The following is a 51,327-nucleotide window of genomic DNA, read 5'->3' as shown; positions in this document are numbered from 1 at the left end:
GTCACAGGTGGCTGTACTCTGGGGTCCAGGGCTGGTGGAGTTAATTGAATGTGAGACGCCTGCCTGCCTGTCTGTCTGCCTGCCTGCCTGCCTGCCTGTGTGTGTGTGTGCGTGCTTGCCTGGCTGCCTGGAGCTGTGTATTTCCAGCGAGTGAGAGACAGAATAATGCCGTGCCTTGTGTGCCCCAGCGAGCTATCACTGCTCTGCGGTTGCCATGGCGACAGTGCCCTCTCTGGGTACGGCGGGCTGGAGAGAAGTTGCTCTGGATCTGCGTCATATTTTTTTTCCCTCTTTTTTTTTTCCAGTGGATCTGTGAGCTCTCTCTCCCGCCTCCTTTTCTCGTTCTCCACAACATCACCCCTCTCTCTCTGTCTCTCTCTCTCTCTCTCTCTCTCTGTCAGTCCATTCTTTTTTTAAAAGCTAATTGACCCAGCTCCTGATCGTCAGCACTCAGTGCTTGCTCTGCCACAGAACATCGCAGATTTGGAAAGACATAGAAAGGTGGTAAGGAAATCAGTGCTGAGAACAGATAATGTCAATTAATTACTGTAGCATAAAGCAATGTCATTGTCATCATGCTCCGAGCTCAATGACAGTGATGCTATGTTGTGCTGTGGGAAACAGCTTGTCAGACTGCATGCTCAGCTTCGCGTGTTAATTGATTGTTAGGGCTTGTTGTTTGACCCCGAGCCCTGTTCTTGTGTGTGTTTCTCAGGTGGCCGCAGAGGGGCCGTCGACGTGGCTGGGAGAAAAGGTGAGTGTGTTCCTGCACGCAGGTAAATGGCTATGGCTCCACAATGTTCTTACACTGCCGTGCATCAGAGAGAGAGAGTGAGGGAAAGACAGTAGGGGGACCATTATTGTTTTCAGTGGAGCTGTGGCATGTGTGTGTGTGTGTGTGTGTGTGTGTGAGAGAGAGAGAGAGATAGAGGGAGAGAGAGGGCGTGCAAGTAGACCTGATTGTGCAGTCAGTGGTGAAGTGCATTTCCTGAGGCTCAGGGCTTCAAAGCCCCAATCTCTGGCTCGGAAAACAAAAAAGCCATTTCCCACAAAAGCTGCTGCTGCCACAGCGGCACAGAGAACCTTTGACTGTGAAATTACTTTGTCATACTGCTCGTCTCTTTGTTCTTCATCCTTTTCGGAAAGCTCTTGTAAGCTCTGATATTAGTTCACTCTTTAGTGATAATAGGTACTGTTGAATAGGAAAGCAAGTGGAGGTGAGTTAATGAAGAAGCCCTCCAGGACTTGAAGTTCTCACCTAAAAGCTTGACAATTTGTAGGACAAGCTCACCTTTGCCTGCCTCGTCATTCGCGTTATGATTGCTGCGGCATGACAGGAATGCCCTGGTGCATTTTAAGAAAAGTGTTGTCTCTTTTGCCAGCATATTGATTTTAAGTGACAGGCAACAAGGGCCAACGAGGGGCTGCTTTAAACACATCTCTGTTCTCTAGGATGTACATTTTTGAGATCAAGAGGCTGTATCTCAGCCTTTCAGCCCCTCTTACACATGCACACACACACACACACTCTCACCCCTCCAGGGTTTCTTAAAGCTCCAGAGGCAGAGCAGTCAGCAGACTTGACAGGCACTGTGAAGGACTCAGTGGTGTGTGAGATTTGGTGGCTCAAAGCGCCGGAGGGAAAGGCTTTAAGGAGAAGCAGGTGGGGGTGAAAGTGAAGGGATCGATCGCAGGGGCAACACAGAGCGATGCCAGGTGGACCAGGGGCTGGGTGTTCTCCAGGGAGGGACAGAAAGAGAGCCAATGAGGCTCCAAGGGAAGCAGCATTGAAAATGAGCTTTCAGACAAAGACCAACCTGCGGGTGCTTTATAACAGTAGAAGGCTAATTAGCGGCAAAGTCCTATGCAGTTATAACTGACGCGTTATGTGTTTGTTTTATGGATCTCTGAATTAGTTTTAGAGACTTGTTCCCATCAGAATTTAAACACCCCCACTTCACTCTGCTCATTAGCTTCTGTCTCTCAGGCTCCTCGGAGTCTCCAGTGTCCCTGCGCTCCAGGTGGGCTTTGCATTTTTAATCAATACTGTCTGTAGCCCTTAACATTACCGCTTGCCTGTCAGCACAAATAAATGAGGGTTTGTGGCAGCCGGAGAAACAGGGATGGAGAAATAGGGAAAGAAAGACGGAGGAAAAACAAAGAGAACAGTGTAAAGGAATGGGGAGATGGCTGTAATTTAGAGGTGGAGAGAAAGAGGGAGGGCTGTGTGAGGAGGACAAGAGAGATCAGTAATGCAGCAGGAGATGGAGTGTATGTCTCACTCTGGCTGGGGTGAGTCGTGCAGCGGACCACCGGGAGTGACAAGAGCAGTGTGTGTGTGAGTGTGTGTGTGGCACCATAGCTCCACTAGGCTGTAATGACTCTGTGCCTCTGGGCTCCAACTGACTCTGTTTATCTCCCTCAGCAGCGCAGGGCAAAAATAGCCAATACATCCACATGAAAAACAAAACTACATGAACAATAAGTGTGCTGAAATCTGTCTCACAGGTTACTTTGACAATGCTTTTTCCCTCTCTCCATGTCTTTCCCTTCCTTCCTTTCTCTCATCTACCTTTCTGTCTCTCTACCTCACCTCTGTCTTCTCTTCCTTTCTTTTTTCCCCACTATCGTTCATTCTCAATCTTTATATATTTCTTTCTCACCTCTTCTGTTATCTGTCTCTATCTTGCCATGTCTCTCTCACTCTCTTTCTCATTAACACTTTGTCTTTTTCTCCTCTTTCTCTCTCTCCATCTCTCTCCCTCTTTCTCTGTCCCTGTATCTCTTTTCCCTCTCTCTCTCCTCCTTTTCCCTCTCTCCATCCCTCTTCTCTCTCTCTATACTTGCCTTTTCTCTCTTATCCTTCCTCTCTTTCTCTTCTCCTTTTCTCTCTGTCCATATATTTTCTCTCTTTATTTCCTTTTCTCTCTCATCCTCTCTTTCTCTCTGTTCCTGTATCTCCTTTTCTTTTCTCTTCTCTTTCTCTCATCTTCATTTCCCTCTCCATCTCTCTCTGTCCCTCTTTCTCTGTTTCTCTTTTTCTGTCACCCTCTCTTTTTTCTCTTCTCTCTCCTCCTCCTCTCCTTCTCACTGTTCCTGTATCTCCTTTCCCTCTCTCTTCTTTCCTCTCATTTTCTCTCCATCTCTCACTCTGTCTGTTTTTCCTCTCTCTGAGTCTCTCTCTCTTTCTCCTTTCCTTTTCTCTTTTCCTCTTTATCCTCTCTGTCTCTTTTTCTGTCTCCCTCTCTTTTTTCTCTTCTTTCTCCTTTTCTCTCCCCTCCTCCTTGCTTTCTCTCTGCTCCTGTATCTCCTTTCCCTCTCTTTTTTCTCTCCTCTTCTTTTCTCTCTCCATCTCTCACTCTGTCCCTCTTTCTCTCTCTCTCTCTCTACTTTCCTTTTCTCTCCCTCTTTTCCTCTTTATCCTCTCTTTCTCTCACCCAATCTCTCTTTTTCTGTCTCCCTCTTTCTTCTTGTCTTCTCTCTCTCTCCTCTCACTCACTCACTCACTCACACTGTCGCTGGCTCACTGTCTCATGCGCGCGCGTTCACGCACGCACGCACGCACTTCCTCTTCTCTCTCACTCTCATATTTTCTCCTCCCACAAGTATTGCAATTTGCATATTAATGAGGCGGGGCGCAGAGTCGAGCAGGAGCATAATTCCTGCTTCCTGCTTCTAGTCGAGCTAGCTCTTGTTTCTACATTTTTATTCCCTTTTGCACTCCTCCTCCTCCTCACTGCCCTCCCCTCGCCGTCTGTTTCTGCTCCTCAGAGGAAGCCCATGCTCACAGCGCGTGGACTCGACAGCAGCTTTCTGTTACGAGCAGAGCCAAACATGTGAGAAGATGTCTGTTGGAGGTTGTGCTTGCCCAGGTAAGAGCTCCAGCTGCTTCTCCTCAGCTGAACGCACTTTTACACTTTTACCCGAGCCGAGGGTTGCACGGTGACGCGAGCTGTGTGGTTCTGAAGTGGTGCGTGTAGGTCACACTGCTTTGATGAGGAGCTTCATGTTGTCATGTTCTGCATTGCAACTGAGCTGCGCAGTACTTTCCAGTGCGTTAGTATGGCTGTCTGTGGCGGAGAAGAAACAGAGGAGCGATTGCATTCTTGAGCGCAGTGTGTTCTGGACTCGGAGGGAGGCTGCCTGGTGGTTCCACTTTGGCGTTCCAGCGGTTGCGCTCAGTACTTTTGTATGTGATCTCAGAGCTCTGACTTCCTGTGTAGAGGGAGAATGCTGCTGTGACCTGAAGAGCCTCTCAGACTGGTTTACATCCGTGTGCTGAGTGCACACTTTCTCATGTGACGTCAGCTCTTTCTAACAGGTCTTGAAGTTGCTGTTTTAATAAGGAAGAAGTCATGATCATACATGTAGACTTTGCTTCCTAAGGCCAGTGGCCAGAGCATGTAAATAAACATTAAATCGTTTGAACAGGTCTTAGAAAAAGCAAATATTCAGTATCTCTCTTTGAAGAACTTTTCTTTATAATGGGATTTTCAAAGGGAATATGTTAATGCACAATTTATAAAGTTTTCTATGCAACACTAAGCCAACAATCAGTGTTGGGAATTTGGTTTGGCCTGTCAGACAGTTACCCTAACCCCACCACCTCACCCAGTGAGAGAACGAAAATATTCTCTACTGTATACTTGCTGTCGGAACCTCCTAAAAAAAAAAGTCTCCAAAATTGGAACTTTTCAGCAGAAGGAAAAACTCTTTCTATGATGGAACTTAATGTAAAGATATTTTTTCAACTCATTTTGAGCAATTTCTATTGGTCCATTCATCATAAATTTTTGTTTTCTTTTTTTGAAGTATTTTAAGAACAAAATATAGTGAAATGTTATAAATAACATTATGTTGAACAAATTTTCTTACATCTTTTTGCCCCCCAAGACAAAACGTTTGGGCATGCCTGGCATAATATACCTCTCCAAAACAAAGATCAACAAAATCAAAAGTCATCAAAAAGTAAAACCTGCAGAAACCTGCTTGTAATTCTTAGAGCAGTGCTCACCAGCCCTGCTGGAGATCTACTTTCCTGCAGAGTTCCAACCTGCATCTAACATGCTCCTCCTCCACCTCCTTACCTAACACTAGTGCATCAGATATAGCCAATCTGAAGAAGTTAATTAGCTGGAGCAGGGATAGCATATTGGGACTGGAACTAGGCTCCACAGAATGTAGATCTCCAGGAGCATGCTTGGTGACTGCTCACCTAGGGTTACCTTTCTTTGTTCTTTTGGTCCCTTTTTCATGGGGTACTTCTGCATGATGAGTGATGTATACTCCTCATTTCAATGGTGTTCTTAAATGTTATTATCTAATTATGCTGTGTAACATATAATGATACCGTTCTTTGGTATTACACTGTTAGAGTTTGAATGCTTGATACATAGCCCTTTTACACAGAACAGTTTTAGATACTCTAAAGGGAACATTCTGGCAGAATCATCTTAAGACGGCTGCTGGTCATGAACAAATGTGTGAATCAAGTGGAAAGACCCCTTGGGAGACATGGCACAAATTACACCCGACTAGAGATCTGAGGGCCTTTGCATTTAATAGCCATCGTCCACATGGGGAATCTCCTAGCCAGCAGATTCAATTTGGAACCTCCTATCAGATTAATGGCAGTATTAAATTTCATAAGGCTATAGGTTATCTGTGCACCAAGGGGAGGCCTTGAGAAGAGATATAGGATACAGCAGGGACCTTGTTTCATTGACCTGTTAGGTGTTAGGCTGCACAGTTTAGAAGGGATGCCCTTCTTCCCTAGTGCAATCCTTTAACCTGACGGTGACACCAGTGGCAGTGGATCAACTGCGGATCAAAGGTCAGTCATAACTGTACTAAAGAGATTACTGCACGGCACCTTGATTATCCAGAAAAGGGTTAGCAGACAGCTTAGGTGTTACAACGGATATAGTCATGAATCGATGTGCATTGATGAACAAACTTCATAGAACGTTGGCAATGCTGTGGTGAATTAAGTCAGTGGCAAACAGATAGAAGACTGACATGCCATTGGGCATCATTGTTTCTCACTGAGTCACTTCTACCTGTTACTTCTTAAAGCCTGCATATGAGTTGTTAACCAAGTCCGTATGTTTGACGTATTGGAGACACGCTGTGCCTCACTGAACTCAGAGCAGCGTGCAGCTCCATGCAACTACAAACATAAGAATGAGGCACATGACGCATCTCTTCTACCTTCACTGGGATAAAGATCAGAACTCAGGCTTTGAAACGTGTGCTATCGAGGCAAGTTTAGACGGATGCGCAGGTCGTCCCAGTGGCATCAGCACAATACAAACAGTTTCCTCAATCGCTCCCGAGTGAGATCCTTATCTTGGTACAAGACCCAGCCATGAAAGCCTTTCTGGCAGCTCTGTGGATAAACAAGCCAACATTTTGGCGCATAACATTTGTTTAAAATCAAGTAGATTATGTTCACGAGGGTACATTTTTTATGAGTGTGGTCATGGAAATTTCCACAGCCGTGTGTCCTGTCTGATTGTTCTCTTTTTTGGCTGAGGGAAGGAGGGAAGGAGGGAGAGAGAAGGGGAGAAAAAGGGGGCGAGACTGAGTGAGGCAGGGAAAAGAAGGAGAGTGGGAGAGACAGTTGTTTCATGTTGAAATGAGCTGCTTTTGTGTGGGCTCTCCCTGCATTGCTCCATAAAAGGCAGCAGCGCTCCATAAAACCTGATTGTGATATTCACCTCGGCTGGAAATACGATGCTATCTCCCTCTCTTTCTTGACTCCCAGTCCCATGCCCCTCCTCCTAACACATGGCACTGTTTGAAGTCTCGTTTTGTTTACATTCCTGTGCTTATGCTCGCTGTGTGCGAGTATGTGTATCCTGGGCCTCAGTGGCCCCCCATCCTCCTGCAGTACCTACAGACTTGGTGTCGAGTTGGTGACCTGCTCTTTAAGGTGCAGTTTCTTGCTGTTTTTGTAAAGCATTAGTAGTGAAGCCTCAAGTAAACTTTAAATTGACCATATTTGATGCACTTTTGGATATAAGGGCTACTCCATTCTCCTGCACATCTATAGATATGGTGTAGCATATGGGTCCTTGATGATTGTGGTGCATTTCTTGCTTTATTTGTACAGAGTTAGTGGTAGGAACTTCCTTGCAAACCAAAAATTAGGCTTTAGTCAGTGTGCTTGGATATGAGGATATGAGGACATGACCTGCAGTTTCACGTCACCCCTCTCCATGTTACATCTGCATATATGTAAATGTAATGCAGGGTTGGTGGCCTGCTCTTTAAGCTGCATTTGTTGATTTATTTGTACAGTATTAGTGGTGCAAACCTCAGATCGATCTTAATTTGTGCACTTTTTGGGTATTGCTGCTCTCTTTGGTGCATTTCTATCGGTCCATTCATCATGAACTTTTCACATAACGGGAAAGGGCAACTGCAGTGTTCAAACTATGTAATAAAAATTGACAGTAATGGAGACGCATTGTTTTTTGGACAGGGACAAAATTAGGGTATGTACTGCCCTTTATATTCCCACATACCTATAGGTGTAACATGGAGCAGGGTGAACGAATCACAATTCAGAAGAGTGCAATTTTCACATAGCAAGAGTTGCTATTTTAATTATATGCTGCATTATTCAACGTTGTTGCAAACAGTTTATTATCTCAAGTGAGGAAATTTAACCTAATATCACTTGTGAACTGGCACATAACGTTCAGCATAGTATGGAAAGAAAAGTGCATTATGATTTCCAGATCACATTCACTTTTAAAGCCTCAAGGCTGGAAAAATTACTGTTGTTGTTGGTAAAAATGCCAGAGCTTAATTTAGAGGTAAAATACTTGCAATTAAATCGCAATCGCAATATTGGTCAGAAAAATTGCAATTAGATATTATGATGCTTTACCTATTGTATTTGTACAATAATAATGATGGAACCCCACTTACAAATCTCAAATCCGCATTATTTGGTGCATGTTTGGATAGAAGAGCTTGAACTGGCCATTCCCAATAGTCCTGCATACCTGCAGTCTTTTTATGGAACATTTCCACCTTTACAGTATTAGCGTTGGAACCCAAAATCCTCCATATTCAGTGTGCTTTTTTGGATCCGAGGGCTTGCACTGCTCTTTCATGTATCAGCCTTACGGAGACAACCTGGTAAAAATAGAAAGCCAGTGCTAATGCCTCTCCCTCACCGCTTGGTCCAACACACACACGCTCATGCAGAGCGCTCGCTGCTGCTCCACTCTCGCACACACAGAGCACTCGGAATCAGCGGGAGCTCTGCTACTTCATGCAGAAAGTCACATGGGCCCCCTTGATTAGAGGAAAAGCAGAGCTAAAATGGCAAGCTCACAAAGCCAGGGCTGTTTCGTGTTTCACAATGGCTGCAGCCAGGAGCCAAGAGCCAACACAGGGTGTGTGCCTGTGGAGCTGAGAAAAAACTGCCCTGATTCACTCTTTCCTTGTTGGATTGACACTGCTTGCATACTGTGCATCTGTGTGTGTGAGTGCAAGCAACACCCCCTCTTTGCCCATCTCTGAGCCTCACAGATCTGTCTCATTATGGGGAGCTCAAACAAAATGGCTTCCTGTGCTGGAAATCAGCTCCCCTTGACTCGTCAGCAGCCTCTGGCAGCAATGAGGCGAGGATGCAGGCACTCATTATGATGTCACGTGTGTGTGATGGTGAGAGAATGTTGTGTGAGAGCTGGCATGTGCCAGACACACGCACACTCTCCAGTACTGTGTGCATGATGCATCAACACTATGATAGGACAAGTTTTCAAATGGTGCTTTTATTTGATTACTCAATCTGGTTGTTTAAATAGGAGCCTATGGGCAAATGAAATGGCAAATGGCATCCTTGTACTCCAAATAAGAGACTCCTTAGATGAAGGCAGTAGACCTTTATTCTTGAGCAATAAAATGGGACAATGTCTGTCCCTCCCTGCTTGGCCCCTAAAAAGAGAACACAAGGACAGAACTGCTGGAGTGAAAAGGAAAGTACTCTGGGGGATGTGTGAGTACTTGATTCTGAGAGTGGACGTAAGTGGATGATGTTTGAGACGAATGCTGAGTTAGAGGAAGCAGGAGTGAGCAGCTGTTTGCTTTGCACTGAGTTCCATCTCAGTGCATCCTATACAGTGATCACGCTGCCTGTGTGAACCCACATGACCCTGCCTTGCCACGAGACAGCAAGAAAGACACTGATGCTTATCAAAACAGTCCTCTCCACTAATACCTCCAAACAGGACCTGTCCAGCCAATAAAAAACTTCTGTCTTATTCTCTCTTTCTCTGTACTGTTTCTCACTTGCACCTTTCCTTCTCACTGCTTTCATTATTTCTGCCTTTATTTATGTCCCTATCTCTCTCTTTCACCCTCTTTCCCTCCTTCGCTCTCTCCCCCTCCTCTGTGCCCCTTTTTTCCCACTCATTCATTTTCTCCCTCTCAAACTGTCTCACAGTATCTCACTTTCTGTATCTCTCTTTTCCATCTTTTCTCTCTCCCCTCTCTCTGTCCCTCTTTCTCTCTCATACTCTCTCTGTCCCTCTGCCTTTTTCTCCCTTTTCTCTTTCCCCTCTCTCTCCCTTCTCTCTGTCTGTCTGTCTGTCTGTCTCTCTCTTTCTCTCCCTTTCTTTTTCTGATTGTCTCTGTTACTCCCCCTCTCTTTGCCCCCTTGTCTGCGCTCTCTCTCTCTCTCTCTCTCTCTCTCTCTCTCTTTCTCCCTCAAGCAGTGTAGGAGTAAAAATGTCTTTTTGCTGCCAGCTTTCACTTTTGCCATTATGGGCGACAAATAACAAGCTTGCATGATGACTGTGATATGAATATTAGGGAACACTCTGTACGTATTTGCAAAAAGCCATTAGAGAATTGAATTATTACCAGTGACAGATGTTCTATTTTCCTTAGCATATTACACTCCGCATTGATTTTTCGTGCGCATTCAGATTCAGTATTTCTCTTCCTGGTCTCTGCTGTTTGACACTCTATCTAAGAGGCTGTGAAGTGTTTTCCAACAAAGTAAACTCACCCCACTGAGCAGGGGACACGAGGTGCACTGTGTACACACAATCTGTTTGTTTAGTGTTGATAGTAGGATGTGATTGGGCTTGATTCTGTTGCTTTTTTCACAGAAGAACTGCGTATGCCTGTAAAGATATAAAACCACAAAGCAGGTCAGTAGAAAATACAAACCAGCTAGAACCAGTTTAGGTCATCTCTGGCAGTAAAGTTCTGATGTCTGAGTTTTGGGCGCAGCAGAGGCAGTATGTTTCATTATTTTAAGACAAGTTAATGTTCAAAGCATTTAATATTTGAAGATACTAAAACAAAAAAAATCAGCAGTGACATACAACCTGCATATAATGTAAACTTTTTTAACATATAGTCATTCCAAATATGATGTCTGCAACATGTTCCAAATAATTGAGACAGGTGCATGTTTACACCTTTCCTTTTAACAATGCTTAATAATTATTCAGGGACAGAAGATGCAGAATAATCCAGTTTTAAAAGCACATTTTTTTTCCATTCTTTCATTATAAAAGTCTTCAGCTGCGCAGCTGTACGGGTTCTTCATTGAAATATTTTTACTTTATAATGTGCCATGTGTTTTCAGTGTGAGGTCTGGACTGCAGGCTAACCACCACACTCTGATTACTTAGCCATGCCATTGTAACACATGCAGAATGCGGCTTGGCGTTGTCATGTTGAGATAAGCATGGATGTCCCAGAAAGAAATGTTGTCTAGAACGCAGCATATGTTGATCCAAAATGTGTATCTTTCAGCATTAATGGTGCCTCCAAAAATGTGAAAGTTACCCATGCAATGAGCACTAATACACCCACTATACCATGACAAACCCTTACTTTTGAACTTTACACTGGTAACAATCTAGATGATCCTTTTCTTCTTCTGTAGAACACATCCATTTTTCCATAAACTGAAAGGTTGATTCATAAGACCAAAATACATGTTTCCACTGTGAATCAGTCCATTTCAGATGAGCTCGAGGCTAGAGAAGCGGCGGCATTTGTACATAGTACAGTTAGTCGTGCTTTTCTGAGTGCAGCAATGACCAGTGTTTTTTGATTACAGTTTGTCAAAGTTTTCCTGAGCCAATACGGTGATCTCCATCACAGAAGCAGAAGCATGTCGGTTTTTAATGCAGTGCCATCTAAGAGGTTGAAGGCATTCAGTTGTGGTCTTGCCTTTATATACTTTTCCAGATTGTTTGAACATTTTGATGATATTATGCACACTAGAGGGTGAAATACTTAAAATCTTTGCAAACACTTGTTGAGAAATGTTGTTCTTAAACTGTTGGATTATTGTCTGACATAATTTTTGGCAAAGTGGTAAACCTTAATCATCCTTGTGCATAAAGGACTGGGCCTTTTCTGCAGGCTCCTTTTATACCCAAGCATGATTTCATCACCTGTCTAAGATGTTTTTGATCAGTTCACAATATTCCTTGTCTTAAATTACCCCGTCCCAACTTTTTTGGCATTGAATTCAGAAGGAACATATATTTACAAAATACAGTGATGTTTATAAGGTAAAACATATCTTACATAAAACATAAATATCTTGTCTTTGTATTGTTTTTGTTTACATACAGGTCAACATAGATTTACATATCACTGCTTTCTTTTTTTTTGCATTTGAACTTTTTTGGAATTGAGGTTTGTAATAAAAGAAAATCATTGTATAGTTTTTGATAGTATTTCTACTGATAACTACTAAAACCTATTGCAGTAAGCATTGTGTATTGTAAAATGTCCTCAAGTACATGTTATGTTATATATTTTTGCCATAGATCTCATCTTCTGTGCTGAATTATGGTTTAATTTAATAGAGAGACATGTCTGAAGCTGGGTCAGTTGGGGGTTGATAAGCTTCTGGCTCTAAATGAGATGATGGCTTGTCTCAGCACTTCTCTAAAGTAGGGTTTCAGCTTACTTCAGCGCTGTATAGCCACAGGAAGCACAAAGTAAATGGCACATAAGATGTCTCCAATTAAGAGAGAGAAGAGGCTGTGCATATCTTTGAGTACCTAAACCACATGGTCATTTGACCCAGATTTGACTCATGCCTTGGTAGAGATATTAGATAAATGTTTTATAGCTTTGGGATCTATCAACTTGCAGAGTAGTTGCAGTGGTCATGGAGCAAAGAAATGAGCTGCCCATTTCTGTTAACCTAAACTGATCTTTTTGCTTTTTATAACAAACTTTATTGAGGAATTATGTCAATACAAACACATTTTCAAATACAGAGTACAAAAATACAAAACGCACATTTATCAACATTTCTACAATTCACAGTATTACACAGTTCAATTATTTACATTCAGAATGATGTAGCATTGATTAAAAGTCCAGCAGAGTCCAGGGGAACTTTTTCTTCCTGCACTTGCTATACTAATTTTGAGTGACTGAAACATTTACATTTATCTGTCTTTAATTGTGAAGCAGTGTAATTTTCTATAGACTATTATTACTGTAAGCAAATCAGACTTTTCTTAGTATTTGTGAACATGGCCATAACTAACTACGACGACACTGAAGTCTGGACCTCAGTAGTTTTAAAAGGGTTTTTTCATGTATTTTCATTCATGAGATTTTATATGAAACAGCGCCATTCTGATAATGCAGTAACCTCCTTGGGCCAGAGCCCAATCCATTTAAACAGGAAGGTAATATTTATTAAACTGCATTTTTTAAGATAGTAAAATTTGCTTTGTTTTCTGTGAGTGCTGTCGCTGTGATATGGCCAGTGTTAATAGGTGGTTGCTATGGTGTCTCAGGTGGTGGCTTAGGGGGTTGCTAGGCAGTTGATGTGCTATCCCAGGTTGGTGTTAGGGGGTTGTTGTGATATACCACATGTTTAATAGGGTGTTGCTAATGGATGGGTACACAAACATTTGCCCCATTCATTCCCAAGGGAAAAAAAGTCACTTCATGTTAATTGTACGAAAATTGTATGTCCAGTTGAAAAAGCTGTATACAAGTACATCATTCCCGATCAGACCAAACATTCCGGAGTTGTAATGGTGTTGATATCTTGAATACTGTGGGATGAGTTAACGGACAAAAATCTGGCAGAAAAATAAGAAGACGACAAAGAAAAAAAATAGTATAAATCAGATTATGATTGTAAAATGCAGCCCCCATAACTCATTGTTTATTTGGAGCAAAATATATAGTGGAGACACTGTAGTGTGTTACCTACTCATAACATACTACAACATGATAAAGTTCACTTTTAACTAGCATATAATATAATTCAGAAATCAGCAGGTTTTTGGCTGTGTTATGCCTTATTAACTGTATGAGTATCTTTATTAGCCTGAGTTTGGTGGGGACATTTACAAAGTATTTTTTTAAAAAAAAATTTTCAGTAATCTGTGAGGACAGAGACGGAAGAGAGCAATAGAGACTGACACAGTAACTGAGAGATGGAGAAAGGTAAATGAAATAAAATTAATGTAACTATAAACTGACTTAATACATACATACACACACACACACATATATATAGGTTTCAGCATGTGTTTTCAGTCGAAAATAAGTGGGTACGTAAATAGTTAGATGATTAAATAAACACGGTAACTAGAGTTTGTGGAACCAGTAATAGTAGTTTATGGAAGACTGGAAGGATGGGAAAGGAATAAATGAAAGGAAAAGGCAGATAACAATCATGGACGAGTCAAAAAGGAACGATGATTTAGTTAGGAGCTAAAGGAGAAACTTGCAGTTGGTGTAATACACACATCAGTTAGTTTAGTCACTGTGTGATATAGGTCACTTTTCTGCAAAGTAGACCTCACTAAATTTTTGGTGCTGGTTATGAAACTGATGGAGTTTTGCTTTTGTAAGACCACAAGGGGACACTATTTAACTTCACAGTCAAAGAAACTGTGAACTGAAAAATCCTTTGCAGTCTAGTTTCGCTTGATATCCTTATGCTGTATGATCATGACTGGTTGTGATCATCTGTGGCTCTGATGATGTTCTTTTTAATCTTTGCAAACATAAGGGATATGATTTACATGTATTCTCATATTGTCACTGTTATTATGTTACAAGATTTTATTACAAGTAATGTTGGACTGTTGCTGTTTTACACAATGAAATGTCCATGCAATGTAAGGGGCAGCTAGTATTTTCAAATGATGGAAAGAAAAAGATAAAACCTTGATTTGTAGTTACTGTATAAATCTTAAATATGGAATCACAGTAAGTGTACTTTACTCCTAAAATGTTAAGTGCTTAAGTGGTGGTTAGGCAAAAAGGGAAATAAATAAATAAAGCTTAACAGTGGTAAAACTAATTCATGAGACCTGCATGCACCTGCAGTACCATTGAGCAGGTACTGCAGTCTTTATCACACAGTATGAAGGTGCTGTAGCACTGACTGAAGCATTCCAGATGAGAGCTGAGCATGTAGGCAGTGAATTTGTACTGCAGTCACTCCTCTGCTATAGTTGGTATGGCCCTCACATCCCGCGTCTGTCACCAGAGCATTATCGCGCTCTGCCAGGCGTGTAGCTGTGAGCGGCCGGCCGGGGTGAGGAGAGGAGAGGAGCAGCTTCTGCATTTTGGGGGCTGCTGAGACACACCATATCAAAAAGCCCCTGGAGCTCACAGAGGAAAGCACAGGCCTCATCAGGGAGAGGAAGATTTTGTCAGCCACGGCCTGGTGGTGTACACTTTTTCCCCATGGCGACATCGCTTATTCAAAGCAGAAGATTCAAACCGAGAACAAAATTGCAGCAGATGAAGAACCTTCTTAATTCACCAGGAAACTGTGCACTGTAAGAGCCATCACTGCTGTTTGTCTACAAACAAGAATGACATTTTTCATGCCTGGGATCTTGGATGGGGAAAATAGCTTTAAAATAGTTCATTGCTCTTGGATAGTTAAAATGACCTCTTTTGACAATGACAGATGGGCATATTCACAGGGTGGAGTCAGGTTTGTGTATTCAGAGCACCCATTTCAGATGAAAGGCCATGTCTTCAAGGCTTATTCTAATAGAACTCAGTGAAGTGGAAGAGACCTTACATACTACATCCCCCTTCAGGTACAGAGTTTTTATGCAAAATCCAACGGTCAGTAGGAGGAACATGTTTAAAGGTGTTTTTGCTTTGTTTGCACTATGGCTATGTGCTAACAGTGGACTTTTTTGGGACCCTTTGGGCATTTGCTTTCAAGTTATATTGTAGAATAAATAGAATAAGATTGAATAAATGTGGTCCAAGATGTTAGTCTGAAATTTGCTTCTTTAGTTTTGCACTGGAGCTGTGGAGCTAATGTAGCTAAGAAAAACAGACCCTTACATCCCACCTGCAAACTACTTGCATTAATCTTCACACACTCTCATGTCAAGTTGTTAAGTAAACGCAAATAAACTTCATGTGGTATGACGAATGGATAAAAAGATACAAAATTCATACTTAAGGAGGGCTGATGATAAAGTTTTTAGCTAATCAACATTTTGTCTATTTTGAAGTTATTACTTATCCACTTGATGCGATTTTGAGGCAAGTGTGTGATGTGATTTCTAAAGAAGCAAGCATCTGGCACCAAAAATGTCTTGGCTGATCCACAACATTTGGGGTAAAAGAGTTAGAGTCTACAGTTTTTCTTGTTTGATGCTGCTTTTGAAACCTTGAGTATCTGCCGAGACTAATACAGATCTGAAATTATTTCTTTAAAAACTAAAAAGGAAAAAGTTATAAAAGGCCCATATGATGGAGAACATGCTTTCTCTCACTTTTTTTGAATAAAGAAGTTTCAATTAATATATAAACATTGTTAAAGTTTCAAAATGTGCCATTCACTAACCAGGCCATGTATGGAAACTGTGCTGCAGAAACAACCTGTTTTGACTGAACTCTTTGACCCACTCATTTACATATATCCACCTATCAGCCTACATGAGTTTAGCCAATGAAGTTCTAAGGAGTGTTTCAGCTCTGAGTGCTTTTTGAATGAGGCACAATACAGGGCAGGCAATCAGAACAGAGCTATTCTGTCTATATCAGAAACAAATACAGCCTGTCGAATTCTAAGGGATAAAGAGAGGTAGGGCCTTCCGAACTGAATCCATTACAATAAATAAATAAACAAACAATGTATATGAGAAGTGAGATTAAACAGTAGCTCACCATAACTTTTCATTACTTCTCTTTTTTCCTTTAAGCCAAAGTGAGTCGTAATGCAGAACAAGAAGTTCTCCTACACATATAAAAAGGGGAAAAACAACAAGAATAAAAACAGCAATAGCAACAAAATCAATGATAAAATAAAACTTCCTCGAGAACACATTTTTTTTTTACTTTTTCATTTATTTAGACATTTGAACATGTTCAATGGTTATTCGTTCATCTAATGCTTATATCAGCATTGGATTGCCCCAAGTATTTAAGCCAACTCTGGCCTCGTGGTCTTATTCTGTGGTCAGTAATCCTTCCCTGATCTCAAGGAAAAAATTAGCCTCAATTGAAGCACTTCACTCAAGATAAATATCTAAAAGTAGTCTATCGTGCTCAAACTAATCAAACACTTTACTACCCCACAGAAGGAAATACACAGCTAACATCACATCACACAGTCTGAGTGTGTGCTATTTCAGGCTAGATTTGCTACAGCGTTGGATTGGATTCATTCTTCTTTTCCTCTCAAATATCTGGCCAAATACCGATACCTATCGAATATTAATGTCATCTGTAGTAAAAGGAAAATGATGTACATTTTGATTTTTTTGCTGGACTATCACTTCAAAATCTTGGCTTTACAAGAAAGACTTTATTCTTTATAGTTGCGTTGCCAGTAGATGGGGCTGCTGCTCTGGTGTGCTTCTCTCACTGTGAGTGGAGACTGAAGGCATATCAAGAAGTGCGTAACCCATCACACAAGCTCACATGTGATCTGCAGCCAGTCAGGAATTATCGGCTGACCAGCTGTCCTGTGGCCACAAATGTTCAATTAGGGGCAAAGTAGACATAACGCTGGAGACTGTGGGCTGCTCTTCTACTAACATGATAACTGATGTTGATGGGGAGTTGTATGTTACTGTAATACTATCAAGCAGCCTCTAGAAAATAGAAGTTAACCCACAGTAAACATGTGAAGACATGATAAGATTTAAATGGTCAGCATTCTTATTAAGAATTTGATGGCTTGGATGTCACTCTATGTGCACTTGAACATTACATGGTTTATGTGTTTGTGATGGTGCATAGATTGCAGTGTTATTATTTCAGTTTGTCCCAGCTGGAGTTTAAATTCATGATAGCAGAGTGAGATCCGGGATGAACATCAGATAACAGCTTACTATCACATTTAACTGTGATAATGGCTGGTATGCATTTGGGCCCATGATAAAGCAGTGACCACTCATCACAGACTTAGAGTTTTAACCCTACAAGCAAAAGAAAACAAATGTCATGCATTCTAAGTGCCTTCTTCTCCATATTTTTCTTTTCTGTGGGGCTTTATGGGAGACCTACAAAGCTGTTAATCCAGGCTGCAGATATAAAGTGTAGCAGAGGGAGGGCCGTGCGCGGTGCTGCTCAACGCTTACCGGGGGGAGGGGTGGGTTTAGCTTGGAGGGAATGCAAAGGGCTTGATGCACAAGAAGAGCAAGGGGGTGTTGGGGTGAAGCGCGCAGAGAGCGCGTACATGCTATTGTTCGTGTCCTGTGTAAGGAACAAAGGGGTCTTGCTTGCATTGGCTCTTTGCTTTTCTGCTTATGGTCTGCCAAGAAGGCCTTCCCTTTTTTTGCTCCTGTAAATCGGTAGAGGACTGGATAAAGTAATTCCCTGCGCCATGGGCTTTTAAGATGGTTGTTGCTATGTTCCAGTTCTCCGGGCTCAAGGGTCTGTGAGTGATCGGGCTTGGAGAGCCGCAGGAGCGCAGAGCCTTCTTCCTGGACAGGTACGTTAGCGTTACGGCTTGGCTAACTGCCTGAAGCTAGCGGACCGTGTTCGCTGTGTTTCGAGACGGTCTCGTCTTAAGAATACCCAAATGCAAGTTACATAAGATAAAATGGCAATAGAGAGCCACCCTAACGGGCTCTGTCTTGTTTTACTTTTATGAAACCGTGCGAACCTAATCCTGGGGAAGGCCTGAAGTAGGCCGGCTGAGAGAGCAGGCTAGCTAGGTTAGCTAAGTTAGGCTATCGAGGTTTAAAAGCTCAACAGCAGAATTTTGCAAGGCCTGTTTTCAACGCCCCTCATTGTTTAGCAGGGTTTTAGCATATACGTTAGCAAGGAAAATATTTGCAGTTACTTAAATAATTATGGAAACAAGTAAACGGTTCTTGCTTTATTGAGCTAACGGGATGCTGCTTGCTGAAGTGAGAAGAGAGTGGCTTGTTTATCCAGGGATTTAAATCAGATCACCACCATCAGCTTTTCTCTCCTGCTCAGATTGAATTGTTTCTGTGTTACCAAAAAACAAATGTGACGTCTCATGGTGCATGGATCCAAGCGATAGTTTTTCCCTCTTGGTGGTCCTTGTAAAGCATAGTAAGTTCTCACTATAACAGCTAAGGATACGTTTGCATGTCCCTTCCATTTTGTTAGTGCAGGTGGTCCAGACCAGTGTTGAACTGTTACCGTCCATGAGTTCTACAGTACAGACAAAAGAACGTACTCTTTTAAAGTCAATGTTGTGGTAGTGTGTTACGGTGTTGTAGGTTGTCTCCCACTTTGTAATTGATGGCCTGTATTGACCACTCATCCTCTTGGTGTCTATTTTTCCAATAATAGAGTTGTAATAGAGCCAACACATTTCTGAAGTGTTATTTATTTGAAGTCAAGAACATGAGGATAGACTGTGTTTGAAATTGCCCTGGTTGCCACTGTTCCAGTCTTCTGATTCAGTCAGGATGTCTGGACAAGTCGCAGTTTGGTACGTTTTGTCTTGTATGTTGTGTTGTGCAACATGATGACATGGTGTCACTTAGGCTGCAGGAGAACATGAAATACGGTTCCTGAAGAAAAGTGAAACCCTGTTTTTGTGAATGAGTATGTTTATTTTTTTAAAGGACACATATCCTAGATTTTTCTTCTCTCTCTCTCTCTCCCTCTCTCTCTCTCTCTCTCTCTCTCTATCTATCTGTCTATCTATCTATCTATATATATATATATATATATATAGATAGATATATATCTACCCATTTTTGTTTTATTTATTTATTTAAACATGGCCATTTTCCTGTCTCTATCTTGTAGGCTGTTCTGTTACTGTACTTTTAAGAGTGATCTATGTAAGTAATCTCTGTTCTGATTGGCTGCCCTATTTTGCCTTTATTGAAAAAGCATTCCAAGTAGAAACGTCATTGTTGATGGGCACGTATATGCAAATGAATTGGTGTTAAGCTGTTATTGCAGCTTAGTTTCCATATGGATCACATGGACTGGGGAGTGAATGTAAATTCTGAAACACTAACATTCTTCATAGAGTGCATTTTAAAAAAAAATGACAGTAGTTTTTTCCATGATGTGGACTCTTTAATTTTTTACAGTCTTCACTGTATGTTAGCTGAAACCTGTTTCGTTATGGTTAGCCTTACTCTCAGTGCCTTTGGGGGTGTTTGGTGTGGTTAGTAGTGTAACAACAAAGCAAGCAATTGATTAGGCTGTGTAGTTGAATAGCTATGATTCCTAAAGGTCTTTTAACGACCAGTGTAGTGAAATGAGAGAGGGATTATGTGGTTGATGTTTGCATGCAGTCAGGGAGGGCTGTTGGGGGATGGGTAAAGGGTACATCTGCCTCCTAACACACCATTACCTGTTCACGGTTTAGTTGGGTGGAAGGTGCAAAACAAGGTGCTGTATTTATTATCAGTCCATTTAAGCATGTTGCACTTACCTATCTCCTATCACACAGGAGTGGACGGCATACTGAGTGTACCAGTGAAGTGCGAGTAATGTGGATGGTTACAGGGCTGTGTAATGGCATTCACAGATGGGCATTGACTGGTTTTGTGAATTAAACTAAAATAACCAGATTATAGAGCATGGCTCAGCTGTTGTTGCAGGGGACTGCATAGTTTTGGTTTTTATGATGAATTTGGTCCAGTTTGTTTAAGGTCAACATTTAAAGAAGGTTAAACAAGTAAAGGCAGATTACATGTGTTTGAACACGCCTTTTAGGAGAGAGAGATTTTGCTCTCTCAATTCTGCTGCCGTGTCTGACTAAAAGAGCGTAGACTCAGGTGATATATTTAGGTGTTCAATTTTTCTTTCTATGCTTCTGCGCTTTTACTGTTAGGTTGATGTTCTTAATGTATCACTCTGGTTTGTGAAAAAATGGTTTGCAAGCCATAGCTTGACAAGCAAGAGTTAATAGTAATGGAATAAGTGGGGGATGGGCTGTATGTAGAGTAAGCAAGAGAGAGACCCAGGGTGGTCACATGATGATGTCTGAATGCAGGAAAGGGGGCATTTCATTTTGCAGGTCTCACATGTGAATTCTGCATTTCTACACCCTTATAGAACCTGTTTTGAGACCAAAACAACTGAAAGGTCTAACTATATATTACAGGACTAAGTCACACGATAAAGAATAAGGCCAGTCAATGAGGGCTGCATAAAATTCCAAGAAAAATGAAATGCATTTATTAATGTAGGTCAGGCAGTAAGAACTGCCTGTGTAATTGGGGGGAAAGGATAAATTAACAAATAAACAAGCATTCATTTGTAAAGTTTGACTAGAAAAAAGAGAAAATTAAGGTTTGCTTATCCATTAATCACAAATGGCAGCAACATCTAGATTTGCTCATTTACCACTCTGTGTGAAGGTTATTTGTGTGTATTCATCACTTACTCAAATTGGATTTTCTCTTGTTTTGCAGGCTGTTCGTCCAAGTCGTTCAAGCTGTACTCCCCAAAGGAGCCTCCCAACGGTAGTGCCTTCCCCCCTTTTCACCCTGGCACAATGCTGGACAGAGATGTGGGGTAAAGCAAGCTTTTGTGACCAAATTCATGTAGTACACAACATAGTTCTTCTTCAGTCTTTTAATTATCCTTTGGCTGTTTTATCTTACAGGAGTCATATGAATTAAAATAGCCTTTGTAGGTATTTTCCTAATCACTGTCTATCATGTTGCTTAAATTGCAGACCGACACCAATGTATCCCCCCTCATACATGGAACCTGGAATAGGGTGAGTTTGATGTACAGTCATGCAGCTGCTATTTGTGAAATCTGTGATGAATTTGAATATAATTTCTCTCCTTTATATTGATTATCTTTGTCTTGTCACAGGAGGCACACACCGTATGGAAATCAAACAGACTACAGGATATTTGAACTCAATAAACGACTACAGAACTGGACAGAGGTAAGAGACTGTTCTTACAGTAAAAGTTTTGCTGGTAATATGACTGAAGTAGTTGCTGTCAATAGTGAATATATTGTTTTTAAAACATGACTAAATTAGTGTTTTTTTTTTGTTTTCCCCTTTCATCCCCCAGCAGGACTGTGACAATCTGTGGTGGGATGCATTCACTACAGAGTTTTTTGAAGATGATGCAATGTTGACCATCACATTTTGTTTGGAAGACGGGCCCAAACGATACAGTAAGATATCAGAAGTCAGATGTCTTTATACTTTAGATTACTTCTAGTACCCTGTGCTATATATTGATTATAGACTGTGTGTACTACTCTGTCTTGTCTCAGTTGTCCGGAGCAATATTTTGAGTCACATCTGTAAATTAAACTTTGTTGTGTTTGTAGCCATTGGTCGGACGTTGATCCCTCGCTACTTTAGGAGTATATTTGAGGGTGGAGCCACTGAGCTCTTCTATGTACTGAAGCATCCCAAGGAGTCCTTTCACAGCAACTTCGTCTCTCTCGACTGCGATCAGTGCACCATGGTCACGCAGAACGGCAAGCCCATGTTCACACAGGTACTTTTCCTCCTTTGGATGAGTGGTCGTTCTGTTGACGATCTGCTGAGATTTATAACCCTGAATACTGTTAAACACGAAGTCTAAGGAGTAGAGGAGGCCTTAAGGAGAATGAGAGCGAGGTGTGTTGGATCTGATTTCTCGAGGGTGGTAGATCTCCAGGACCAGGATTGAGCAATCCTGGGCTAGAGGATAGCACAACTGTTAAAATCAAACACAATGAAAAGACTGTACATGGTAAAGAGAGAGCAGTTTGTTGGGCTAGATAGGGAAATTGAGAAGACTGTCATGACATGTCACGCATATACTGTGCCTTAAATTATATGTAAATATGATTTTGTCTACTTGAATCGCATGTAAAATGTAAATACGAATACATGGCATATTTGAGTTTGTGTCCATGGTTGTATGGTTCTGTAGGAAGTATTTATGGTATTATTTTTCTGAAGTGTTAAAGTGATTAAAGTTTCAATGAAGTTAGTCCTGATTCCTTACATGCTACCAAGATGGATCCTTTATTATTACAACAAAATGTTATAACAAATGAGTATTAAGCCATTAAAGGGGAATTCCACTTTTTCACCAAAAATTGCAGTCTTATTCCTCTTTTGAGATACAAACGGTCATTCAGGGCATTTTTAATGTAAAATTGTTCATTGTTGAGAAACTTACCAACTTGTGAAGTCTACAACACAAATATAACCTTTTAATTTATCAGAAACGACCAGTGAACCTACACGTCTTCTGAGCTTTTGTAATGCTGATAACAGTAAAATGGTGGTAAATCTGAAAAAAGGAGCTGTTTTGCCTTAGATTGTCCTGCATGTATGCCTGAACCATAAAGTGTTTCAGACATTGTAAGCCTGGGCAAAATGACCATTTATTGTTATTGTGATTAAATTATGTCTCAATATATCACAGTATGCTTTTCTGAGCGTATTGTTTAAATCGTCAGTACCTGAAAACATTTCCAGGCTGCATATTTGATTACAATGAGAGCATTATTACTCTTGTAATTGGATTTACTGGAGTGCAGGATATGAAATGTTGAATGTAAATCATTGTATTCATAGTTTTTGTAGTATAAACATGGCACTTTTTTTCCAACATGTATCGTGGCACATTGTGAATTGTGAAAACATGTCATAATACATTTTTGCTATACCACCCATCTCTAAGACAATGTATCTGTAACCAGTTCATGTATTAGCTTTTTGTGAGATACGTTCTAGAGGCATTCAACCCTTCAGATGTCAGATGTTTCCTATCACCGCCACTGTGAAAAATACTGACTTTGTAAGTTTCTCAAGAATGGAGCGTTTAACATCAAACCACTCTGACTTACTTTGTTTACAACGTAACCATTTATTGAAAAAATGGGATTCCCATTTAAGCAGTTGATGAATTGAGTTTTAATTTGCCTTTGTGTTGCCCATTCATTTCTTTTCAATGAGTGTGGAATTTGACGAGACATACTATCCTTGTTGTGATCTTCCAATGGTGTTATGATAATGCTATTGATGAATTTCTGCATACGTACATAAATTTTCTGCTTTGCTGAAGCAACTCTCACTTTGTCAAATTTTTGATTGCTTTACTGGTAGAGTTGTTTGATTTTTAAACACTTTCATTTGTACAGGTTTGTGTAGAAGGAAGGCTGTATCTGGAGTTCATGTTTGACGACATGATGCGCATAAAGACGTGGCACTTCAGCATCAGACAGCACCGTGAAGTCGTACCACGCAGCATATTGGCCATGCATGTGAGTGGGCTGCCAGTATTTTTATTACCATTTAAATGAGGAAGAGGGTTATTTATCTTGGGCCAAAGACTGTCCAAAACTTTACCTCTCTTTGCCTAGGCAAATGTCATTACCTGGATAGTTTTGATGTGGTGGTGTGTTGTGTATTAGTAGTGTTTTTACATATTGCCCTGTAATTTCTTTTTCTGCTTTAGACTAGTCTACATCACACATACAGAAAGCCTCATAGGGTAATGGATTGCATGTTGGCTGTCCCACTGATTTGCATTTTTTCCACATCAGGTTATCTCATGCAAGCTAGAGCTTGTCTCTGATCGTATCAGTTAAGATATATCCCCATGCATGTGCTAAGTAAAATAAACTTTAAAAAAAATTGTGTGCTCTTAACAGGCCCAGGACCCTCAGATGCTTGATCAGCTTTCAAAAAACATCACAAGATGTGGGTTATCCAATTCAACGTTAAACTACCTCCGAGTAAGTATGTCACCTGAGCACCCCTGAAGTGTTTGACTGCTTATTTAGTCTAAAATGTACATTTCACATCTAAAATTAACCAGTGTGAAGAACAGACAAGTCAAGTTTATGTATTTCTTTTTTTTTTTTTATAAAGCACATTTAAAACAGATGTTGACAGAAGTGATGCACAGTATCATAAAAGACAATTACTGAACAGCAAGTGTAAAGAATAAGATAATAATGTGGCAAAATATTGCAGTAGTGGTAAAGTAATGAAAGTAGAACAAAATGGCTCCACACAGAAAATACAACCATAAACTCAGACAGAGCCGTGCACCTAAGAGAACAAATGCCTTTTTAACCGAAATTTAAAATGTTGGTATTAGACAACCAGTTGGGTAGTGATAAGGCTTGGCGGTATGGATTTGACCGAAAGATAAATGCCTTCCGTTTACTATGTGTAAGCTAGAATCTTTTTGTATTTCTTGTCTTTGTGTATGCTTTGGTGTCTCTTTAGTTTGACCTTTTAAACAGTAAGCATTCATAAACATGTCCTGTCTGATGAGGCTTGATTTAGGATGGCTGATGTGTTCTCTTCTTAGCTTTGCGTAATCCTGGAGCCCATGCAGGAGCTGATGTCCAGACACAAGACATATAGCCTCAGTCCCCGAGACTGCTTAAAGACCTGTTTATTTCAGAAATGGCAAAGGATGGTTGCCCCACCAGGTAAAGGCCCCTCTGCCTTCTCCTGTATCTTTCTTTGTGGCTTTAAAGTTTAGGTATTTTTGACTGATGTTTGTTGTTGTCCCTGTAGCTGAGCCAGCAAGACAAGCACCTAACAAGAGGCGGAAAAGAAAGATGTCAGGTGGCAGCACCGTGAGTGCTGGTGGTGGCAACAACAACAACAGCAACAGCAACAGCAAAAAGAAGAGTCCAGCCAGCAGCTTTGCGCTCTCCAGCCAGGTACCTGTAAGCATCTCATTTTGATTTCCCTTATGCAAACCTATAGGTAATGGGCAGCACATGCATGGGTGGTGGGACTGAGAGCTTTGCATGAAGAAAAGAGAGAATGGAAGAGTTCAAAGAAAGACAGACCCGACATAGACAAGTGGACATGATCCAATGCTGGGCAGTCCCTGGTCCTTCAGGGCCGCAGGTCTGTGGGTTTTCTGTGCCTTTTGTCAGTCGGTCAGAGCCTGTTTTGTGTAGGGTGATTTTTGAGCTCCAGAAACAGCCAATGACAGAGACCCGAGGTGGAATTGAACCCATGCAGCACTAAAGGATCAGGGATGCCCACCGCTGATCTTTTCTCAAAGATAGGTTTACCCAGCCTGAGAGGTTGAAGGCCACAGCAGAATATGGTTCCCAAAGACTAAACCTGGCGTTGGATTGCAAGTAGTAGCCATACCTGGGGCTTTAAAGCTCTCTGTGGCTGGTGAACTGCGCTGGCTTCTTGATTACAGTGAGCACACATGGCTTTAGGTCTTGGTACCCTCTGAAGTTGCTGTGGGGATGGATGGTGCAGTTCCCTCCACTCCTCGAACACCCCCCGTTTTGTGGGGATAATGTTTGCGCCCCTTCCTGTCCCCTGCAGGATGTGATGGTGGTGGGTGAGCCCACTCTGATGGGAGGGGAGTTCGGGTACGAGGATGAGCGACTGATCACACGGCTTGAGAACACGCAGTTTGATGCAGCCAATGGCATCGATGACGAGGACAGTTTCACCAACTCTCCAGCCCTGGGCAACAACAGCCCCTGGAACAACAAAGCTCCCTCCAGCCAGGAGAGCAAGAGCGACAACCCCACCTCACAGTCAGCCCAGTAGACTACAGCACTCACTATGGAGAGCTAGGGAAAAGCATGAAGACGATAGAGGGAGTTTGAAATACCCGTCTTTTGCTCAGAATGGCACTCGCGTTATAGTTCTTTAAGTCGGCCTCCCTGTCGTAGTGTTCTGCTCGGAGGAATCCTAACTGGCCAGACTCTATTCTCCAGCGTGTGAAATTGTGCTATTTGCAAATTGCTGTAGGATTTATGTTTAATATTTGAAATATTGTTTTATTACACTGAAATGATCTCACTGTGCATTTGTGCTGGAGAGAAACTAGTTTTCCCACTCTGGTGGAAAAAAAAAAAATCAGTGTCTGGTCTGTTTTGGGTTCTCTGAGCAGAGTTAGTGAAGGCAGCCATGTCTGTGGGTTCTTGTTCCAACCTCGGGTCTCTGTGTGTGCTGTGCTTGACAATGCATGGCGGTTTCTGTTGTGCTCACTTCAAAGGGAAGGGTTCTTTTCCATTTATCTGGTGATAACCATTGTGTGCACCTCAGATTTAAAACCAGCTCCTTCTTATTTGATTTCATTTTATTTTAAACAAAAAAGAAAAACCTGAATTATTTGTTTTGTAGGACCTGGTTGGAACAAAAACCTGTACAGTTCCGGAGCTTGAGGACCGGAGTTGAGAACCACTACGTAAAGTCTAAAATGTAAATGAAAAAGTGTAAACCTTGATGGTACGGGAGTACTGGTCATGCTCAGTATGGTCATATGCAGAAGTTGCCTGCCATGAAGCCAGGCTCAAAAGAGGTGTATTATTGTTTTTTGTTTGTTTGTTTCCTTTGTTTTTTGTTTTTTAAATATTGTTTTTGTTTTTTATTTTTATATCAATTTGTAAGGGGAAAATTATAAGCAAGTTAAAACACCCTGAATATCCTTTGCACTGTTGTCACTGTATTCTCAATCTATTTTTCTTACAAAAGTATAGTACATTTTGTTCTTTTTATCCTTCCCTGTTAAAACGTTGAATTTGATTAAATCTGTAACTGGAGAATGGTAGAGATTTATATATATATAATGCTTTTTATTATTATTATTATTATTATTATTATTATTATGCTTTCCATGTTTGAGACGCAAGTTGACTTCCTGTTAAATGTATACTAAAATTAGTTTTATCATAGCATGTGTGTCTGGAAACTGCATGTTTCAGACATTAGCTATTTCCACTGTAAGTCTCAATCTGTCCGAGATGTTACTCGTTAGAGTAATCATAGCGGGAGGTACATTACTCCATATGTCTGTGCCCATACTTTAATCTAGGAGCTTTGAGTTGCGAATGGTTATGTTTTTAGTCTTTTCAAGGACGTTGTCAACTCAAAACCTCTAGAAAACTTCATGACGCTGACCAAATGTTCTCAAATGCAAAGCATAATGCCTCTTTCTCATTAGTAAATACTCACCTTATGTAATTACTTTAGTCTCCCAAGATTTTTTTCTTTTAATTTTCAAATGCTACAGACCAAGAAGCTATGAGCAAGATACTTTATCTCAGCCCTTGTGTATTTGTTTCTATGAAGAATTCTTTTCATATTTTTGTTTGTGTATTTGTGCTGTATATTTAAGACTGTAGCTAAGTTCTGTATAAGTGTAATTGTATTTACTCTTCTTTAGAGCATCCCTACGGACTTGCAGTTTAATGAAGAAAACTAACCATGCATTGTAGATTTTAAGATGCATCAACCATAGACACCGTTCACTTCAGGTGGTAGATTATAGTTTTATTTCAATGTACAATGTATTTATTATTATTTTTTTTATTTCGGTCTTGCCATCAAGTCTGGATACAATACATATGTACGATATGTCAATCTTTGGCCAAATTCTCAATAGAGAAATTTGATGCTGCCTTTGTCTTTTCTCTTTCTCATGTATGACCTCATCATTTCACTCTGATTTAAGGTGTGACGTGTAAAACAAAGATTTCATCAATGTTGTTGTTTGGACTTTGTCACACTGTATTTAAAACCAGTCCTGTAGATTTTTAAACTCCCCGTAACACAAGCCATACTAGGTTTAAACACCAGGTGGCGTTCTGCATTGGGGCCCCAGGTCTAATGGGGAAAGAAAAATAATAATAAATTCTTACTATTCCAGCCAAGTATTCTGCCCAATTGTGTGGCTATTTTATATAGAACTTAAAACATGTTGTTCAGCTACTTCTCTCAGACAGTCCAGTGTTGGTTTGGGATTATTCACCAAATCGAAAGGGGAAGCCCTTTGTGTTCTTGTAGAGCCCCTTTGATAGTGGCTGTTTGATAAGTATATTTTTTTCTAGTGTCTGCAATTGACGATTCATGTATGGTATTAATAAAATGAATTTTCACTTAAACTGAATTTCTTTCCATGTGAGTTTTTTCTTTATCATAAATCCTGGGCTTGTTTTGGCTTGTCATTTGAAAGTAACTGTGGGGGTTGCATATGCAGTTCCAGCTGCACTCCTGATTGGATAAGCGATAAAGTCGGAGAGTTTACAGGTACAAAGGTTAATGCTTTATGAGGAAGATGAGTGTAGTGCTGTTTACTGGCCAGAAAGCCAATGTGCATTTGTACCGCTTGTACAATTAGCATTTGATGGTAAGGTGTTTTTTTTTAGAAAAATTAAGGTTCACTTTGCTTAAAGAGTTTGCTCTTAGGCTGCAAGCACATTCTAGGAGATGCTCCTCTGCTTTATTTATACAGAACAGGGTTGTATGTAGTGTTGTTGCTTATTTCCGTTTGTGAATACGCCTTCGCAGTAGATTTTATTGCCATGAATACTATGGTTACCTTGATTACTGGGCCTTTTTTTAGTTTTTATATCCTGTTCATAAAATCAGCAATGTAAATCTATCTTAAACTCTTCTACTGTTCTACCGCTTTGTTATCATGGGGTTACACTTTGAATTTGTTATTCAAAGTTTAACCCCTTATAATGCTGAGTATATTCCATCCTAAAGCCTTACTGTTCAAGAACTATTTGAGAAATTACATATATTACACTCAGAACTGCTCAGATAAACATTGGAGCAACTTCCTGCATGTTTGAGCTGTGCCGTTACATGCTTGAGCTCCTTCATCACTTCATGAAGGAAGTCATTTCACAACAGCATTTAATATTCACTCCAAGGTCTCCCATTCTTCCTCTTTCCTCATCTTTAATAAGGAATGATTGATTCACTGAATTATATCCACTGAACAATCTTCTAAGACAGCATTACCTGTGTGGGATAACTTCACTGTTAGCCTTCTAGCCTTCTCTGTGTCCACTCCCTCCTTTTATTTCTAAAAGCTTGTCTGCACACTCACTCTTTAACACAGACCCTCCCCCTCCCTCCCTACTTCCCTCCCTCCACTGCTCTCTCTCTATCACTCTCATTGAAGTTCAACTCAGAGCAGAGCAGGGATCAGCTTTCTTTAGGACATACACTCTCTTTTACCTCCGAAAATCCAGCACAGATCCAGCCACACCTGCTCGATTCACTCAGCAGGAGCCTTTTTCAGGAGAGAAAAGGTATTGTCGCAACACTTTTCTGTTTACATGTTTGGATGACCATTAACTCTGCTCTTAACTCACTTTCTCACTCTCTTTCTGTTTGTCTCCTACTTTGCATTTTGTGTACACATAAACAGTGCTTGGTTTCATTCTGTGCCAGTGGATAGAGAACAACATTTGCTTAAAACTTCTCTATTTGATGGAACTGGCAAGTGATTTTGAAATGTTAATCTTGTGAATGTGGCAACATCAAATCTTGTAACGTCTAAAGATGTTAACATTTAGTTGAGCAATGGTTTTGCTTGGGAGAGATCATTTTAGATCTATGTACCATCTGGGGGCTATCACAACACAGCAATCACAGAGAATTGTCTATTGCGTGTGTGTGTGTTTGACCTCCCTAAACTCTTAAACTTAAAGGTCTCTTAATAGTTCTTGGCTTGGACATACAAAAAAGACGGTTCTTCAAGGGTAAAGAAAATGGTTCCTTTCCATGATTAAAGGGTTCCTTGCATTGTGAAAGAGTTCTTCAGATTGTTGGAGAATGTTCTGTAGAAGGTTCTATATAGAACCTTTTTTTTTAAGTGTTCTTCTATTGTTGCGATGTCAGGCTTGTTACAACAGAAGAACCCTTTTATGTACATTCTCCATCAATCTGAACAACCATTTCATGATGCAAAAAGCCCTTTAATCATGGGAAGCGTTCTTTGAATGTTCATGGTTCCTTTATAGAACATTTTCTTTAGTAAAGGAACCCTTGAAGAACCATCATTTTTGAGTGTGTATGATTAAAGTGTTCTTTGCGTCATGAAATGGTTCTTTTGACTGGTGGAGAATGTGCTGTAGATGGTTCTATATAGCACTCAAAAGCATTCTTCTGTTGTCACGATGTCAAGCAAGTAACAACAGAAGAACCCTTTTTGGTACTGTTTTCAAAATGTTTCTATTAAGAACCAACTACAGCACATTATCAATCTGAATAACCGTTTCATGATTCAAGGAACCCTCTAAACATACAAAGGGTTCTTTGAGTGTTCATGGTTCTGTATAGAACATTTTCTTAAACAAAAGAAGCCTCTGCTTTTTCTGCTAAAAGAAGCCCCGAAGAACCATCTTTAAGAGTGTATGGTTCTAAAAAAACTTGATAAAGAACAGTTACATTATATTGAGGTTTATCTCACTTATAAAAATTGTTCTTTAAAGAACCATCCATTAAAAGTTTCTTTAAAGAGCCTAAAGTGGTTCTACCATGGCATCACCCCAAAGAACTTTTTAATGGATGGTTCTTTAAAAGTGTGATCAAACATATCACACTTTCCAAAAAAAAACATACATGTATTTTTTTTTTTCATTTTTATTTTCCTACATCCTTTGAAGACGGCATTTGTCCTTTGTGTAGTGATGTCCTGATGAATGGACCAGTAGAAATGCTTCAGAATCACTTTGAATAAAACCTCTTTGCATAAACCTACACTAAAAATTAAGAGCATTTTTTGCCCTCTCCTGTAAAGCTGCTATTTTGGAGATGTGTTTTTCTTTGGACAGTGATGATATGCTGATGAACTTTTATACTGTACATCAACACTCAAAACCATTGTTCTTTTATTACACTCTCTTCATTTTCATTCACAGATGAGGTGTAAAAGAGACAGATAGGACCATGAGTTAAAAAAAAAAAAACATTGCTTATCTACTGTCTGCAAAAATGGGGGCCGGTGTGAGACGGCACAAGCTTGGGATACTTAGCTTGTTGCTGCTGTCACTGTGGCCATGTATGACCGCACAGCCCTCCTGCCCGGTAAGGGCAACTCCACCAGAACTGGAAATGCCTGGGAAGTGGTCTGTCCAGCCGAACTCTGCTGACGGGGGTTTTATGTCATCGATCGTCCATTCGTTCCTGAAGTCTGTCCAATCAAACCCCTTCCCTAAAGGTCAGCTCATTTTCTAACATCATTTTCTAGTTCTTCAGTCATACTCAGGTAATTGTGGTAAGTCAAATTAGATCTGTTCAATGTTTAAACCTTGCTCATGCTGCAGGTTAATCAGTAGTTAAACACAACTTCTTGAAGGAGGATAGTTCTTCTTTAGAAACAGTGCTTGACTTTTAATAGCCTAAAATCTTTTACTCATGTTCTTTCTTATTTCATTACTGCTGTGAGGAAGTCTCTTAGTTGTAAATGTTTCTTCGGTACAAGCTCATAAATCCAAGATAGGGACCATAACCCTCAGCTAAGCAGTTGCTGACCAAACCTCTGGATTGCTATTTAAAGGAGGAAGAGAACAGTTACAGGAAGTGCTCCATTTATGATGTTGATGATTTACATGATGAGTAACCCTGCCTTTTAATTTATCCATGGAAGGAGGATTTATCGAACTAGTAAACCAAATTTCACGTGGCTTGAAGAAAGAAGGAAACATTTTAAGCCAGAACTTCTTCAATTATTTAATGTCACTCAATTAACTTCACATCAGCCATTAACAGGAAAATGAACAGAGGCTGAGAAGTCTATCTTTGTCTATGCTTTTTGTACGCTTCATTTTGATAAGAACCATGGTGACTCAACTGGTAGAATGCCATTTTAGACAGGCCAGCGCCGTTTAAGTGCTAGAAAGCTCCTTTTTTTGGCACAGACAAGAGTTTTCAGATGCTGCCCTTGTGGCTGAATGAATCCTGTTATTGAATGACTTTATTTTGCTGTAGAAAGTAGCTGCATTTGCACTGAGAAGAAGTGCTTTGTAATGCCTTGCTGAACACAAAGTGGCAGTAATACCAAATGTGTAGAATTAAACCAGCGTTCCACTCATGTCAGACCGCTTTTTATTTCTGGGTGGAGATGAAACCAGAGATGTTTTGGATACAGAACATATGAGAAACTGACGTAGCTCTGTTGTGTATTGTTTTGCAAACGGTCATGAGTTGAGTGTACTTCCTTTTCGATAAACACAAAGACAAAGTAACTACTGGTTTTCAGTTCTTCTGTTGAACACAATGCATGGTGCTCAAAGACCTTTAAGGTTTACTGTAACCACAGCTACGTCGATTCTTGTCAGGTGCTTTAAATAAATTTACACAGAAGAACGTTGTGTCAGAAAGGACATCACTTCCCAGAGGTTTAACTGACTGTGGAGGGTATTTATAATAAACATTTACTCAGAGGTGCAGGATACCACTTTTTCCCTTCCAAAACTGATACAGATACTGCAGTCTTGAGTATCGGCTGACACTAATGCCAATTTGATAATATTCTTTCTTTGAAAACAGGTAAAAATTGAGCTATGTTTCATTAAAAAGCTTTGTTTAACATAACGATTTAGAAATACCAAACTCCTGAAACACCTTTAAATAAAGAAATCTGTAATCTCTTTAACAAAAAGTTACTTACTGTGCAAATGTGTACAAAATAAGCTTTATTAGCAAAATAAAGATTCTACTTGCCAAGAAAAAAACAATGGAAGATACTGAACTGGATTCTATTCATTCTTTTTTTACCTCTAATATCCATCCAGCTTTTTCTGATGATATCAGCCTGATACCAATTCTTTGTATCAGATCAGTGCCATTTTTTCAAATATGCCACCACTTTTGCTAATAATATCAATAATAATAATAACTTATGATGTACACAGAATGTACAAAGCAGTAATATCTACCTTATAGGTGTATTTAATAAGCCGCAATATTGTATATAACTACTTGTAACATACTACTTTGTACTCTGTGCAAATGTTATGTGTGCTCAGTGTGTTTTGGATCATACAGCAGGCTCTGCTTATATTTGAGGAAAAGTCAGTGGTACATTCTGAAGAAATATCTTAAATGAGAAATTTGACCATGACACAGTTTAGTAAACTCTTCAATATTCTTATGTCAAGGATATGTATACACAAAGAATTTATTGTTTTTTGCTGTTTTTGCTGTTTTAGATCTGATTATTAAGATAGTGAATTCAGGAACTGCCACAACAGAGACAATAAAAGAGGTAAGTATAAATATAATGCATGACACACAGCTACAGTCTTCACACTTTAACCTTGAAACTAGAGCCTTATTCTTTAACCTTGGAAGATTTATGTCATAGATACACTAACTTATTAATATAATATAATATACCCTTTACAAGTTTGGAATTACTGTTTTAAAGTTTGGTATTAATGTTTTCAGTAATACAAAACCAGTAGATTGCTGACAAATATATAAAATGATTCTTAAATGCTAATTCTGTACAACGTCTCAGCTGTCAAATATTTAGTAAGAAGCTGTAAATAAACATTGCGAAATGTTAGAATGTCTAGAATGATGAGCAGAGCTGTTCGAAGACTAAAATGACTGAGAAAAACTAATACCCAGAAATCATCATATTTCGAAAGTGGTGATTAAATCTCAAGGCAGATACCTTTTATAAAAAAAATAGACATTACATGATGATATTTATCATTCGGTACCGTCTTGTTCAGTACAGAATTCTTGTTCACAATAAATAAAAATGCCTTTTAATTAAATCCACATTGTATAAGTTGTTATTGTATATAGAATAACAAATGTTGCCAAACCTTTGAACAATCATGTAATATCATACAATAATGAATAAGTTGAGTGATCATAAGGCCTCATTAAAGACAACTTTGGCTGAAGAGAGGCTTTGTTTACCCTCAGCCTTCCTCAAACTAACCACACATCATGAGAGATACTTCTTTGTTGAGTAAACTGCTGTGTGGTTTTGTTGGTACTGCAGTCACAGGTGTGGTCACCACCTAATTTCAGCTTCGTCATCCCTCAGTATTGAGTTTTCAGCTTCATGGGCTGCTCTGTATTGTATCATGTAAAGTTTTTTGTTAAAGGAATCACGAAAAGTCAATTTTCCTCTTACCAGAAATGTTGCTGTTTGGCCAAGACAAATTAGTGTTTGAAGTTTGCCTCTTTAGTTTTGTACTGAAGCTATGAAGCTAATGTTGCTAAAAAGTAATGGAAGTCTATGATGTAGGTTGGTGATTCTTAAACTGGAAGTTAGACAGTCCACTGCTTTCTCTCTTTCTGTTGTGAGTTGAGTTGGAGCAAAAATGTAGACCATCTGAGGGTCCTTGAGGACCGGTTTGGCAACTGCTGTTTTAGGGAAACATAGACTTATATTACTTTCGTAGCTCCATGGCATAACTAAAGAAAGAAATAGTGGACAGCAGAAGTGTCTTAGCTGATCAACTGTTTGGATTAAAGGAGAATTCTTTCAGGGAATGATTCTTTTATAACTTCAAGCTTAAAATGTTTATATTGCTTTTTTTAATTGTAAATGACTGAATGAAGTTCTCTGTGAAAAGGTTGTTTCTGTCTGTTCACTGCTGTTTTAAAAAATTAGGTTTTGAGCACTATTCCAGTGTAATACTTATATTTTGAAAGGTCTGCATTAAGTGAACAACACAATTGTCAGAGGGAATGTTCATTTAATTTAGCACTGCATTTTAAATGGTTAAAACCTCTCTTATTTTTGAGGGGTTTTAGCCTTGTTAAAAACTGGCAAACTCACATGTGACTGTGATTGAATTTAATTTGGAGTAATATATCCTGGCATATTGAGATCAGCTATGGTCCTTTTGATCTTTTTGATCACATGCACAAGTGTGTTGTTTTCCTCATGAGCTCTCCTTTCTCTTTCTGTGTGTGTTCAGGTTCTGCGGTATGAGGCAGGCTTCCTGGTGTGTGTTGCCATTGGGATCCTCTATATCATCCTCATGCCTTTAATTGGCTTCTGTTTCGCCTGCTGCCGTTGCTGCGGCAACTGCGGGGGCCGAATGTACCAAAAGCAGACCAACAGCATCCACTGCAAGCGAAGAGTCTTTTACTGGGCAACTTTGTTGATCACTGTGTGTATACTGTAAGTGCCAAACCAGATATCTTAGAAATAAATCCTCGTTAATCTATGCTTAATTAAATTGCTATGATGTTAAAGGTGAGGTCAAGAGCTAATTAGAGAATTATGTACATTCAAAAACACATTATTGCATGCCTACAACATATGAATACTAGATTATATAATGTTTTACTTTTTTTGAACTTTTTCTATAAAAGCACCTTCATGGTACTGTTTGTCATAGTCCGAGGTGTGTAGAGTAGCTTAAAACTAATTTCAGATGTTGTTAAATGGCTCATATCATGGAAACTGAATCCGGCTCACTTTCTTTAAAGGAAGGAATCTGATGTAGTATGTACATATTTTCAAAGTCTCAGAACGTATCATTCATTTCCCAGTTCATACAGTCCACACATGGAAAGTATGCCACAAAAACAGCCCATTTTAAATTCTCTGGTACTGTGATGCTGTGAAAACCAATACATTTATGTATATATGCCTATAGCAGTTTAGCTCCACTTACGCTTGCTGAACTTGGATTCATAAGGAGCATTACAGCCCGGGCTTTTGAAAGAGGCACAGTACAGGACAGGCAATCAGAACAGAGCTCATTTACAAATATTAGTCTGAAAGGCACAGTAAGACACTGTTTAAGGGATAAAGAGAGGTTTGAAAAAGGTCATGTAAAATCAATCATAAACATTTTTGGTAAATAAAACCACAGTGTGTGAAGTGAAAAACACAAGACAAATGTAGGACATGGGTCTTTTAATTCAATGAAATAATGACTGAAGTAGAATTAGCACGACAAAAATAACTGTGATAGAATAATGCCTGGTCCAAAAATTAATAAATAAATACTCCAGTACTGAGTTCCATGCAGCATCTATCAGCATAGGAAGTGACTTCTGTTAGGCTTTTCCTTTTGGGATACTTTTGGTGTAAAATAAAATGATAATGCTAATAAACAACAAAGCAGTCTAGATTCTGTCACCAACAGAACAGAATGGAACTAAACCCAAAAAATGAATTAGGAACTTAAGTAACAGTAACTTAGCAGACTAGTTACTACTCATCATCTACCTCTGATAAGCAGTAATGACATCTTATTGCTTCCCATTATTTTGTTACCTTTTATCCAAACTAAATATAAAGCATTATCATATTCTAAATGCAAATATAACCTTTCATATATCTCAATACAATGTCTGTGTTAATTAGATGATGTCCTTCTCATTCATGTCTGCTTTTAGTGCAGGGAATATCTGCATGTTCTTAAGCAATACCTACACTGGAGAGAGTGTGAAGACTGGTGTAGGTGAAGTCAGCAACACCTTAGAAAATCTACAAAGCTACATCAACACTGTTCCCAAGGTAAATACGATAATGACGGAAAGCAAAGTTACTTCATTGTTAGGCTGGACGTTCTCATACCATTGGATTCAGGACGAGAGATGCTTCTGTCCTAACAAGCTGACTCAACATCATGTAAAGGACAACTGCAAAGTACATTCTGTTTCATGGCAAATGTAAAACGTACAGCGCCAGACTGCCTAAAGGAGTATTTACACATGAAATGTCAACAGTTTCACGACAAGTCTCTGTGATAAGACTTAACTTAGCATTGGCTCCTTGTTGAGATGTTTGCCAAATGTGTGTGTTCAGTGTACTTTTGGTTACAGAGCAGCAAACGTAGACTTCTAACATCTTTAATTTCTGTGTTGTGTCCGGGCAGCAAATCGACCAAGTGCTGAATGAGAGCTCTGTAACTGTGGATGAAGTCACATGCCACATAAATGGTGAGTCAAAGATCTCGCATGCATGTGACTGTGTGTTGTGTCCATGTAATTACCCTCCTAAAGCCCCTAATCCTCCCAAACATATTGGTTTCTAAATGGTTCTTGGAAAAACCTTTACATTTGAGTAGAACCATTATGTGGAGCTTCTTTACATAAAAAAAAAATCTTTGCATTCATACGTCTCTACAAAAATGGAGTGTAGTTTGTAAGTGAAACTGTTTGCTGTGATAGGAAAAGATTTTAAAAGTAACACAGAACATCCTGTTTTCATTCTACAGGAAGTGGTCACTTTCTTGGCAAACAAATCCAAAATGGTCTAGAAGGCCCCCTCACACCTGGCCTGGAGTCTGTTCGAACGATGGCACAAGGTAAAAGAGAATATTATTTAAGAAACCCCTTAAAATAAAGAAATAGTTTGTGAGCTTACCTCTAACATTAAGTGTCATTTTATTGTAAGTAGTTACAGTCGTATGCAAACGTTTGAACACCTCTTGGTCAAACTGCATGTTTTGTTGATAGATTTTGAAATTAAGTAAACTTTCCTCTACATCCTCTACAATGAACAAACTTAACTGTGCCATTTTTCTGATGGCATTTTTTCCCTAACAGTAATTGCGTATTGAAATGTGCAGAAGTGTGTTCAGTCTAGATGATGAATCAACATGTCATTAGATCAGGGGTGCCCAAACTTTTGTATACGACTATAAGTTGTGCCAAACTAAATAAATAGTCATACGTTCTGCATTTTTAAGTAAACTCAGCCTTTTGCTGTCACTGAAACTTACATACGGATATCTCACAACTACACTGTTTGTTCAAGGTCCTACTTTAAAGCTTGACTTGGAACAACTCAAGGATTTATATCCTGTTCACTTCTGTGTTCAAACTGTGGGCTCTGTATAGCATTCACCAGAAACATTCAGCAGTTTCCTTTCTCATGGCATTGTGTGTTTAACAGCCTTCATTTGAGGTCTAATGGTTGATAGTACTGAAGCTGAAGATTTTCTAAGAACGGCTTTCTGTTTGTTGCTATTGGCCCGCATTCACGTTGTTCCTAGAAGTAGGAGTGCTGATTTAGGAACAGATTCATGTTTTATTTAAAATGATCTTGATGATAGGAACAGATCCTAGATCAGCACTCCGAATCTGAGAAGCTTTGTGAATACGGGCCATTGTCTGTTAGCTTTGAACTTGCAGTTTCTCAGGTTTAACAGCATCTTCTTGACTGCTGCACCACTTGCACCCTAGATAGCAAGCAGATTTCACTAACACTAAAAAATGTAATCAGCATACCTTTGACTTAGGTAGCTGTTTCTTATTTGCCATGAGTCTCTTGAGATATTTAGTAAGTAGGGTAACACAAAACAATGAAATGTTTCAAGCTGCATGTTTCACTTTTTGCAGTAAATGTCACAAGTCATTATAATAAGCATAATACCAAAAGAGCTTTAAAATGCTGTGAAGGGTGTCATGGTGATGCCACACTGTTTACAGCACTAATGGATGCAAAACACTGCTGGTTTGAGTCTGGAGTAAGGACATCAACAAAATCTGAGCTGGAACAATATTATCTGCCTGCTGAGGGCCTTCATATTAGGCTTATATATATATATATAATATATATATATATATATATATATATATATGAAGGAACAGTAAGTTTATTTGAATAGACAAATGCAGAATTTTAACTCAGAAATATTCTGAGACAGTTAAAGACTGTACAATTAGTCTCAATTCATAAATATTCTGAGACAGTTACAGACTGTACATTCAGTCTCAGTTCATAAATATTCTGAGACAGTTACAGACTGTACATTTAGTCTCAGTTTATAAATATTCTGAGACAGTTACAGACTGTACATTCAGTCTCAGTTCATAAATATTCTGAGACAGTTACAGACTGCACATTCAGTCTCAGTTCATAAATATTCTGAGATAGTTACAGACTACATTTAGTCTCAGTTTATAAATATTCTGAGACAGTGACAGACTGCACATTTAGAGTCTATTTGGAAACATTTTGAGACTGTTACAGACTAACATTCAGAGTCAGTTTGGAAACTTTCTGAGACTGTTACAGACTGTAACAATTAGAGTCAGCTTTGAAACATCCTGAGACAGTTACAGACTGTACATTGTCTTAGTGTAGAAATATTCTGAGACAGTTACAGACTGTATATTCAGTCAGTTTTAAAGCATTCTGAGACAGTCACAAACTGTAACAATTAGAGTCAGTTTTGAAACATTCTGAGACAGTTACAGACTGTACATTCAGAGTCAGTTTTAAAGCATTCTGAGACAGTCACAGACTGTTACAATTAGAGTCAGTTTTGAAACATTCTGAGACAGAGACTGTACATTCAGTCTTAGTTTATAAATATTCTGAGACAGTCGCAGACTGTACATTTAGAGTCAGTTTGGAAACATTTTGAGACTGTTACAGAATGTAACGTTCAGAGTCAGTTTTGAAACATTCTGAGGTGGTCTTGAGACTGTCTTAGTCTGGAAACACTTAACAGTGTGTGTGCGTGCGTGTGTGCGTGCGTGTGCTATACCCTTTTCCTCTACTCCTTTTAATATATGCTTCACTTACATTTAATGTTTTTGATATTGCAGTGGTGAACAGCACCAGTTTGTTGCTAGTGGAGTTGAACAGAACTCAGTCGCAGCTGCAGACAGAACTGGGAGTACTGCAGGCCAATCTGACTTCAGTGAGAGATCGCATAAATGGCACATTGCACAAAACAAACTGTTTGGGCTGTGACTTGTTTCAGTCGAAACTGGACCGCCTGTCCCTGGACACAAACCTTAATGTAAGTGTAATCTGACCTGTTGTGTGGAACGAGCAGCAGAAACCTGACTAGGGAATTGAGTAATGAGTGTTAAGTGGTCCATGTGGCCTCTCGAGGCTCTTTATTCTCTTTCTTTTCTGTTTGTCAATCTTACACAGGAGAATTAGTGGACATAACAGTATTAACAGTTACGAGCAAACAAGTCCAAAGGTATCCCAATGTGCTCTGACACATCTTTTTATGATGCTACAGGCACTGTGTGGATTGTTAGCATTTTTGTCTCAGCTTGCCTGACTATGATTGCTCAGTATGTGCACAATGGGCGTCACTAAATACAATGCTAGACCCGCGGCTCCCATCGAGGCCAAGCACAAAAAGCATAAACATAGTGCAGACAGTGGTTTGCATTTTCATGGCAGAGCTTCCTATGAATTGCTATTCATTTAGAAACCTTTCTCTTATCTAACAGACGCAGGCTTCATAAATACCAGCTGGTCAGATGTTTTGTCATGGTGAACAAATGTAGGATATACCCTTACAAGCGTGCACACCCCACTGAATCAAAGAGGAATAATTACTGCCCTCTGGTGTCAAATATATAGCATGTCAGTTGAAATTCTGTAGATTTCACAATTTTGACCATAGGAGGTCATAGTGGAAAATCATTATAGCCTGTCTTCATCTAAAATAGCCCCTTGCTCCTTGCCACTATGTATACAATAATTGTTATGCAACATCTCTCACAACAGACACCCAACCTGACTGAGCTCCAGTCAGCTGTGGACCAGGCTGTGAACGCTGACCTGAATGCGCAGATTAAGAAAGTGAGATTTTTAAAACACACTTAAAAATACAGACATTTTCTTGAATTTAGTCAAAGTGTAATAGTTATGGTTGTGTTAGTTTAAGGTAGGCAATATGGCAAAAATATGAAATCATGATACTTGGCATGACATGACATAACAGACTAGGGTGATTCCTCGATTGGGGTGACATTTGTGTCCCACTGATATTACAGTCACAAATGTATATGTAAAGTAAACTTAAAGGACATGGATAACGTCTCCTTCACAACATCCTATATCCAGATTTCAGATAAAGAACTTAAATATTAATAAAATCTATCTCTAACACTTGGAAAACAGCATTTTGGCTATCCCAGCCCCCTGTAACTACATAATAAATATAACACGTTAAGACACTTTAAAAATGTTATTAAAATTGTTAAATAATGATTATTTTTACAGTAAGATGTGAATCTGTTGAACATTTTATGCTTCAAACATCATTTGTCATGAGTCATCTATAATGGGGTATGGAAATTCACTCAACCCTGTTACCCAAACTTATTCAGCTCTATAAAATATCTGAAAGTCAACAGTTCAACAGAAAATTGCCTCATCTGAATTTCTAGAAGATCATAGGGAGAAGAGAAGAAAGTTTCATGATTTTTTCTTTATTTTCAATTATATTGTCATATTGACTGATGAGGTGCTTTGTTTGAAAGCATTTAATAATGAAAAATGCAAAATGTTTTATTTTTGAGAGTTACAAGGACTAAATGGCATCCCAATCATGGAATCACCCACAAAATGCACCATCAAAACAATAGCTCCACTTTTTTTCCCACAACAATTGGTAAAAGAAATGAATCAATAAAAATAAATAAATAAGATAATAGCACAATGAGTTGACATCCAGTCAGTTACCATGCAGTATATGCAGTTACTATACCCTGGTTGTTGTTGTTTACAGGAATAATTGGTCTAAATGTCTTTCTTTTAATGTCTTTTTTGTCATATATGCATCTGTTCATTATTCTAGAACTGCCATTAATCTTGATTTACTCATTAAAGTGTAGCATGATAACAATGACATATCGTCCTATTGCCCACCCTACACCCCTAAAAATTAAGGTGCCACAAAGGATTCTCTGCATGATGCCATAGAAAAAACCTTTTTGGTTCCCTAAAGAACCTTTCAGTGGATGGTTTTTAAGAGAAACATTTTTGTGAATGAGATGTGAGGGTGTAAAGAGCCCTAAAGAACCTCAACATAATGTGAAGGTTGTAAGATGAACCCTTAAATTATTAAGAACATTTACATTATGCACAGATTCTTTATACCTTTAAAAGGTTCTTTACACCCGTCTTCTATAAGGGAGCTAAAATGGTTCTCTTATAGCATTGCTCAAAGAACCCGTTGTGGCACCCCCCTGTTTTTTAAGTGTAGTGTAGCTACATAATATATGTTCATCAGAGCTTAATCAAGCACTTTTGTTAAAGGATGTCCGAAGTGAATACCCTTATTTCTACTGCTAGAATGTGGTCTAGTTCAGACACTGCCCTATATCAACCACTCAGTGACATACATTGTTCTTTCACAGGTGGAAGACTTCTTTGATAGCATTCCCCAAAGGGTGACAAATGAAACCAGAGGCAGTGTGCAGGGTAAGTGTCGACTGTAGAGAATGCAGTAAGACTATTGTTTGGCATTTTCTAGGAACAATGGTTTCCATCTGACTATCTGATATGCCCCTTATACTGTTCTGAAGCTTTGTGCTTTTATTTACCTGAGACGTGTGTATGACCTGTCTTTTATGTTTCTTCCTTATAGCAGAACAATAGACGTTGCTCAAAAGATGAAACGTTACACTAAAATATCCATACAAACATGACACATGATGACTCATTCTTCTTTACTTTGCATGTTAGTCCGTTCATTGAAGACATTAACACCGTGGTGTTTTTCAGCACGGCACAGTGTCTTATGTACTTTATGGACTTTTTTGGCTTTCACAGGGATTCAACAGCAGCTGCAAAACATAAAGAGCCAGGTCTCACAGGTGGCTACAGATCTTCCATATGAAACACTGACCGACATCTCCAGCACACTGAGCGATGTGCAGACATCCATCAGTACTAACGTACATCACGCAAAATCAGCAGAGCAAATCAGGTAGAGTTTGCACAATCTTAGCACTTACTACAAGAGGATTCTCTGACAATTTTAATGGTTACAAAGTTATTTTTTGTACAAAACACAAAGAAAGATATGCAAGAATTAAGTGTATGTGTGTGTGTGTGTGTGTGTGTGTGTGTGTGTGTGTGTGTGTGTGTGTAGGTGGATTGTCGCATTGGTCCTGTGTTGTCTGATTCTGCTGGTGGTTGTGTGCAATCTCCTGGGTCTGCTGCTTGGCCCACCTGGACTTAAGCCTAAGGACGACCCCACTGACCGCTCCAGCACTGCTAACTGTGGAGGACTCTTTCTCATGGCGTGAGTAAAAAACCCAAGTGAGATTGCTTAGTCCTGCTGTTATTGCCTTGAATGATATTAGTGTATGGATCACTCTAACAAATTGGTTCCGAGTTCAGAACACATTAGAGACTTTTAACTGACTTGAACTTTAGACTAAAATCATTTTGCTTTGAATGACCCTATGCCTTAAGTATAATTTTTTTTAATTTTTAATAATTATAACATTTCATTTTGTCACTGCCAACACAATAATACCACCTCAGTAATGACTGTTCAAGTAGTGACAATTTAGGCTGATTTTGAGAATAACTCAAAAAGAGTGGTCAGTACAGAATTAGCAAACACAGCTTTGAACAGCTAAACATCATAATATTTATTAAAACACAAAAAAAGTTTACTTATTTGCAGAAAATGTGTTTCTGTAGTGATAATTCTTAAGGTTACACAGTATTTCTCAAACTTTGGGACACGTTGACTTCAAAACAATGGGATCATATTGCTCACCATGTGGCCATGAGGGACAGGGATGTCTCACTTCCTGCTCTAAAATGCAGGGGTGTGGCTTAAATAAGCCTCTGCCTATTGACTAAATTTTTTTGTGCTCCAGTAGCAGTGGTGGATGAAGTACACAAATCATGCACTTGAGTTAAAGTAGAGATACCCAAGGTAAAATATTACTCCAGTAAAAGTAGAAGTCCTCCCTTTAGACCTCCACTTGAGTAAAAGTACAAAAGTATTTGCCTTCAAATGTACTTAAGTATCAAAAGTGTAAGTACTAAAAGATTAATTATGGCTCTAATGTCCTATTACTGTTTTTGTAACAAGACTCTTGCTTCATTAACTCATTTTAGGTGAAAATACACTAGTGTCACTCTTGGTAAACCAATCTTTTAGTAGAATGTCATTAATTAGTCTGACGCTGATGTGTGTTAAAATTATCATAAGCACAAAACACTGAAGGCAAACAATTCCCATTAGGTAGAACCAAGTGGCTATGAAATAACTTTTCGCAAACAAGTAAAGTTTCAGTTTTTTTGCAACTTCGTTACAAGTTTAAGTTTAATAGAATCTTGCTTTAAACTCAGGTTCACGAATGAGTTTTCCTTTACTATATTGCATCTGTAGGTCTCTGTTCATAAACATAAACTAGCAAAAACAAATTCACTATAAAATGAAATAGTGTTTGTATTAATTCAGAAAAAAGACACATGCCAGTCATAACTGCATATGTGTACATATTTCTATATTGTGGTCTATTTACACAAAGTTAGGTTAGTTCCATCATTTTTGTAGAAATAGGCACTCCCAAACGCTGCTGCACTGACGTTGAACTGCATGCTTGCACTGGGTAGGTATGTCCAACGGGTCAAAACAAGCTCAAAACAAAGTGCGTGCTGTGCCCTGATTGGTGTGCTTGCTTTGCACTTCTTTCATTTTGACATTTTTTAAATAAAAAAATGTAACTTTAAAGTTAAACTCATGCTAGATCTAAATCTTTAAACTTCACTTTAACAGAAATCAAAAAGGTATTATAAAAAAAACAACATTGAAAAAAAAATTAGGACAGCTGCCTCCCATTAGAAAGTGCCCTATAAATCAGTAGTCTCCAACCTTGGTCCTGGAGAGCTACCTTCCTGCAGAGTCTAATTCCAACCTGCATTTAACATGCTGTCACTCCCTACTTAATATTACCACATCTCCAGGACCAGGGTTGGAGACCACTGCTATAAATGATGATTTTGTAAATATTTAGCTTATTAATGTTAATGTTTAGCTTATTAATGCCTTGGGTTTAAATAGATCATAGCATAATCCTTGTAAATATGTAAGGTCTGAATACTTAATAATTTTTTTAAATAGTTTTTCTCTGTACAACCTCAGTTTGAAATAATTTGGTAGAACGGTCCATAACAGACCATAGTGTGCATATCGCTGTCCTATGAAAACCTTTTTTTGTTTATTTTATTTTTCATAACAAATATACAATGGGTCTTTCCCATAAAGTTACCATTTCTAAGGTTTCACATTTTGTTGAGACAGCAATGATATGTGAAGCAGCGTATTCTGTTGAAATACGAAGATAATATCATCACATTATCTTTTTTATAAAATAATTTCTTTACAAAATACTTCATTATGTAGCTCCAACAGGACCTTGAAAACTTTCATGTTTGTTTTCAGAGGCGTGGGTTTCAGTTTCTTATTCTCCTGGATCTTCATGATAGTAGTGCTGATACTCTTCGTAGTTGGGGGGAATGTTTACACCCTCGTCTGTGTGCCATGGCGGACTGGGGAGCTCTTTCAGGTAAAACAAACTTTTGAGATATATGTGAGGGTGACAAGCTGTATATTTCTCTAGACCTCTCCGCATTAGTTTCCCAAATATATATTCATACATTTCTATGCTCAGCTTCTCCATATGACAGAAGTAACATCATGTATAATCACACAAACTACAGTATTTAACATGATGAAACTGTGTGTGTGTGTCTGTGTGCGTCTGGTTTTGTGTGTGCATGTTTTTGTGTGTGTGTATGTGCATGCTTGTGTCTTTAACACAGTTCATTGACACTCCAGGTGTAATTCCAGAACTCCAGCTGTCTCAAAGTCTAGGACTAAAAACTAACCTGACAATCACTGGGGTGTATAAGTGAGTCACACAAGCACAATCATGCTTTGTCCAGCAAACATTGCTGCCTGCCATGTCTACCAAATACCAACAAAAAATATTTAATATTTCAAACTAAATTTATAACCAAGCAAAAAGGAAAAATGAAAATGTGAAAGGGACGCCTACTCCTCTTGGTGGTGTATTGGAGCCAAAAGTCCTTTTTGATAAAGCAGGGCTCAGGAAACCCCTAGGACATACAGGGAAAAAATTAGATTGTAGATTTGCACTCACAAGACTAAATATAAGCATTTAAGTTGTAATTTGTATTAATTTACAGGACATTTTGGATATTGTAACAGGGGATTTCACTCATTTAATACACAAATACAACCTTAATGCAACACAGCTGACCTTGAACACTAGAACACTCCTCAGGCACTGCACTGCTGGAAACCAGCAACCATGTGACCATAAAATCAGAGAGCTGATTCAAAAAGCTCTTAAATACAGACACTGAGCTGTAGTTGTAACAATCACCCATGAAGGTCCAGTTTGGGTTCATTCCTTTGTTATTCTTGTTGATTTGCTATTTTTTTACCAACTGGGCATGTATTTTCATATCCTGAGGTCAACAAGTCATATGACCACCCCTCAAATACTCACTTGCTTTATCCAGCCTGAGGAGTTGCTTAGTTCATTCACGTTGTGCTGATTCAAAATTTATGAAACTTATCATCACAAAGTGACATTATGTATTGCTGAAATATAATATATATATATATATATATATATATATATGAAAAAGCATACTTTACTTTTAATGCAAGTCAGCGGAACCAGACTTTTTCCAAGTAAGTTTGGGCATCATGACATTTACACACAAGGTAGAAAGGCAACAGGTATTTTCAAATTATGTTAGAAACTAAACTAATTATGGTATGTTTATGGAAAAATGGAGATACAAGGTTTTTTATATATATACTTTGAAAAAGTAGTGATGGCTGAATATGGAATATACTGTCTATTGGCTGAACACACACACATGTTATAATTGCCTTTCTACAGCCACTGTATATGCAATTTTTTTCTTTTGTTTTCCACTACTTTTCATCATTTGTTGTTTGCATTACATCTCTTTCCACAGTGACTGCCACAAGAATGAGTCCCTGTGGAACACCTTACACCTGGCAGAGATTGTTAACCTCAATGACTTTCTTAATATTTCCAAAGTAAGAACATGTGCTACCCTGCAGATGAAGACTGTTTTAGTAATTCAGTCATCAAACAATCCTGTGTAAGTAATTTCTTCTTGTTCTGACTGTAACAGTATACAGCTCAGGTCCAGCAGGATTTTGAGAAGAGTCAAATCAGTCTGCCCAACATCACTCTGCTCAGCTCAGGGATACAGAACCAGCTACGCAACTTCTCCACCAGAGCCAGCAGTGTGAACTTCAGCAGCATCATCCAGAAGGTACAGGTCCTCATTAATAGCAGCTCAGCTATTTATCTCTTTTATACAGCGTCAGCTCTATAGAAGAAGAGGACCACCGAGTCGCAAGAATACACTTCAGTAAGTCTATTTCAGAAATGTAATAACCCCTAAAATGTCTTTTCTATCTGTTGCTTTTTAGATTAATACTTTTTCAAAAACAGATTTGAATTTGACTGCAGACGAACTGGATAGATTAGCTAATAACCAGGTGAGTAATTCTATTTTGCTCCTTGCTATTTGTCATAAAATGTCATAAAATATGACATTAATGTTTAGCATTTGTATGGGGGATCTCCCAAACATTAGTGCACATGAATACTAGTTTGACAATTATGCAAAACCGCCAGGTAATATAATGTTCCTTATTGCTTAGACCAACACCACTATTAAAACTGAACTCCAGAATGAGGCCAATGACCTGAGATTCATCCAGACTCAGATCAACATCACCATCAATCCTCTGATGGTACGTTTACTCAGAATGAGAGACATGATACTGAAACTGAATTTAGCTTGAATGCTACCCTTATTGTGTATGTATAGACACAAAGCACACTTTTTTACAGCATGTTGTTTTTACAGGAGCAGCTGAAGTCTACAGTTGAGCGTTTAAGTGTCCAGTCATCACAAGTCAATGTAAGTTAACACTGGAATGTTTAGAGGTCTAAGAAAGCACCTGATGATTTCTTTTTCAGCACTCAGTATTTTAGGCCAGTCTAAAATACTGAGCACTTTTGGCAGCCTAATGAATTTTGTGCATAGGCAATAGTTATAAAAATTACATTTCTAAATGCAACACTTTTCCTCCTCAATCCATGCTTTAGGGTACTGTGGAGGATGTTCTACAGAAAGTGAGCTATGCTCAGGATTTTTTGAACAACAACACAACACAAATAGTGAAATCGGTAAGTGTGCTGTTGATTATGCAGTTAGATGATGGCTGTATTTGGTCAGATTAAACAAGATGGTCGTTTGACTTAACTTTCCTTAAACTCACTCCCAACAGTCACAATATTAAGATTATTGATTGAGTGATATAAAAGAACGCTATTCTTTCATAGTGCTGGGCCATTAAGATAAAATTCAACATCATGATTCAATATTATTATATGGCCAAAAGTGTTTGGACAACTGGCTATCACACCTAAATGAGCTTATTGGACATTCCCATTCCCAAACCATGGGCATTTAATATGGAGTTGCCCTCTCTCTATGTGCCTATGACAGCCTCCACTTTTCTGGGAAGGCTTTTTACAAGATTTTGAAGTGTGTCTGTGTGCCCATTCAATCAGAAGAGCAACAATGTTTTCACTGCTTCAGAGTCCAGTGGGGGTATGCTTTACACTACTCAAGCCGTCGCTTGGCATAGTGCATAGTGAACTTGTGTGCAGCTGCTCGGCCATGGAAACCCATTTCATGATGCACATTCATTGAGCTGATGCTGCTTCCAGAGGCAGTTTGGAATTGTGTAGTGACTGATGCAACAGAGAATAGGCGGGTTGTATGCACTATGTGCCTCAGCGCACTGCGGCCTGCTCTGCAGGTTTGCGTGGTCTACCACTTCATGGCTGAGCTGTTGTTGCTCCTAGATGCTTCGCAGCAGCAGCACTTACAGTTGACCAGGGCAGATCTGTCAGGGAACAAATTTCTTGAACTGATTTATCAGTGAGCTCTTCAGCACGATCCATTCTACTGCCAGTGTTTGTCTATGGTGATTGCATGGCTGTGTGCTTGATTTTATAATGTAAGCAATTGGTGTGGCTGAAACACTTGGAATCAACAATTAGGAGGGGTTGTCCACATACTTTTGGCCATACCGTGTATTTATTTTATTCAATATTTTCCAATGGTATCACAATATCAGATGATATTTATGTTTAAATTAATAGTAATAATTAAGGCCCAATGCTTTGTACTAAATTATTGTATTTTATATTGTAACATTGTACATGTTAACCAAACAGAAACCAAATTATCAGAAAGCAAACTATTTATTCAGCTTTTTATGTAATTTGAGCTGTTCTTTCAAGCAATCTGAAAATATTAAATATTTTGCTAACTAAGTTTTTTTTTTGTCAGTACTCTGTAAACTAAAAATCAGTATTATTCTGACACCAATACTGGTATATGATTAGTTGGTTAGGTAGTAACCGTGATTCCTGTAAAACATTAAACCACTAAACATTCTTCTACAGAAAACAAGAGAATTTATAGATAGTCAGATGGGAATCCTCACAAAATTTGCTGAGTGGGCAAACTACACGGTGAGTTTTAACTTTTCATTTCTAAGTCTCCAAAATTCTGACAGACTTTTGTGTGTTTATAAATACAGTGTACATTGTGTGAGTGTGGCATTGTGGTGCACTGTGGCATGCCTCCAGTCTAAATGGACTATTTTATTGTACTCTGATCACAGATCACTGAGCAGGTGGGTCGCTGTGGGTTAGTGGCTGCAGCTGTCGACACAGCAGAGAATTTGGTCTGCACAAAGCTGGTAGACTCTGTGGTAAGACTATGTTGCTCTTAGTTCATTTAGGCCTTACATGGGACTGCTGTAGTATACACCCACTTTATTGAATGTACACATGATGCTTCTCCTTTGTGTCCAGAATGCCTTTTGGTTCAGTTTGGGCTGGTGCATGGTCTTCCTCATTCCCAGCATTATCTTCTCAGTCAAGCTGGCCAAGTTCTACCGTCGGATGAAGCACACGGATGTGTATGAGTGAGTTGTAGCCCCTGCTGGATGCAAAAGAGAGTGACATGTCCTATCTGTTTCATCAGCTCACTACACTTCAGATCCAGCTTGTAGAAAATACATTATGTTTGCTTATTAGCACAACTCTCACAATGCTCGTCTTCTTCTCTTTAAAGGAACCGAATAATGATGCACCCCATTCCGAGAGCCAATATGAAATCTTACTGAAAGGGAGAAGAAAAACTACTGTTTGTTCATTGTTGCCATACAAAAGGCCTTCAGCACAGAATTCTCACTTCTGATTTGACTGAGGAGTGACATTGACATGCACTGGATGTTCAGCTATACAAATCAAGAGACTGAGAGTTCAGCTATTAAATGTAAAAGGAAAATGCATGGCCTTTGGATTGAGCGCATTCCAGACGTGACTTAAAGATTTTACTATGAGTGGTATCACCAGAGGCGCCACTATGAGTGTGGAAATCGTAAAACCATGCAGCAACCATTTGAGATACTTTGGGTTCTTGAGTTTGATTTCTTTTGTCTTCCATGCAGCATTTAATTTTCATTGTCATTTTTTTAGAATGTATATGTTGCTGATGTTTTATTTTTAACCCATACTTTAATTTAATTAGGAACCAGCGTGAATGCACTTTATGTGGTCCTCCATAAGGTCAAACCTTATATGTCATCATTTCAGGAAATGTACTTTGTCTATTAAAGTGTGCTACTGACAGTGTATTCACCTGTGTTTTTTCCTCTCATCCAGGCAGTCAATAAAACATTTCTGAGGCTGTGCTCTTAAATTAGAAACACGATCAATAAAGGGGAGACAGCAATAGCTGGTAAAAAACAACAGCTTTCACAGACTGTGGCTTTAGCTCACTGGAGTTAAGTGGGGTGGAATTTGACCTCTGAGCCTGTTCTGTAAATTTGCATATCACAGCGTTTTTGAACCGATGTCCCTTATGATCTGTTCTAATGTTCATTCCACTTAATCACAGCTTCTCTGGAGTATCAGAAGCCCTCACACTGCTCTGCTGAACATGTCTGTTTGGTGTAAAGCAGTATTCCGGACCCCCCTATCCTCCACACTCTGTCCTCCAACCTCTCAGAACAGACTGCCCTCACAAGAACCTGCAAATCAAAGAGCAGCCAGCAGCTAGCACAGCAATGGCATTCCAAACATAGCTCTGCTGCTCAGAGGGAAAAAAAACAGTATTTACAGTCAACAGGTCCCATTTACTAGAACAGCTATCTATATATATATAGATTATAGAAACACAGCGGCCTTCAGAAAGTCTATGCACAGTTCATTAAGCATCTCTAAACCAGTGCAAGACTGGTGCCTGAATATTTAGGTTAATACCCGGTATC

General features: G+C 39.2%; 2 protein-coding genes across 10 annotated transcripts; both read left to right on the top strand.

The window, feature by feature from the left end:
- The first annotated feature begins 416 nt into the window (after positions 1-416).
- Positions 417-27,631, top strand: ldb1a (LIM domain binding 1a). 9 transcript variants are annotated; one of them, XM_036574249.1, is made up of 13 exons: positions 417-504; positions 716-754; positions 3,772-3,872; positions 20,874-20,976; positions 21,140-21,184; positions 21,286-21,361; positions 21,495-21,600; positions 21,760-21,932; positions 23,572-23,694; positions 24,085-24,168; positions 24,753-24,876; positions 24,965-25,119; positions 25,745-25,975. In XM_036574249.1, exons 3-13 carry the CDS (start codon positions 3,845-3,847, stop codon positions 25,973-25,975), a joined length of 1,248 nt encoding a protein of 415 aa, XP_036430142.1. In that variant the 5' UTR covers positions 417-504; positions 716-754; positions 3,772-3,844. The 9 variants fall into 9 exon arrangements, with proteins under 9 accessions (XP_036430142.1, XP_036430150.1, XP_036430145.1 ...); XM_036574257.1 differs by having other exon boundaries at positions 435-501; XM_036574252.1 differs by lacking the exons at positions 417-504; positions 716-754 and having other exon boundaries at positions 3,613-3,872; positions 21,498-21,600; positions 24,965-25,113.
- An 848-nt stretch (positions 27,632-28,479) lies between these two features.
- prom2 (prominin 2) lies at positions 28,480-50,689 on the top strand. Its single transcript, XM_036574248.1, has 25 exons — positions 28,480-28,559; positions 29,346-29,475; positions 31,090-31,388; positions 33,382-33,437; positions 35,119-35,324; positions 36,554-36,674; positions 37,036-37,099; positions 37,378-37,467; positions 39,719-39,915; positions 40,644-40,718; positions 42,281-42,344; positions 42,696-42,852; positions 43,018-43,170; positions 45,334-45,457; positions 45,714-45,802; positions 46,908-46,992; positions 47,091-47,234; positions 47,395-47,463; positions 47,629-47,721; positions 47,838-47,891; positions 48,080-48,160; positions 49,451-49,519; positions 49,672-49,761; positions 49,865-49,977; positions 50,127-50,689. Exons 3-25 carry the CDS (start codon positions 31,163-31,165, stop codon positions 50,176-50,178), a joined length of 2,472 nt encoding a protein of 823 aa, XP_036430141.1. The 5' UTR covers positions 28,480-28,559; positions 29,346-29,475; positions 31,090-31,162; the 3' UTR covers positions 50,179-50,689.
- Positions 50,690-51,327: the final 638 nt, after the last annotated feature.

Source organism: Colossoma macropomum, unplaced genomic scaffold (genome assembly GCF_904425465.1).
Source record: "Colossoma macropomum unplaced genomic scaffold, Colossoma_macropomum, whole genome shotgun sequence".
NCBI classification, from domain to species: Eukaryota; Metazoa; Chordata; class Actinopteri; order Characiformes; family Serrasalmidae; genus Colossoma; species Colossoma macropomum.
Note: the sequence above shows the minus strand (reverse complement) of the source record. Positions and strands in the feature narration are given on the sequence as shown.

Coding starts and splice junctions, on each gene's coding strand:
- ldb1a (XM_036574249.1), top strand. CDS start 3,845: ATGTCTGTTGGAGGTTGTGCTTGCCCAG. Junction 3,873..20,873: donor TGGAGGTTGTGCTTGCCCAG/GTAAGAGCTCCA, acceptor CTTGTTTTGCAG/GCTGTTCGTCCAAGTCGTTC. Junction 24,169..24,752: donor CAACGTTAAACTACCTCCGA/GTAAGTATGTCA, acceptor TTCTCTTCTTAG/CTTTGCGTAATCCTGGAGCC.
- prom2 (XM_036574248.1), top strand. CDS start 31,163: ATGGGGGCCGGTGTGAGACGGCACAAGCTTGGGATACTTAGCTTGTTG. Junction 35,325..36,553: donor TTGATCACTGTGTGTATACT/GTAAGTGCCAAA, acceptor GTCTGCTTTTAG/TGCAGGGAATATCTGCATGT. Junction 37,100..37,377: donor AGTCACATGCCACATAAATG/GTGAGTCAAAGA, acceptor TTCATTCTACAG/GAAGTGGTCACTTTCTTGGC.